Raw genomic sequence first — 60,948 nt, 5'->3', positions numbered from 1 at the left:
ATGAAACATCCTATAAAAGCAATAGGAATAGATGGAAATGAGACCATAATTCAATATAAAGCTATAAATATACAAATATACATAAATAATGTAATATTTGTAATACCTAAGATTTTAAGTTTTCCTGCAATGCATGGAGTATATTATTAGGAAATAATTTTATATATCAGCATTTATCATTTTCTATTGATAAAAATTTAATTACGTTATCTGTAGAAAAATCTTCTATAGAGATACCATTAGTAGAAAATCATAAATTTGTGTGTGATAAAAATTTTACACCACAAAGAAAAGAACAGATTAAACAACTAGAAACAAATAATTGGTTGTTTAAAATTTAAGAAGATAATTTTAGTGAAGAACCATTAAAATCATGCAAAATAGTCCTAGGTATTCTGATATTAAATTGGAAAATTCCAATAAAATTATTAGAGTTAAACCAATGATCTATACTAAACAAGACATAGATGAATTTGATATACAAATTAATGAATTATTAGGAAAAGGATTAATATAAAAAAACTAATAGTCCACATTCTAGTCATGCTTTTATGATCAGAAACCATGCTGAAATAAAAAGAGGAAAAGCTAAAATGGTTATTAATTATAAAAGATTAAATCAAAATATTATTTTTGATGGTTATTTTATTCCAAGAAAGGATGTTTTAATTAATCAAGCTAAACAAGCAAAATATTTTAGTAAATTTGATTGTAAGAGTCAGGATTTTGGCAAATCATGCTAACCGAAGAATCAAAACCTTTAACAGCTTTTAGTGCTCCTAATGGACATTATCAATGGAGAGTAATGTCATTTGGATTATGTAATGCACCTCAAATCTTCCAAAGATGGATGGATTCTATATTAATTAAATATAAAATTTTTTGTGTAGTTTATATAGATGCTATTTTGATATTTTCAGATACATTAGAAAAACATAGAAAATATTTAAATATTATTTCTCAAAAATTCATAAAACATGGAATCATATTAAGCCTTAAGAAAATAGAGCTAGAAAAAACAGAAATAGAATTTTTAGGATTAAAATTATCTGTAGATGGTCTTAAATTACAAGATCATATTATTGTAAAAATAAAATAATTTCCTAAAAATATTGAAGATAAAAAGCAACTTGAACAATTTTTAGGAATTATTAATTTTGAAAGTGTAACACCCCCAACTCGTATTCCTCGCCGGAACCGAGTTACGGAGCATTACCAGAGATTACAGATTAAACAGATAGAAATCTCAAACATTTTATATCATCAAACAAGTCATCAAAGAATCATTTTAATCTAAATTATAAACTCTCCAAAATAGATCTTATAACTTCATTTACAATCAAACCACAAAATAACTAATATTTAGACACTCTAGGTACATACCAACACAAAGAAATAAACATCACCATATTTGAGTTCGGGATCGTTGTTGGATGCTGAATCAACAATCAAACTTAAGTACTTAACCTACGCACGGAAAACAAAACTGTACGCTGAGTAAAAACTCAATGATATTTCTATAATCCGAATTTTTTAAAAAATATAAAATAATAAAATATGTATAATAAAATGTTAAGCACAATTGAACATTTACAATAACACAATACTCAATTGTCATCACTTGCTATATATAATACCTTTCCATAGTTTATTAACATATCATTTAAATAATGGCACTATCCATTCCACATTCAGTTTATTATCTCATATTCTTATTCTTAGCCCAAAGTAGATTTTACAGAACACACCGGATATACGGAACAAATACAGAGGTGCATTATTATGCACTAATGAACAGATAGCACTAAAGTGCTAAATAGAGAGCACTGACGTGCTAGTACTCAGAGAGCACTGACGTGCTAATAATCAGAGAGCATTGATGTGCTAATAATCAGAGAGCACACTAAAGTTCCTTAATGGCATGCCACTAATATTCCAGTAGTTCTAAATTCTGTCTACTTGGGCATTAAAATTGAATTTTATACATATAAAAAATAATCCAATTATCATATTTGCACAATTTCACATTTACACATATATATTCATAATATATATTCCAATTAATTCAACCAATATAATTTCATCACATATCAAAACAATCCATTTCAATTGTAAAACATAATAATTCTCACCTCAATCACTTACCATAACATTTAATTAAAAATACAACAATTAATAATTAGATTCGGATAATAGAAATACAAACCAGGAATTCCGAGCTATTCCTTGTCAACTATATTTTTCCCCTTTTTAGTCGAGAATTCTGGTACAACGCTAGCTACGAAATTAAAACAATTAAAAATCATCAATACAACAACATTCAATCTCACATTAAATATTTTAATTTTTACTCAATATTTTCCTAAATTCCAATTTAGTACCTGAACCGAGACTAACTTTTAGGGTCTGTTTGATTGGCAGTAAAATGTTTTCCGTAAAATGATTTCTGGAAAATGTTTTACTTTTCTGTAAAATGATTTACTGGAAAATATTTTCTGGTGTTTGATTGAATCTGTGTAAAATATTTTCTGCTGTTTGACAGATTTCCTGAAAATATTTTCCGAAAAAGTTTTTTTTACATATATTAATAAATTTATATACATATTAATAAATTTTTATATTTTAAATTATTTTTACACATATTGCAATGATTTATTTATAAATAAATTTTTTATTAATAAAAGTTTTATCTAATTAAATTCCAAATGTTCATCTATTTGTAGATTATACCGATTTGATTTTACTTCTTCATTATTAAAACATTTATTTGTATTTAAATTTTATATTAATTTGATTCTACTTTTATCCAATCTGATTCTTGTGATACATATATTTAACATGGGATTTAAATTAAAATAAAAAATACAGTAATTATTAGAAAATTTCATTTTTTTTAAAAACTAGTATATTGTATTAACTCGTACTAAATGATATGTCAAACTTAAATTGCTACATTAATATATATTGGGTAACTAATGCAAGTGTAATATGCAATTAAAAGCTAGAATTTAAATGTTACCAACACAAAAAATAAAGACGAGATAATAAAAATTATTGAAAAAGAAAAGCAAAACAGTAATCCATAGCACAACAAGAAACTAGTTATATTGTTGTTCTCTTTTTTCTATCCAAACCCAAAACAAAACATCAAAAACGCATTTAGTACTGCCATTGCAATAAATGAATTTGAAACTACTTAGGACCAATGTCTTTGAGAGCACAGATCTGCTCTTCCCCCATTGCAGACATAACAGACACAACCAGGTTTTTCCCCTCAGCAAAACCATTCTTGATCTGCAATCACACCAAAACACATGAATGTAAAATTATATAACTACCATCTTCATGATATGTAAATTGGAACCAACATTTTCATGTTTGGATATATGGACATCATATCAGGCACCAGTCGCAAGAGATATTAGTAAAATGCAACTCATATTTTCATGTTTAGAATGTGTTTGTCATGTATATATAGACATTTGCATCAGGTACAAGTCGTGTGAGTTAAGTTAATGTCTAACAACCCGGTAAAATTATAGCAGCACATATATAAAAAAACAATACAGTTCAACTAGTACAACATGAGAAAAATGACTATATTTCCCTAAAAGAATATGGGGTTCAATAAGGTTCCCCGCATCATAATGGCCAGGAAATTATAGAAGAAAAAGACAGAAATCGATCAAATTTAAACCTCTCATTTGCTTTATTATTATATGAAAAAAGACAGAAATCGTTCACAAAAGGAGTTTGAGGAAGATTTTCATATTTGTTGCTGCAAGACGATTTTGAGTGATTTGCTCAGTTGAAACTTTGTTTTCAGCACAATGTGACAAGTCAACATGTATTGTTTTGCTTAGTGATAAATAATATGTTTTTTTTAAGTAACATCAAGGAATGAGCATGATTTCTATATGCTAATGCCTCATATTTTTGGATTATCCTGGTCTGCTCTGGAAATTCTCAGCTCTGATCCATAGAAAGGAAAATCTTCATTAAAGTTCGAGTTCATATTACAAACCTTGTTCTTGAAAACCAAGTCCTGCAAACAAGTGAAGCCAGAGAAAAGACCTTATGTAAAACCATTAAACCACAGTCCATGCACAAGAAAACCAAACAGTCTAAAAAGAAAGGAAATATTAATAAAGGAACTCAAAACGGACATTGACTTCTCTGAAAAAGGATCTCAGCTCGTCCAATGACTTCTCAAAACTTCCATACATTCTAATGGATAACCTTAGCCACTTCGAAATATGTGCTCTATTCTTTTCATCTTGATCACAAAAAACCGTTTCCATTTAAATATGCATTAAAAAGAAAGGGGATAATTACTATCATTTTCTTAATGTTATTAAGAACATTACCTCAAATGCAGCAAAATATCACAAGCCATATTTTAGTTAAATAAATATATGGCGTCAGACTGTTATACTGCTGAACTTTGGTACGAAAACATCTAATAAAAGACTCTAAGGAAGTACAGCTACTAGCTAATAGTAACATCTGCACATTTCTAGAGGCATTGCTTCACATATTTATACAAGTTTGATGCTTTGGTACAATCAAGTAAAGCTGACAAAATTCTTCAGAAAAAGAAATAGGGAATTCTCAGAAGCTAAAGATTTGTTTTACTTGCCCTGTACAACTCATCCTAGCCAAAAAATGCACAAAGCAAAAGTAGAAAACAGTTCTAGACTTAACCCAAACCCAACTGGTTATCATATGATATACATTTGAAGATGCCTATGAATCTCACTAGAAGCAATGCAATAAACCATCAATGAATACTCTGTTTCATATAAAAGATTACCCTAGTCCACATCTTATCCTATCCATCTACGTTTTGGGGAAGAGCTTTGCTCTCTTCCATATCTGCTCACCTAGCAGACAAATAGTGAACTATCACAAGTCCATGGCATCACTGGTAATTTGAGCAAGGGATTAGACATTGGCCACAAAGATGTTCCCTTGTATATTCATTTGATAGTAAGTTGTGTGATTTATCAAAAAAAAAAGTAAGTTGTGTGATGTTAGCATTTTATATTCAGAAGCTTGTGTAATAGCTAAAACCAAATCCAAAATGATTACCTAGTAGGATGATGGCTCCATAATCATATCTATGGTGTATACAGCACCCTGCATAGTAAAAAAGGTAGTCATTGAATAACACCATTGAACTGAAGAAAGTTCTTTTTTCTTTTTTTTTTCAAGGGGAGATTTATGATGAATATATGTTTAAATGACATAATCAACCATCTGTATATAACCAAAATATAACCAAAATATCATCCAGCAAGAAAAGTCGCCCAAATAGGAGGCGAATAGCCCAATAGATAATCTGTAATCTTCATTGGCTACTATACTTTCTCTTAATTTGATGACAATCAGCATAATTCATTAAAATAAAAATGCTAGAAATCAAAGAACGAGAAAGGAAGAAAGGAAACAAAACAGAATATGCTGAGAAGAGAAGATGAAGAACAGAAGAAAAAAAAAGGAATGAAGAACGGAAGAAGAAGAAGAAGGAGCCTTACCTGGATTAAGGAGGAATTGGAAGAGGTCCTTGACCAAACTGATTTGCAACCCAAGGGGAAAGGAAAAGGGAAAGGGGAAAGGGGAGAAAAAGGCATCATTTTCCGGAAAATGTCTTACCGAGTTCAAAAGCGTAAGACATTTTCCCCAAATTTGTAATAGGTTTTCCCGTGTTGCGGAATTTGTTTTACAAAAGGAAAATATTTTCCTGCTATCAAACACTGGAAAACGTGTAAAACCAATTCCAGAATTGGTTTTCCCCCTATCAAACACAGCCTTATTCTCAAAACTAATTTCATATTTTCATTCCATTCCTACTTTAAACTAATTTAACTCTCTAATTTCACCATAAATCCCTAATTTTAAAATTCTCTTAATTTAGTCCATACTATTCAAAACTTATGTTTTATTTTACAAATCAACCCTTTTACTAACTCCTAACTTAAAATTCAATCAATTTAACCCCTAATTCATCAATTAATTCAACATGAACAACATCTAAAAATTTACTAACTTTCAAAATTTCAACTTAAATCAAGTAGTATTTTGCTCTAGTATTTCAAAAATATCAAAAATTATAAGAAAATGGACTAAATTGGCTTACCAATCAAACCTTGAACCTTGAAATCTCAAATTTTCTTTCTTTCCTTCCCTTTTTCTTTTTCTTTCCTTTCTCCCCTGTTTTCGTTTTGCTATTCTATTTCTATTCTCTTTTTCTATCTTTTCTATCTTTTATTTATTTAATAATAATATAATATATAAATATCTTTTATTTAATTAATAAGTATGTACATATATTAATTACAAATGTATGCATATATTTATTACACATGTATTTATAATTACCACATACTTGTCACTTTTTATGGTTTAATTATTAGTTTAGTCCTTTTACCTTTTTCTATTTTATAATTAACTTTCACACTTAATTCAATTTAGTCCTAATACTCAATTAACTTTAATTTAGCTAAATTCACTTAACTAAAATCCAATTGGTTATATAACTAATTCTATAAATATTTTTAATAATTATTTTACGAGTCTGTTTTACTAAGACGGAGACCCGATAATTCACTAATTCAAAAATATTTCTAAAATCACGCTTAACTTATAATTATTAATTAATAAATTTTTCTAACTTTTTCATCGGATTTATTGATCTCAAATCACTGTTCTGACACTATTGAAAATTGGGCTGTTACAGGAAGAAACTTCTTTCCTAACTTATCTGAAAAAATGGGTAAGTTATATGAAAAACTAAAAAAGGATAAACCTTTTATCTGGTCTAAAAAAGATTCAGAAATTATACAAAAATTAAAATCTGAAATAAATAATAGTCCAAAAGTTTATTTACCTAAAAATGTGATAAATTAATTTTAAAAACAGATGCCTCACAAAATTATTGGGGATGTATTTTAAAAGCTAAAACAAAAAATAATGCAGAACTAATATGTGGATATAGTTCAGGAAAATTTAAACCAAATGAGATTAATTATGTTATATATGAAAAAGAACTATTAGCAATAAAAAAAAAGAATAAAAATTTTCTAATATATTTAGCACCTAAAAAATTTATAATAAAAACTGATAATCAGGCAGTTAAACAATTCCTTACTAACAAAAGTTTAGAAACTGTACCTAGAAGAATTAGATGGTACAATGAATTATGTATTTTTAACTTTGAAGTTTTATATGTAAAAGGAACTGATAATATTATTGCTTATTATCTTAGCAGACCTTATAGATAGAGGTAAAAAACCTCTAGAAAAAGTTGGCGAATGGACAACTGTCCATAAAAGACACGTCAAAGGTAAAATAACAAATTCTAATCAAGGATTTGTGAATATACCTGTTTAAGCATCATTTTATCCTAACCATGAATATTATGTGTCATATCCAATGGTAAGACAACCAGTTGGAAGTCATTTATCATCAAATACTGTAAGTCAATTGTAATAGCCCATTTTTGCCCGGCCCATTCAAAATAAGACCAACCCAACTATACTCATTTAACTTAACCCAAAACCCAAATCACACCCGAGCCCACTTAGACCTAACCCTAATGGCCCAAACCCATAACAGTCAGAGAGACCTTTAGCAGATTGAAGTAAACTGGCGCCTCCAGCTTCCCACGAACATCGCCCTCGATGCACGAACGTTACAATACGTTCCCCTCGCACAACCCACGTTCTCTAACGCCCACACCTGCAACAAATCACGACTAAGAATAGAGATAATGGCAGAAAATACAAAGGAAAAAAATGTAAAAAAGGATAAGGTAGTTTTTGATTCCCTTATTTCGGCTATTAAAGCCAAATAGAAATTTGTAATAAGGGGTTAGCAAATTATATACTGAAAAAAACTGAAAAAAAAATACAAGGAAAAAAACAAGGATTTTGAAGGTGACAGATTTTATTTGTCTTTTCTCTCTGTTCTTTTTACTGTTTTTATTTTATTTTGCCTTGCTTTTGTTTCTTAAAACAACAAATAAACAAAAACGAGGAAGGGAGTAAAGGAAACTTACCGGTGTGGCGTCGTTGAAGCTTCTTTGTTTCGTCGCCATCGGAGCAGGGGAGGAGTTTTCAGAGGCGGAGATACGGCGCAGCTTCAAAGAAAGAAAGAAAATGAGTTTAGGGTTTTAAAATGGTATTTTATAGGGTTCAAAATGGGCCATTTGCACTATTGGACCTTTGTTTTTTTTGGGTGATTAAATCAGTTTTTTCTATATTTTTAAATTAGGCAATATATTTTAATGCTGTTTTAGTTTAATCCATTGCTGCACAAAGTTTTGGGAAGTTTGGATTAATTTCACTTTCGGTCCTCCTCCTGTTGTGCGTATTTTAATTCGGTCCCTTTTTGTGTTTTCTATTTTTAAATTTGGCTTTAAAATTTCGTTTGTTTTCAAGTTAGTCATTAATCTGTTGTTGTTTTTTAAATTTCTTTTATATCATTAATTTTATTATATTAATTATTATTATTGTTATTATTACTGTATTATTATTAGTATTATTTATTATTATATTACATATTAATATTATTATACTTATATATATACGCATATGTATGTTAATATATATATGTACATATCTTAAATGGTTTTAAAATATATAAACGTGTCTTGTATATTTTATTATTACTATATTTTTCTTAGTTTTATATGCATTCGTACATATACATATGTTTTATGAATTTTATATCATTTTTCATTTTTTCCTTTTTTAATTCTATATATATATTTCTTTTATAATGTACATATTTATACACTATTCAAAGTTATAATAAAAATATTTTTCGCATTATATATATATTCATATTTTCATAATTTGCTAATATATTATGTTTATACATTTTTATGTTTATTATTTTTAAAATGCATGTATATTTTATTATTGATTCATTTTCGTGATTTTTGTATACGTATATATACACGAGCATTTTATCATGTTTTTAAAGAAAATATATATATTGGTTACATCAAAGTATTAAAATCATTTTTTAAAAAATTTAAATATTTGGCAATCATGATTCTCGAGAAAGATTGTGTCCTAACTTACTGGATCGTGATCATTTTTTGATGAATTTAGAAAGCTAAGTATTTATTTTACAATAAATTCGCAATTTTCAAATAAAAGCTTATTCTCGGGAATCAAAAATGTCAGGTCCTAACTTACTGGTCGTGACATTTCGTCATCTCAAAATAAGAATTTCTAAAACGAAAGGTGCTATTTGGTATTTGAAATTCTGAGAAATTGTGCCCTAATTTACTGGGTTTCGATTTTTCTTTATTTGATCTAAATAATCGAATACCCTTTTAGATTTAATTGTGTGAGTTTTAAAATCAAAATACAAACTTAATTTTAAAGATTTAAAGATATTGTGCCCTAACTAACTGGGTGTGATATTTTATTTCTTTGAAATAGGAATGTTTATCTTTTTAATTCATCCTCGAGTTAAAATTTTTTATTTAAACTCTTTTCAAATTTTCGACATCAAGACATAAAATAATCAAATTTGGTACCGATTTTTGGGCGTTACGAGGGTGCTAACCCTTCCTCGTGCGTAATTGACTCCCGACCCTGTTTTCTCAACTTTTGCAGACCAGAATTTTATGGTGAGCCGATCACACCTTAATAAAGGATCGGTGGCGACTCCAATTTTTGTTTTTAAAGTCGATAACTTATTTTTGTTTTGAAAAAATGGTTTCGACATCAATTACCTTAGTCCCAAGATCCAAATTCAACATTCCAAGCCAGTTATGCTGAAATGATAAAGGGAGTAGAGAATTTGTTGAAACAACAACAAATTCAAGAAATAAAAAATTTTTACAATCTAGGTTTATCATTAGAATTATATAATTTTATTAATGAAATATGTAAAACTCATATTTCTGAACAAAGAGCCAATTTCAGAAGAGCTCTTATAAAATTTTCATAATTTTTAGTTGAAAAAACAATTAAAGAAAATGAAGTTGATAATTTATTATTAAAATCTATTTTATATAGAGATTGGGATGAGTTTGAATTAGAATATATAGATATTAAGGAGATAAATAATCTTCTTGTTATATTTCAGTATTTTATTAATAAAGGAAAAATTAGTTCTATTATGAATAAAATGTTTAGATTATGTTTATATAATAAAGCTAGACAAATATTACCAGTAGAAATTTTTACAAAAATAAATGAAGCTATTTCCAAACATCAAGTTCAATTTCAAAAAGCCTTTTCAGAATATTATCTACGAGCTTATATTTTTACTAATGATATAGATGAAAAATTTCCTACTATAAAATTTAGATTGGATCATGAATTATTTGATATAGCGAGTATTGAATGGGGTTTTACTAAAGAAATAGTAGTCCAAATTTTTTCTTTTCATCTTTTAAAAGATTTTCCTGCGTCTATTAAGTCTATATTATTAAATATAATTAATAATGATGTTTTTATTATTATTTTCATATTGAAATAAGTAGTCTTATTGGTATAGCTTAAAAAGAAAAATTTTATCATCCATATCAAATATGGATTATTCAAAGAATGATTGAAAGCCCCCGATTATCAGCAGTCAAAGAAGACAAAGAACACTTGACAAAAAACATTCACAAGTGTTACAAAGATCTCAGTTATTACCAAACCCAAACAGGGATAGACTTGATGACAAAAGCCCAATATTTACTTCATCAAGAAATTTATAAACTCTGGACTGATGGAAGAAGAATATTGGCATAAAATATTGGAAACATCCAGAATGATAGAGAAGAATCTTTGCGACTATTAAAAAAGATAGCCAAAATGGAGATTGGAGATTTTCCATCTCACATTATAGACGAAATCAAAAGCAAGTGGGAGACTTGGAATCCATCACCAAGACTTTCATTAAATTAATTACATCTAGATGACATAGAAGAAATGAATCTAGATAATATCCAAGAAGGATAAAGCCAAATCAGGCAGCCACATGAGAAGAAAAATCAAGAAGCAACTTGAAAAAGAGGGCATCCAGATGTAAACAAAAGAGGTTGCAACGTGGAAGCAACCATCAAATCAATGATGGGACAAAACAATGAGGTGGAAGCAACCATCAAACCAATAACTTGACAATGCAACTTGGAAGAAACCATGTTCATGTAGAATCCTTATCAAAACACTATGCGGGATTCAAAGAAAATTAAATAGAGTTTTAGATTTAGATTATAAATAGGGAAGGAAGAGGCCCAAAAAAGGCATCGAAAAAAATAGCTTATAATATTTTCTCAGTTTAGATATCTTTCTCTCTTTGTATAAATTTCCCTTTGTATTATTTTTATCAATAGACTTCCGCAATTCCCTTCATAAGTTTGTAATAGTTATCATTATTATTCCTAAATTTATATATCTAACTTGAGGGTATTTCTTTTTAATCCTCTTTATTTTATCTTTATCAATAGACTTCTGCAATTCCCTTTATAAAGTATTGATACTTTTTGTGTAAATTGAAAAAAGAATGTCAATTTGGTATCGATTTTAGAATAGGTATTGATATTTTGAAATTTATCAATACTTATTGGCCTGGAGCAATACTGACTTGTTTTAAAACAGTTTTAACTTGATTGAAAATGTTTAACTCAATTGAAACCATTTTAACTTGATTTTATCATTTTGTCAATTTTGTTCAACTTTAACTTTTATTTAAAAACATTTTAATTTGTTATACCAAACATATTATCAAATAAAGCTTAGTTTAACAATCTCCCTCTTTTTGATATAACAAAACATTTGGTAAATTTGTTTTTGAATAAATTGTTCCCCCTTAATAAAATTCATTTTCAATTTAAGGCTTAAAAAATTGACATAATATCAAATTTGACATTCAGTTTACTTTGAAAACATGGTCACTAAATTTGACATATAATCAATTAATCATAATCAATCAACCATAAAATTTACCTTTATCTTCTCTCCTTTTTGTTATATAAAAAATAATCAAATAAAGCTTAAGAGGAAAAGAAAGTGGTTAGTCCAAAGATAGATATTAAAAATAGAGAACAAGTGAACTACCATAGCAAAAAACATTAAGGTGCAATCACATAAAATTTGCATTTGTGTTGTTCACTTTGAAGCAATGCACATTTCCCTACAAACATAGAACTAATTTTTTGTTTTTGGTACCCAATTTCTTTTGGGTCCATAAGCATTAGTTTCCAAGATTCTAGTCCCCTTAGCTATCCATTTAGAAAGGATATCCTTAACTTTAGTAGTAATGAGTCCTTTAGGGATTCATATACTCTTAACAATTTTTCTTTTGTAAAAACTTGAGAGATCTATATGTTTTTAGAAATTAAAGTTATTTTTAACAAATTTTTATTTTGAATTTTCTCCTTTTTCAAACTCTTTTTCAAAAACTTTGTTAGAGTGAGGATTTTTTTTCTTAAGCAACTCAAGTTGCTTTTAATGATCATTATGAACTTTAGAAAGCAAATTATGCAAGTCTTGGTTCTTTTTCTCTAAATCATTTAAAATAGCTTGCATATCATGAGTTTTACTTTCTAGTTCATGATTGACTTTGGAGAGTGAACTATTTTTATATTTTAATTTAGAAATAATTTTCTTATATTTTGAAACCATAGGTTCAAACTTCAAACCTAATTCATCATAGGCATCTTGCAACTCATCAAAAGAATAAAAATTTGAAATAAATGAGTTAGAAATTACCTTAGAATCATTTATGGTCATAAGGCATAGGTTGACTACTTCTTGATCTTCATCATCGGATGAATCCTCATCACTCTAAGCAACAACATAGGCCTTGTGTTTTTGTTTGCTAGACCCCTTCTTCTTCCATTGAGGACAATCAAACTTGATGTGTCCCGGTTTCTTACACTCATAGCAAATAATGGGATATTTCCCCTTGGTAGATTCAAGCTTTAATTCCTCCATCTTTTTGGAATCTTCTTCCTTTATTATTCTTCATGCACCCTTTAAATTTCCTAGCAAACATCTCCATTTTTTTGTCTTCATCCACCTCTTCACTTGATCCACTATCTTCATTTGTGGTGGATTTTAAAGCAATACCAACATTCTTCTTCATAGCTTTTTCTTCTTTAGCCCCTTTGTTGAGTCTCATCTCATGTGTAAACAAAGAACCGATGAGCTCATTCAATGTCAAAGTTTTTAAATTCTTTACTTCTTCAATTGCGATCACCTTGGCTTCCCATGATGTAAGTAAGCTTCGAAGCATCTTCTTTACCATCTCTTTATTTGGATAAGTCTTCCCATAAGACTTCAATCTATTTATGACGATTGTAAACCGATTAGACATCTCTTTGATATCCTCTTCAAGCTTCATCTTGAAAGTGTTGTAGTCGAGTGTAAGGATTCCAAGTTTAGACTTCTTCACTTGGCTAGTACCTTCATGGGTGACTTCAAGCTTGTTTCAAATCTCCTTGGCATTTGAACAAGATGAAACTCTACTATACTCATCCAAACCAAGTGCACAAAATAGAATGTGCATTGCCTTGACATTGAGTTGAATGCTTCTCTTATCTTCCTCATTCCATTAGTTCTTGCTTTTTGGAACTAAAAGCTCTCTTTGTTTGGATGGAATTGAAGGACCATCCATAATAATGTCTCATATGGCAATATTATTTGCTTGGATGAACAACATCATCCTAGTCTTCCAAGGAGAGAAGTTAGCACCATTGAAATGAGGAGTTTTAGAGATAGATCAAGACTCACTAAAGAAAATTGACCTGGAAGTAGATGCCATTATTGCAGAATGGGTTGATTATCGTTTGAGCTTCTCTGAGGATCTTCTCTTAGTTGTTAAACTGTCTTTAGATACTAATTATGATACCAATTTTTAGCTCGAAAGATCAACTCGAATTCACCAACAGGGGGTGAATTAACCTTTAAAAAAATTTGTAAAAGCAACAAAAGAATGTGCAACAATGAACACAACAATTTATAGTGGTTCGACCCCAATTCCCTACTCTACTATCTTAGCTTTCCACAACTAAGTATTTTTCTAAATTCACTAATTTGACAACCTTTGAGGATCAGGTTTAACCTTACAATCTCCCTTAAGATTTCTACCCAAAATCTTAATATTGTAACTCCCTTAAGGTTTCTACTCAAACCTTAAGACTCAACCCACTCAAAGAGAATAACAAATAGCAAACTAAGAAGTAATCCTTACCAAATTGATGTGTTTTCCAATTAAGTACAAATACAAAGAATAACACTTGAGCTGAATGAATACAATAAAAGCTCACAAGTGTTTGCAAGAAGGATATGAAAGAATTAAACATTACGGTTGTTTTGATTGATCTTTAAGCTTGATAATTTCTCTACTTACTGTGGGACCTTTGGAACACGATATTTGTACCCTCTAATACATTTCCAACTATTGGGATTGTTGTGAAGGTTAACAGAGTCGTTGGGGATGAAAATATCAGATCATTAAATTCACCTGCTACAAAATGTATCGATATATTTTCTACGAGTATTGATACTATTAGCATTTAATGTTTGATTCAATGATTGTTGAAATTTTTTTACAATGATACCAAAGACAAATTATCGATACCTAGTAAAAGGTATCGATACTTTTTGTAAAGGTGTCGACACTTTTTGTGTAAATTGAAAATAAAATGTCAATTTGGTATTGATTTTAGAATGGGTATCGATATTTTGAAAACAATAGATACTTAGCCAAAGACCAAGAGCAATACTGACTTGTTTAAAAACAATTTTAACTTGATTGAAAATGTCTAACTCAATTGAAACCATTTTAACTTGATTTTATCATTTTGCCAATTTTGTTCAACTTTAACTTTTATTCAAAAACATTTTAATTTGTTATATCAAAACATATTAACAAATAAAGCTTAGTTTAACACCCACGTTCCATATTTATCAATCCTTACAATGCCAATGAGAGGATATCGTTAACTCTTTAATCAAGTTATGAATTTCATTGTTGCTAGTAAAGCCATGCCATACACTAGTCATGTACCCAACATATCGGCTATGGGCTCGATCATTTTTAGAGTATAAGCCTTCACTTATATCAAAGCACATGAGTTATATACGCATGGTCAATGACTAACTCAGGATTTAGGTAAATCACACCATGAACATCACTAGTGAATTAATTCACAAAGGGATTCAGAATTAATTCATCTTGGGTCCAGTCCAATGTATCATTCTTCCAATGAATACATTTATGTCTCTATCCATTGAGTCAACTGCTCCGATAGCTAAGACTAGCCATCTCCCCAATTAGAATTGTAGACAACATAATAATCCTTCTAAGTATTTGAATCGAACACTCACTTTGATTCTTTTACAAGATTACGAACTCGTTTAGATTATCTACTGAAGTAAGTTGTCTTTCTCACAATGTAAACATCCTTACAATGCCACTTATCATCTGTTTGAACTTAGACAATCAATGAGCTAATATTTGCTTGTCACAATTTCGTTATACATACAAAACATGAAAAACGAAAATGCAAAAGACATAATAGTGAAATGTGAAATTAACTTTATTTATTCATCGTTCAAATACATAGAAAATTACATGTTTACTATAATATGGACACATTTCCCAACAAAAAGACCTTTAGCTTATGTTTGTCTTCCATTGCTCTATTGTCATGACATTGAACTTCGCAGGGGACTTATTTGGTTTCGAAATGTGATGTTGCGACACTGCATGTTAGTGTCGCGACGCTAGTGTTTTCTTTGGTGTTCTTGGCCTAGAAACAGTATTCCACACAAAAAATTGACTTGTCAATCCTTTTATAGGCCCGTGTTGGCCCATTAGGTCATTACATCACCAAAATATACATAAAAATGTTTATTTTACTAAAATTCAATATAAACTACTATAAATGGAAAACATAACAAAATAATATAAAACGACTTCAAAGTAAGCTCATTAAGTGCCGAAAAGACTCTAATTTGTCACAATGTTGTGACAAATCATATATATTATAACAAATATCATATTGAGATTATAGATGAGAAGACAGTTGATTTCTGTATATTACATCTATTATATTGGGTAATAATTTTGTGTTGGAAAATTACCATCTCTCCTCTAGTTTGTACTACGGTTAAATATCATGAGATGATAAACTAGAAGTTTACATTGGTATTATCGAATCATGTGCATAGTAAATTGGAAGTTTACTAGTCCAAGTATACTAACTAGTTGGCATGATTAGTTACACTATCTTGATCTATAATAATATGGAAAAATGAAAATTTACATGGAAGTTTATTAAAACACCTAAAGATTCTTTATTTTAAAGATTTTTTGAGTGCTACTTGTTCTCAAAGAATATGAATTATTAGAATCTCACTAACAAAAGTTGAGATTGAATCTCTAGCATTTTTGAAAGAAATATGAGCTCATTTATCCAACAAGTGGATGTTTTGATATAACTTTGTTAAACGCATCTACAAGTTAATCACATGTGAGTTATTAACTTGCAACATGTAGTTTGCGAGATTACATGTTTAATGATTTGATTGCAAACAAAACTTTTATATTATGCAATCGAGACAATTATTGCCAATGTTGGTGAGTTTATTTCTCAGGCTTTCAATAATTATTGAATGCTAGATTGCTAGTACGAGTAACTATTGCAAAAGTGTGTTGTTTATACATATAAAATGGTTTAGCAGAATTTATGAAGTAAATGCCTCCAGCTAATAGCTAAAACATATCTTTTAAGAACAAAACTTTTTGTATATATATGTATAATGATATTAAATCTTATATGAATCGACATTCGTACACATCATGTCAATAAGTTATAATAAATGCGCCCTATTACAATTGACTTTTAGTCAAGAGCCAAATACAACCCATTTTAGAATTTTTGAATGTGCAGTATATTTTCAAGTTGCTCTACCTATGCACAAAATGGGCATTCAAAGAAATTTTGGATATATATTAATTATGAATCTTCTTTTTATTATTAGATGTTTTGAACAAATCGAAGATTTAATTATGATATAAGTTTATTATTATTTTGATTTGACAGTTTACCCGACATTAGGGGGAGAGAAATAATAGTTGAATGAAATAATTACTTAGAATAAATTATCATTATTTAGATCCTCATAGAAAGTAATTTGAATTAGAAGTTTAAAAAGGGTAATTCACTTTATTTCAAGTTAACTGTTAAATTTTATTTACTAACCTAATGAGAATAATCAAGTATCATATACTAGCTAATGTGTTGAAGTCCCAGTAGGGCAACCTATTAGAATAAATGAAAGTAATTCATGTCTGAAGCATGGTAGATTAATTGGTTTCAAATATAAAAATTCTCGTAAAAGAAAATAATAAATCAAGATAGTCATATAATGGAGGCAGTGCTCCCAAAGAGACCCAAAACATAACTAATTATTAAAAGTTCAGAAGAGATTCAGGTACCTAAAGATGGAAATAGTGAAGAATAAAGATATCTCAATAATTTATACGAGAAAATGTGGAACCGATAATGAAATGTTGTCAACAATGGTTTTTGTATGCAATAATACTTTTGAAATAATGAGGATCTTGAATAAATTTATCAAGAATTATAGACATGGAATAAATTAGCCAAAATGGAAAGACGCAATGCAAGTAGAATTAAATTTAGTAAATTTTTACACTAGTGGTCCAAACATCTAAAGATATAAGAACAGTGGGGGTACAAATGTGTAGTTTTTTGAAAACTTGCTGAGTCTTGAAATGGCATTAATTATGAAAGATATTTCTTTGTGGCAGATGCATCTAGTGTTTCATGACATATTTTGACATGCGTCTAATGATTGTTGTTACACCTATCATATGAATCACTATATAGTGAAGTTTTTGTTAAAATCCTTGAATGATTTAGAATGCTAGAAGCATATAGAAATTCTCAGGAAATTGTCCAATATGTTTGCATAAACATTTATATGAATTGAAATGATTTGAATATATGTAGTAAATTTGACTTAGTGAATAGTTATTGAAGGAAGATTATAAAATGATCTAAAATACACATGTATTTTTAGAAGGGTCGTGATTAAAATTTGTTATGATTATTTTTGGAACTCCTAAAAAGATGAAAATATATTTCCCCAAAACTCTTCCTCACTCATGACATTCAAAAGAGTGATGATATAAACGTTTATCAAACTTCGTTTGAGTGATCATTTGAAAAGCTAGTATTCAAGATTGAATATGTAGAATATGCAATATTATGTGATGTTGTCATGAGGAGTAAATACACGTTGTACTATTTTTCCCTTAATTGAGATTTTGTCCCACCGGGTTTTCCTAGAGGCAATATGTTATGCGTATTATAGATGTGTGGACTTTTTTTCCTTCACAATAATTTTATTTTAGTAAAGTTTTAACGAGACACATATCTACCAATGGACATCTAAGGAGGAGTGTTATAAATATTTTATTATTAAGTGAATGTCCATCAATATCAAGATAAGTTTGATATACTTTAGGACTCTAATAGTCATTAGAAGTGGAATTTTATTTCATTTATACTTATTATGTCTATAAAATAGACTCTTAAAAATCATTATAAACATTCCTATTTGATTAATAAAATTACCTTGTCCCATTTTCTTTGGTTTCCAGTCTTTTACTCTTTCTTTATTTCATAACATATATATATATATCTTTTAACTTATGCTTTTTACTAAAATAATTTTAGAAAATTATATACTAGAATATGTATATAAGAATCTTAATTTCGGTCCGAAGTTTGGGGCTTTGGGATTTTATACGATGCCTATATGATATATGTTGAATGGGTTTTATCTTTTTGGGCTGGGCCACGGCCTGGTTTTTTAAATATTATTTTTTATATAACATTTTTAAAGGTTTGATATCTATCTTTGCCCTGTAATTTTAAATTTGACAAACAAATTAATCATAATCGAAAATTTTGGGAAACCCACATATAGGCATTGAAGCAATTTCTTTTGGATCATAATATATCCATTCCTCAACCTGATCCAATAAAAAAGTTTGCCAACCTCAAACTGCATTAAAAACGAAACAGAGGAAGCAAAATCCACGTAATGCAATGCAAGAAAGTTTCAGCCTACAGTTTCTTTCTAGTGTTGTGGGTGTTTTGCTAATTATACTTGTCGAAACCACTTTTTTGTAAGTTTGAAAATGGGGATCGACTTTAAAGTTAAAATGGGAGTCGCCACCGATCTTTTATTAAGGTTTGATCGGTTTACCATTAAAAATAAATTTTAGGTCTGCGAGATTAGAGAAAATAGGTCCGAGAGTCGGTTACGCACGAGGAAGGGTTAGCACCCTCGTAACGCCCAAAATTGGTACCGAATCGATTGTTTAATGTCTTAGTATCGAAACTTTAAAAAGATTTTAAAATACGATCCTTTGAAAAGAAAATTTGAGTAAAATGAATTAGACGGTGAGATTCACCTATTTCAAAGAAATAAATCGTCACACTCAGTAAGTTAGAGTGCAACATTTTAAATCCTCAAAATTAAATTTATCTCTTGACTTTTAAAACCTATGCATTTCGAGAAGGATATTCGATTATTTGGGTCAAACGGCAAATTAAAACCCAATAAGTTAGGGTTTAATTTCCCGAAATTCTTAAACATCAAATATTGCCTTTATTTTAAAATTAGGATAACAGAATGTCACATCCGGTAAGTTAGGATCCGACATTTTGAAATCCTAATTGCTTAGTTTTAAAACTGTATGGTTTTAATTAAAAAACATATAGCTACCTAAATTCATCGAGAAAAATTAGAACCCAGTAAGTTAGGGCACAATTCTCTCGAGAATTATAAATGCTAGATTTTTATTGTGAAATAGAATGATTGTTGTGCTTTAATAAAATACAATTTTTACAAATGAAACATGATTGAATAGCAATACATAAGGTAAAAGACACAATTCGCAATCTAAATACCTATTGAGGAATAATAAACAAAGGATGAATTCAAGCAAAAATGGCTACAACAATTTTTTTATCATATTAGGCAAATATTAATCCTAATTGTCAAATATCAAATGAATTAAATATAACAACATTTATTAATAACCACATTTTTAAGCTAAAATATTTACACACAAACTTAAAATGGACTTGAAACAAAAATAAAACAACATTGAATAATTGTATTTAAAAATGAAATTGAAACAAGTAATATACCTTTATCAATTGAACATAGATAGTATATACAAAAAAAAATATATCAAAAAAATGAGGTAGTTATATACAAAAGTGAATTTTAGAAGAAGTAAATTACATATAAATAAAATCCATTTAAAGTACATTTGTTAAACATGTTAAAAACATTTGAAATTAATAATAATATCTAATATCAAAACATTGTCTTATTTTTTTTAAAAAAATAATAATTTACGGGTACAAGAATAATAGCCTTATATATAAAAAATATATTATCACATAAATATTTGATATAAAAATATTCAAAAGGTAAATTTTAAAATGGAGATAAAACACTAAAATATATATAAAGATCTTATCCAATCTTCATAAAATATATGTATATTAATAAATGATGAATTAAATAATAATATATCAAAAATTTTAAAAAGGTATAATGTATCATAAATTTAAATTACATTAATAACAATTTAAATAATAATATATTGTATTTTAAAAATTGTATTAATAATAAGTTTAAAAAAATATCAAACTTAAAGATTAAAATAATGTTGGAAATAACTATATCAAAATAATAATGAAATATATTTAACCATAAATAAATAAAGATTAAATTACAACTAGAATTAAAAACGAACTAAATTATTAATCTAGTTAAATCTAAGGGACCAAAACGAAAATTAAACGCAAAGGTTCGGGCATTCAAGTCCAAACAATGGAAAAGGCGTCGCTTAACAGAGGGCTTAAATGCAATCGAAGTTAAATGCACAGTATAAATTAAAAAAATAGAAGAAAATTGAATTGAAACAGCACCCAGATGAAGAAGGGCATACAGTGCAAATAGACCATAGGGCATAAATGCGCAGATCCTTCCCTCAGGTCGGGTCACCGCGCGGATCTATACCTGTAAACGACACCGTTTTAAAGCCATGGCCTTGGCTCCAAACGATGTTGTTCCCTGCATTGCCTATAAACTAAAAATAAACCCTAAGTATCAGCAGCCTTTTTTTGAAGGAAAAACCTAAACAGAGGAGGACCTCGCCATGCGCCGTTTCAGCACCGGAGTCCCCAACTATCTGGTTCCGATCGAAACCACGAGGGATTCGAAGGCGGGCTTAACCAGGTACGGGCTCCCCCCTTTCTCCTTTTTATTCTTAAAAAAATTAAAAGAAACCCTAGGCCCCTTGCTCGTGGCTACGCCACTCTGTGAATCTACCGTTCAAGGCCTCTCCGAACCTAGCCCACACTCCGATGACAACGGAGAGAGCAAGGATCCAGCCACAGGGTAACTTCTCTCCTCTAATCTCCGCTTTTTATTCTTTTTTTCAAAAATGAATCAAACAAACACAGAAAAGAAAACCGAAAAAGAAAAAGGGAAAAAGAAAACAGAAGAAGCCAAAGAACGATTCAAAAATCACCTTTTTTGATTTTTTGTATTGATTTTTTGATACAATATGCGTGTGGCCTCCTTCACAGATTCTGAAAAACGGCTTTATATAGCTGAAAATAAAGATGAAAAAGAAAATCAAAATAATCTGAAATTTTTCTTTTTTACAACTGCTATTTTTGTTTTCTTTTGGTGCTGCGTTGTTCACTTTTTTCGTTTGTTGCAGGCGTATGGAGCAGTGGACGTGTGTGTACGGAGGCTCGCGTGAGTGGCAGTGGCGCGCATGCGAGGCCAGAGGCTGATTGCGGCTTGATGGCTTGCTGAAGCGGCGGCTGAGGCGTGTGGAGGCATCGTGCGTGTGCGAAGGAGAGCAAAGAGGCGCTACTGCTGCGCCGCTGGGAGCCATGCTGCTAGGGTTTCTTTGAACCCGTTTTGGGCTTGTATTGGGCTAATGGTTTGGGTTTAGTTAGTGTTTGGGTAGTGATTTGGGCTATGTATTTGGGTATAGGTTTTAGATGTAAATGGACATTAATTCGACTTATTATTTTTGGTTTTTCATTATCTATCGGGCCGGGCAATATTGGGCCATTACAATACTGTTTTTGTTTCATTTTGGGGTGTCTTTCTCCCTTTGTATTTTCTGGTCTGGATTGCAGTGGTGTGTGCTTCTTAAGGGAACTGATGCGTGAGTCTATTTTTGAATATATATTATATACTTAAAAATGAGTATGGCAAAGCCTTAAGCCTATTTTCAAAGGGTGACACCATCCCTACCCATAAGTCTGGGTTTAGTACATAAATCTTAGATACAATATAAATACAGAAACATTTGCTTATATTCTAAGTACATATCGATATATTAGTGAGCTTTAGTCATTTATTTAATAAGCTTAAGATGAATGCTTCCCATGTCCATAATAATATAACAAGGGCAGCCTCTCTAATTTTCAACTTGAACTGAAATCTAAGCAAGGACCACGGTTTCAACAGCAGCTGCTTGGATAACTTGTTCCATCTGCTCCTCATCGCCATCCCATATCTCAGGTATTGCTTCTTTGATGTTGTGGATGCTACGCAAGGCATGATCTGCACCTGGCACCAGCGCTGAGTTCCCCACCTGCCATCATATTCTCCCATGTTACCCATTGAATCGTTTATAGGCAGCTTTCTAGATTGAAAACCAAAATATGTAGCTTACTATAACTGTGTGAAGCCCTGCTGCTTTGCCGCCAGCTATGTTTCGAGCACTATCATCAAAGAAAATCTGGAGAAAAAAGGAAAAAGAATCAAACAAAGAAAAAAACAATTGTCTGTGTTCTAATTAAGGATGGGGTTTGTACTGTTTTCTTTGGATCAAGATTTGCGACCCGAATAGCAGCTTCGAAAGCTTCCAGCGAGGGTTTACATAGAATTGGTGACTTCAAAGCAGGTGGTTGCAGCGGAGGGTGGTTAAGTGTTTCAAAGCATATGATGCCTTCAAAACAATCTTCCAAGGCCAACCTTTTCAGAACTTGTAGCGCATGTGCCTTATCAGCATTCGTGAAGATCTAAACATAAAGAAACATCTTAGAACAGACAAGATATGTTTTCTCAATCAACTTTTTTTTTTTTTTGGTTTAATTGAAAGGAATTCGTACTTTCACTTACTATTTTCCGCTGTGGCATGGCAAGCAGAAGGTTCCTTAACACAGGATCTGGTCTCAGTGTTTCGTATGGCAATCTTCCATGAGCATAGGCATGAAACTCATCGTTGTCAAATTCATACCCCAGAACCTGAAATTTTGGCATTTGGGACTCTAATTTTCAGATGCATGAACGGTGGTGAATCCGTTGCTCTTTTTTTTTTCTTTTTTTTTGGCAGACAAGGGCAAAAGGGGCTAAAAAAAAAACCGACAAAAGAAGGGATTTAGGACAAAATAATATTCTCAGGCACCTTTAAACCAGCCATTGTTGTTCCATATTCCCTGTATAATTCCAAGCACATTCTTGGGACTTCACTTTCTTCAATATTCAGGTATTTCAGCATGAATTCTACCATTAAAACAAGTCAAATTGCTTGTATCATAACAAAAGAAAAAAAAAAAAACAATCATGTATATGTTTTAGGGCCATACCTTCTATGTTCTTGCGGCAAGCCAAGTTGAAACCTGTACTCGAGGGGTATAGAGTATCATCCATGTCTGTAAATCATAATCGAAACCCAGAAATCAGAAACAGTTCTAAAAGCCTGAAAACCAGAGGATGATTGAGCTAAAACTGTTATATCATATGATTTTGTTCTTAATGATTAATCCTGCTACATAAATATACCAAAGAGCAAGCATTCATATTTAGCTCCAGCGGCCCTCCCAACAGTGTCCATCTTCATGACTGTACCTGTAAGAAAAAGAAAAGAAGTTCCATTAGACATAACCCTGCAGTTCTATGCATATTTAGCAGTAAAATTATAGAATCTGAAAGAGACCTAATGAACCCATCAAGAAGAGCTATGGAAGAGCAAAGACTAGAGCTTAGAGCTTAATTATATATAGACAAGATAGCCTTGTGTCTTCATTTTGAGAATGAAAGCATATTCAGCAAATTCCACTAAGATTATGATGAAAGCAAGGCAGTCCCATTCATATTAACCACATAAACCAAGAGAGAACAGTCTCAAAAACTCTTATTAGAAGAAAACAATTAAACATCATAGTGCAATGATACCTTAGAGTAATGGATGAAAAACAGCTGATGCACAATCCATAGTGGCTGATAGGACCTATTTATATGAATTATTTTAATGCGTGAAGTTGATGATGCTGAAATGGCTGAGGTGGCCAGCATATTTTCTCTCTGTTTTAGTAATATGATTATGAAGTAGTTAGTCACCAAACACATAAAGATATGTGATTCTGAATTGTTAAAACCATCCTGCTTTAAGTTACCTGTCCTTTTTCTGTGATTGTTGCTGACTTGCTATACAAAATGTACTGATTTTGGACCCCAAAATAAAATAAAAATTCCGTGGGCTCCAATGCATGTTGGCCACCTCATACCTTTGTAGATGTCACTTACACTAATAATAATAATAAAATACAATATATTGATGCATGATTTGCAATGCACTTTGCTATATCAGAGACTGAGGAATGATTTCCAAGTTGGTCTAGAATCTAGGGGAACAGAATAAGGGGCTGGAATTAGAAACATCAAAGTGGGGTTGTGAATAACTTAAGATGAGTATTATATTCCTTTTTAAAAGCATAATAGCATATAGAATAAAAAACTTACCGGCAAATGGGTTAACCATTCACATGGAGCTTAAAAGCTATAATTTGCTTGAACTAGAAGATGTATAAATGAACTGAATCTACCAGCTGCCATGAATAGAAATTAAATGGTAGTTTCCTAATACTAACATCAATGGCAGCAGGAGGCAATTGAAATCATTAACCAAGTATAACATGCTTCTAGATCGTGCCTTGTGACTTCAGCCAAAACCACATCAACTCTTGCTTTCAGTGTCAAACCAGTGTTATTCTTGGAGAGTGCCCTTTATTCTATCAACCCATCTTTGCTGCCAAGATTGGTAATAAGAACCTTACCAGATAAGGTACATTCGGAATCCGATGCTAGTAGTATCGGGTATGGATATATGTTTGACAAGAATGTTTTTTTTTTTTTGAGGAGTTATTTTTATTTAAATGTTTGAATAACTAGTTTGAAAACAAAAGGTCGACAAGATAACATGTAATGGCATAATGTTTTACGTTTGGTACTAAAAGGAAAAGATAAAAGAAAATTCAAGGGAAAAGAGTATATATGATGAATATTTTTGGGTTTATGGCACATTCCTGCATTGCTGTAAAAGGGATAGGACATGCAGCTGATCTATCTTATGTAGAGGTACTCGTGGGTCGGCCTAACAAAAAATTTAGGTCCGTTTGTTAAGTTTGGGTCCAGCCTGACCTAAAAATAGATTTAAAATTTTATCTAAATTTGATCCGGATAAAAATGTTAAAACTTAGACTCGACTCAGCCTGCTTGTATTAATTTTTTTATATAATTTTTAAATATATATAATACATCAAAAATACTAAAAACATTAAAATAAATATTTCCCAACAAATTGAAAATAAAATTTAAAAAATATGTATACTTAAATAACACTAACATAGATGCAACTTAACAAGCAAATGCCTCTAAAATAATAACAAAATTAACAATTGACAAAATAGTAGTAACATAATAGTGAAATGGTAGCAAAATAGAGAGAAAACAACAAGAAAAATAGCATTAAAACAATAAATAAAAAATAGCAGTTCTTTTTTGTCATTTTGTGAATTCAAGCGAGTATAATGTAATGGCATAATGTTTTACTTTAGGCTTAACCCATTTTCCAAGCGAGCCTTATTTTTTGTCCAAACCCATTATTTGGGCCTACACTTTTACTCAAACCTTCTCATTTTTCGAACGAGTCCGACTCGGCCAAGGAGAAGGTATAGAATCTTGACTTTGCAAATATGATTATTTTCTTTTCATCTGAAACTTGAAAGAGTTTTATCTACCATTCCTTTCACAACCTCCCCATAAAGTAGTTTTAAAGAAGGAAAAAAATGCTTTTTCTAATAAATAAAAAAAAAAGAAGGAAAAAAAACTTGCATTGAATAATATAAAGTAAAAAAATGACTCTGAAACTATGAAGATTTACACAATTGTTGAGAAGGAGAAAGAAAAGGAAGAAAAAGTGGAACCTAAAGTTGGGTCATTCTTAATCTGTGTCCAACATATGATGCTACGTATCAAATAAAGTTTACCTGAAAGTTAAGTACGAATGCACTAACGCACACATCATCATTCATTAATCTCAACTGAAATTGAAGTATTAAAGAAAAAAACTGAAATCAACTAAGTTTTTTTAAGTCAATTCGATACATGGTACTAATATCAAATATTTCAGTTGGATCTGAAATATAAACTTCAAATTTTTCTCAAATTTACTTGTAAATAACTAACCAAACCCATTTTAACTTCTCTATATTCATTGAGATATACTCTAGTTAATCAATTTGAGTTCAATTATTAATTTCATGAATAGATCTGAGCAAAAAAATTCGACCAAATCAAGAAACCAAGTTGAACCAACAATTTAGCTTGGTTCGAGTTTGTTTTTTTTTATAGTTCAATTTGGTTTAAGTTTCGATTTGATGATGTTATTATGCCACATCAATTTAGTTCACTTTTGGTTTATTCCATCCAAAAATAACCATTTAAAAATTTCTAAGAAAAGCCCAATATTTTTTAAACATATAAACTCATTTAAAACCCAAAATAAAACTCATTGCTTCTAAATTCTAAATATTCTATAATTAAATAAAAATAAAAACTCTAAATCTATTTATAGTGTCAATCTCTCACGAATTCATTATTTATTTGTCGTTGTTATTAAAACTTCCAAGAATTCAAGTGTTCATCTTTTTTTTTTTTACTTACTATGTATTGTGTTCTTTTATTATTGTTGTTAAAACTTCTAAAATTTTGGTTATCATTATTAACATTTTCAAGTTGGGTGTTTTTTAGATGCTATTATACATTAAGAGTTATAAAATACAAATAATTTAGCATTTGATTATGTTTAGTAAAAATTGAGAGTGATTAAATCAAGATTTAATTAGATTTTTAATAACCATTTATAATTATAGATTTTACAAATTATTTTTTAGATAAATATATTAATTGAGATTTTATGTATAATTGAAACAAATTTAAAATTGTCAAATAGTGTCTAAGAAATGTAAAACAAAGATAATTTTATCTAATTAAAGTTGAAACGTCCAAATCCAAAGACAATTTTGTCTAAATAAAGTCCAAAAGCTCAAAGCACAAAAATAATATGGAAACTTGAAATCCAAACCGAGCTAATTTAATATGGTTTAGTAATAACCGATTTCTTATGTCCACCAATTTAGTTGTGGTTCAAAAAATGAAAAAAAAAACCGAATACCTTGATTCAATTTTAAAATTCAAAAAAGAAATTGAATTGATGTAAACTCTATTAATGAAGTTATAACATTTTTAATTCCTCACAATAATCAATAGTTCCATTTAAACCTTTAAAAGTAAATTTCTTAATTTGACTGCTAAATTTTTATAATTTATTTTAGCTCCAATATCAAATTCATGACTTCATCCTTGATAATAATTAATTATGTTGATTATGGCTAAGAAAGGATTCTATGATGTATACCAATGATGACTTCTCTTAGAGTAACTTAAGACTTAAGACAGCAAAATGAAAAACAAAATTTTATCAAATATACTTATTTTTGGAAATCATGATTTTATATCAAAAATTTGAATTTGAATTTAAAATTTTAATTTTTTTAATAATAAATAAAAGGTTTTGATTTGAATACAACAAATAAAAAAATTTTGATTTGAATTTGTGTGGATACAAGTTCAATTTCATAAAAAAATAAATTTTGGATTTTAAATTTTAAGATTGATTAAAAAACATGAGAATTTTTTTGTTCTCTCTTCTTTCGCACTTCTTTCAAAATATAAACAATTAATTTTACTTATAATATATCATCAACGAAGCTCAAGTTTTTTAAAATTAGATCCGTAGGCAAACCGGTTAGACCATTGGTTTCAAGTTCAACCTATTCAATCGGTCCAGTCAATTCAATTGAATAAATTATTAAAAATAAAATTATTTAAAAATAGATAGAATTGATCCGACTAGTTCAACCAATTCATGAGTCAACCCATTTGACTTCTTATTCCAACAGTAAAAAAGCTTCATGCATTCAATTTAATGTAGTACAAATATTCAAAATTTTCATTTATATTGTAATTTCCACAATTTTAATTTATAAGCCCCTACCTTTTAATTAATACTTAAGTAAGTCCCCTTATTTAAGTATAAATCAAAGTATATGATTGTAGCTAGTCCAACCAGTTCGATTGGTATGTCTGGTTCTATTAAATAAATCATAAAAATAAAAATATTAAAAAAAAATTGGTTTAACTGATTCAACCACCCAATCAGTCTGTCTGTATTGGTTCCCAAGTCAACTACTCTAATGTAGATGTGCTCAAGGGCCGGACCAAACCAGGTTCAGGTCGAGCCCATGCAAGGTATCTAGACCAATTTTTCAAACCTGAGCTTGGCCCATAAAATGGGGTTACTTTCTTGCCCAAGCCCAACCCCATTTAAGAAAGATAAACTTGGGCCCAACTTGGCCCACCTATATTTGATTTTTTTAAAATTAGTTTTTTTATTTAAATTTTTTTTGAAAATATAATACACTAAATGCACTAAAATAAAAGTTTTTTTTATATAAATATAAATATATATGTTTATAACATTAAAAAAAACACAAAAAATAAATTTTGGGTTGGATTATTTAGTAGGTTAAGTTTTTTTTTAGGTTTTACGTAATAAGTCTAATTGTTATTAGGCTAGTGATTTAATATAATTATATATATAATTATTATTTAACATATATAATTAATATAATATATTTTATAACATAATATATTCAAGCTGGGTTTAAGCCAAAAAATCTTGTACAAGGCCCGATCCATATAGAAAAGGGGCCTTAAATTTTACCCAAGCCCATTTTTGGGCCTCATGTTTTGTCCAAACCCTCCCATTTCTCGGGCAGGACTTCAAGTTTGAACGGGTGGCTCAGCCCATGAGCAGTTCTAATATAATGTATTTCTCAATACCAGTACCCTAGTTAGTTCCTAATCTGATCGACTGGTCTGGTCTGATTCAAACAACAATGTTCAAAATTCTCCTAAATAAATAAATTTAAAAAATATATTTTTAGGACTTAAAGTTAATTGAAATCCAAATCTAAATTTGAATTATCGAAACAACAAATTTAAATTAATTCAAAATTTTAAATTTCAAATATTTTAATTCTCAAATAAACAATTTTAACATAATAAATTCATAAACCATGCTAAAATTTTAAAATCTAAATTCAAATCCAAATTCTGGATCCTAAAAGCTACCTAACAGTATCTCCTTAAAAAATAATATTTTTTTACATCTTGATCATATAATATATTGGATTTTATTATTTAATTTCTTTTTGAAAAAAAATAGAGAAAGTTACAGCCAAAGGCACTAAAGTACTAGTAAATTTACATTTTGGTCATTCAATTTCAAAAGGTTATAAAATGGTCATTGAACTATTCAAAAAGTTATAAAAGGCTGTTAAAAACTTAAAATCATTATTGTATGGCCTTCTCTATTCGCACCGCCTGCACCAATTAAAAACTCTCCTTCCTCTTCTCTTCTAAAGTTCAATTGTTTTCATGATCTGCTGTACCGATCATCAAATTGTAGCTAGTCAAACTTTTTTAAAAAAAAAAAAACCTAATAACCCAGTGACTTAAATAAAAAATTTTGAATAGTTAAATGACTTAAATAAAAACTTTCAAATAATTTAATAACTATTTTGTAAATTTTTAAAATTAAATTATCAAAACGTAAACTTATGAATAATTTAGTCACGTAGTTTACCTAAGAATTAACAAAAAAGAAAAAAAAAGTAAAGTAAAGAAAGAAAGAAAGAACTCTAAAACAGAAGACATATAAAAATCAGTAACAAAATGGAGCCCAAAATATTAGAACCCAAAATACTCATTGGATCTTAGCTCCAAAGATCGGGCCACAAACCAGTTTGGATCAGCTTTTTATTTTTGCTATATGAACTACAAGTCTTTATTCATGGGTTTCATTAACTATGCAGAACTAGAGTTGGAGGTGCGTTATGCATGGGGTGTGCTTACTCTTCAGTTACTACTTCTACACCTTCCTTGGGTTTTAGACTTTTAAGTGTTTGATCAACTCAATACATAGAACATAAAAGGGTTTAGGGGATAAAGCTTAAAAGGGCAAGTAGCCTTCATAATTGCTTAGCTGAGATTGATCTGATGTTACTGAGCCACATATAACTAACATTTGCGGCTGTAATCTTCTCAATATAATTTGTCATCCATGTCATAACTACATTAGCATTGGTCATTAACAGAGCAAATGCCTGGTTCTCTTAGCAGATATAGACAATGCTGATAATTGATTTGTTAGATTTTAGGTTTTAAAATAATAATAATTGTTTGAGTTTAGCCCTTCGATCAGTACCCTTAGCTTTCAAGTTTGCCCCGATCTTACCTGTGAGCTTAACTCTGTTTACAGTGGGGGCACTGCGATTTGTTTGGTTAGAATAGAGGTTATTTAGAACAAATTCTTTTTGTTTCTAACAACAGCAATTTTTGGGAACACTGTACCTAAAACCATATCCAAGTCAAAACTAAAGAATGACGACAGAGAACTGATACAACAAACACTGCTCGAAACTGAAATTATGCTTAAGCCTTCAGTCTTGCTGCTTACAAAGTGTAACTTAAGCTTAAGCTTACCATCTAGCTTCATAATCCACAGTGTTTATATTTACAAGTGGAAAGCTGTACATAAGTGTAACTTGGTTTTTTAGGAAGCAAGAAACTAAAATCGAAAAGGGTTTTTTAATGGAAACGACGATGATAGTCAAGAGCAGCAGTTAGTCAGCTGCAATGTTTAGATGTGGATGCAAGTGCCACAGCTTGTGCCCACACCTTGAGCCGAGCCTTCACATCTCTTGGGTCATCACCTAAAATTACAGAGTAAACATCCCATCAGATGAACTGAAAATGCTATGCAGAGCCTTTATATAAATCAAACAATCAGTAATTCCCTAGTTTCCTGTTAGGCTTAGAAAGAAAGCATAAAGGGTCCAAATTAAAGGTAATTTTGACTAACCAGGGCTAGAGATACGCCAGTTGGCGATCGGAGAATTGCCACCGCTACTAGGCATCTCCAACATACGCTCATGTTCCAACTCTAACCCAAGATCCCTACACGCCTTCACTTCCTCCAAGTCCATACACAGCGACCTCTGCCCACCTTTGGGCCTTGTAATCACCACCAATCCCGCACTACCCCCTTCACTTTCCCCACTGAAACTTCCACTATGGTTGCTGTAACTTGCAATTAATTCCCCATCTTTCTTCTTGTTGCAGCTTTTACTCTCATTATCTTCCCATCTATCTCTTGTAATCCTCCTCTTCCTCAACTTGTTGTTCCCTTTTGACCTTCTTAAACCACCCTTTTGAGCTTCATTTTCACTTGCGTAATCTTTCGCCACTCCCATCAGCTCCTGAGACAACACCGCTTTTCCGTTCCTCCGGCGAGGTGGGGTGGCGGGAAGAGAGTAGCAGCTAGGTTCCTTGTCGGAGTCAGAAGAGAGTTGAAGCAATTCTTTGCCAGGGAACTCCTCATCAACATCTGCATCAAAGGACAACCTCGACAGATACATCCCCAGATTATCATCATCATCATCATCATCATCATCATCCTCGTTCGTGTACATGGAACTGGTACACATGGAAAGCCTCGACAAGTTATATGTATGAGCCTGATGCTCAAACCCAACATCAATATCGTCATAGTCATCTTCCACCATGGACGAAACAACCGTCATACTTTCATCTGAAGCCATCTTTCGCAACAACAAAAAGAAAAAAAAGAAAGAAACGAAACTAAAAGAACGATGAAGTTGAAGTGTTCTTTTCTTCTTCTTTTTTCTGTTATCAAAGTGATATATTAGAGAGAAAACAAAAAGAACGGCTGGCTACACATTATTAACAAGCTGTGGCGTTATCATTCATTAATTTTTTTATTTCATAATAAAAAGTAAAATAAACACACTCCTCACTCTGAACAACCAAATTTATACCCAGAAAATTTGAAGCCTTTAATTACAGAGATACCCATTTCAGTGCTCAATCACTTCCTCTTACTTCCTTTTTGGTAGTTGGCAAAAGGTTGGGATTGTAATTTTGGTTTTAAATCAAATTAGTTAAGTAAGAAGCTTCGGACCATTGGCCTTTTTTTTTTTAATAATTATTAAAAATGATTACAAGATATTTACACATGGCAATATTGAGCCAAATGACGTAGAGATCTGCTCAAGGACACGTAGCTCCACACAAATTCTTTTCCTGCTGCTAACACCACTCCACTTCATTCGTCACTGGGTCACGAGTCACGACTCACTACCAAAGATTAAAACCTGCCCTCACGATTTCCCATAACCTAGCCCTGTTTCGAAATCATTGTACGCTATACTGTGTCATTGCTTTTTGCCCATTCCTTTTCCTCATTTATACTTTCACTTTCTTTTTTATAAATGAGGCTTTTCTTTTACGACTATTTTACTGAAAAAAGAAAAACACTCATTTCTAACCTTATTTATGAAAATAGGTCACTTAAAATTTTATTTATTAAAATAGGTTAAAAATTTTAAAACGCATATATATGAAAGCGTTTTAAAGGGAAATTAAAAAAAAAATGCGTTGCCGTCAACGCGTTTTATCCTATGTTAGTAAAAATACGCTCATGTCAGCACAATTTTTTTAAAATATTATAAAAATTGACTATTTTTTTTAAAAATTACGAGAATAAACCTTTATAAAGACCCAAAGTGGTAGCACTTTTTTTTTAAGGTGTCACCAATTACTATGGAAATAAAACTTGCAAAGTAGTTCTTTATATAGACCCAAACTCTCATTTCTCTTGTTTTCTTAAGTAATATGAGATGTGAGATATGTATAATTATAAAGTCATGAATAGGTTTGCAACTTGTTCCTACACAATGTGGTGTATATATAGAGTCATGAATAGGTTTGCAGCTTGTTCCTAGACAATGTAGGATTCCTTCCTCTTTTAACTAACAACATAAGATTAAAGGCTATACACATATGAAACTTGTACATGTAGTTACCTTCTATTCAATTTTAAATGTTTGAAGTTAATATCCATGCAATTCTAATTTTTAAAATAATTTTTCATTATTTTAATTTAGAAGTTATACTTTTAATTTTTTTATTATTTATTTTATTTTATGTTGTGAATGTTTGATTAATAAATAAATGGTGAGTATTTGGTACTCAAATAGTATTTCTTTTTTGTAGTTTTAAAAAATTGATATATCTTTTTTTTAATATTTTACTATGCTCATTAATTTTTTAATCCTAATTTTAATTTAATTTTTATCACCTAATAAATGCTGATAAATTTATTTCAGATGTATTTTGACTAGATAGATAATCTATTTAAATATAGTATATAATTATGTTAAATAACTTTTTCTATAGAAATATATAATATACATAAAATATAATAATTATTTTTCATATTTTTATATCTAGATTAAATTACATTAGTAGTCACTTAACTATGATTTTTTGGCTATCAAATTATAAAAACTTACAAAATGATCACTCAACTATTAGTAATTTTTTAAATATTTATTTTTTAATATTATACTATACTCATTTTATATTTTATAATTTTTTAACTTAGAGAGTTTAAAAATTTTATTTATAATGTAACAAATGTCAACTTTTTGTAAAAAAATTTAAACTTTATAAGTAAAAAATATATAAAATATAGTGCAGCATTTAATTTGATGTTAGTTAAAAGAGGAAGGAATCTCACATTGTGTAGGAACAAGCTGCAAACTTATTCATGAGTCTATATATACACATATCTCACATCCCACATAGCTTAAGAAAACAAAGGAAATGAGACTTTGGATCTATATAAAGATCTGCTTTGTAAGTTTTATTTACACATTAATTGGTGGCATCAAAAAAAAATTTGTGCTGCCACTTTAGATTTTTATAAAGGCTTATTCTCGTAAAATTTTAAAATATTGGTCTATTTTTATAATATTTTAAAAAAATAATCTTTTTTGAAAACTTAGTCTGAGCATGGGTAAAATCGTGCCCATGTCAACGTGTTTTTGTTGACATGGGGTAAAATGCATCCTTGTCAATGCGCTTTTCTGAAATTTCCCCTTAGGTGATAGAACGCGTTTTTGCACTTTATTGTTGACAAATACCATCAAATTCACCAAGATGGAACTTGTAGACAATGAAGACGTGGGGATAATGGTTGCACTTTATTATCAAAATCAGAGTGGCCAAATTGAATCAATTTAGTTGTTTGTTGAGTTTGCTGATGCCGAGCCAGTTGAAGATTTCACTCCATTAAGTGACCAGCATGAAGTTTAAGATCTGTGCACGGAACTTCCGAAAGCGTCTATTAATAGGCGATCTACTGTACGTGGTTTCGACATCGATTTTAATGCTTCACTTGCGTTTGAGAACCTTAACTTAGGTTCCCATTTACAAATACATCTCGTGGTGATTGAGACCAATACGGATGGTGATAATGAATATAATAATAATGATCCTTCTGATCAAAAGGTTGAAGATTATAGTGATTTCAATTGGGAATGACGAGGTCTCGGATGATATTGACAACAAAGGTGGGAATGACGATGAAAATGTTAACGCGTTTTCAATTGGGAACCCAAGTTGAGGCATTGTCATACGCAATGATCCTGGGGCCCATATGTCGATCGTAGATCCTGATGCGGCACATGTATCCAAATTTCCGGAGTACCCCAATATATTACATGCTCATCGATTGGTCATATATCTCGAATGTGAGGAGTTGTTCGTAGGCCAAAAATTCATGACCAAGAAATACTGTGTATTTGCCATTAAGCGGTATAGCATGAATGTGTAGATTGACTACAAAGTCGTCGTGTCTAAACTGACATTTTATATTGGAGAGTGTTGGAGGTCGGTAGAAGGGTGAAATTGGTGGGTATGAGTCGCATTTATCCAGAGGTCACACATATGGAAGATCTGAAAAATTGTTGGGCCTCACACATGCACTTCTACATGTATGATCCAAAATCATCGCAAACTTGATGCCAAAACTATCTGGAACTACATCATGCCAATGATGAAGGACATGTCGATCATTCCTATTTCGGTACTGATTGCCAAAATGCAAGAACAATTCCAATACCAAGTGTCATACCAGAAAGCATGAATAGCTAAACAGATGGCCATGGAGCAGTTATATGGAGATTGAGATGCATCGTACAATGAATTATAGAGATGGATAGCTGCTATGCGGGAGTATGTGCCAGGGACTGTCATTAAGTTGCATCCGAAATATCTTGTTTGCATCCGAACTGTCACTTGATCCCCGTTGTACCACTCGACTATTACGAAATTCAGCAAGGGTGTGTTAATGCACCATAAGTGTAAGTGGATGTGAGTAGACGGGGGAATAATAGTCGTAATGTCCGGGACAAAATATGACATCCAGACGAGCTGCACAATTAATAACATGGGTATAATAACAAGAGTCAAATAACGTAAATAAAATAATCACATGTCATGAATATTAAAAAAATTACTCTCTCCCCAGCATCTGTCTCAATCATCTATTTATAAATCGGAAGCGTATATGACCTCCCGATACCTGGAGAAATACTCTATCTATGAAAAAAATTATACTTGTTATAAAAAATTTTCAAAAAAAAAACATAATTCTTGATGTATTGCTTAAATTTTATCACTTGTTCATAAGTGGGAAGACATGTGTTTGGGGACTAACTGATGCCAAAAATGGCATCTTGTATAGCGCCCAAGGCTACATCAATATCAAGCACCTACCTATGTCCACGGTATTGTGCTTTATCACCTGACAAAACTCACGATACAATGTTTCTAATATTGTTCAGTCCCAACTGTACGAACATGAAGCTATCAAATTATACAATAATGGCAAATACATCAAGTGGTCCTTGTTGTTATTTGCATCTGGCATGAGTATACCTTCTATCATATGCATTATATATGCTCGAGTGATGCACATCACCTCTTGCTCAGTGGCATTACTCAATAAAGTTTCAAAATTTCCCTTCAACCATAAAAATCTCAAACTCTTAAATTTATCTCCACCATCACCGAGTGAGTGTCCTAGTAAGTGATAGCAAAGCACTGTTGGTTCAAACACTGTACTTGCACTCGTAACCGTACTATCGTCAATTGGGTGCCCGAGTTGTAGTGTGACATCTTCTAGAGTGATGGTGCACTCCTCACACAGCAAAATGAAATGTGTGGGTCTCCGGGCGCCACCGCTTGACCAAAGCGGATATTAAGTCGCACCTCAAATCGAACATGCGGATCAATACTGTTGATCCAAATTCGGATGCCTCCAAGTATGGCATAAGGCGTTCATCTGGACGATAGCCCGGACCGTTGACACAGGCCCTCAATACGCGGTATTGACCCTGACCATGTTAAATTACCACATTAGTTAATATATCTCAATTAAATAAAAAATGACGTGCAATTTTATAATGAGACCCGTGAATAACAAATAACAATTTTATTACTAGCATATTCAATGTATTTGCTGTGTAATTATTTTTTGTAATCAAAAGACCCAATTGGATATCTACAATTTCAAAAAAAAATCATCGTTTGAGCAAATAAACAATATACAAATAACAAAAATACATTTTTTAATATAAAAATTAAAGTTTAAACATTTAAATATAATACAAAAGCATGCAAATCACAACAATACGAAAATAAAATCAAAATAGTATATAAAAAAAACATGCAAATCACAATAATATCACTTAAACTTTTTTTATTCCTATACATACCAAAAATACTAAATTGTTTTATTCACAAAAGAAAATTTTATCATTACAAAAATAAAATTATTATTTTATTATACATACCAAAAATTCAACATGCAATCTCTAAAGCACTCAAATAACATTAAATAATAAATTTTCAACACAAAAATATTAAAAATGTTAAAATATTAATGTTGAAAATCACAAACAAATTATAATTACATAAAAAGCCCTGAAAATTAGAAAATAATTTTTAATATTAACTAAGTAAAAAAAAGAAATACATAATAATTACAAATAAAAATTAGAAAATATCACTTTTTTTTCATACCATTTTAGTATTTAATAATTTTCTTTATACTAATTAAGTAAATAACAAACAAACAAATAATATTTAAAAAAAAACATAACATACGTGCTACTTCCTTTCTTCCCAACACAAAATCTCCAAAATCCAAACTGCAAAACTCTTTTTTCTTTCAACACAAGGGGAGGCTTATTAGAGGTGCTCATGGCCGGGCGGCCCGGCCCGACCCGATGGTCCGCCCAAAATATGGGAGGGTTTGGGTAAAAATATAGGCCCGAAATATGGGCTTGGGCAAAAAAACGAGGCCCGTTTAGAAAATGGGCCGGGCCTTGGGCACCACTTTTTTTGGTCGGGCCCGGCCAGATATAATAAATATATTTATTTTTAAATTTTTTTAATTTTAAAATATTTTTAAAATAATTTTTTATTATTTTTTAATTTTAAAAATATTTTTAAAATACTTTTTAAAATTTTTTTAATTTAAAAATATTTTAAAATACTTTTTTTAATTTTTAAAATAAATTTTTGGTATTTATTAAAAAATAGGTCGAGCTGGGCCCGGGTCGGGCCTGGGCAAAATTGCAGGCTCATATTTCGGACCGGGTCAAAATTTTTTATGGGCCCGGGTCGAAGCCGGCCCGGCCCGGCCCGACTCATGAGCACCTCTAAGGCTTATATATGAGCTTTTTAAGGGAATTAAAAATGGGGAAATGGGGGCCAATTTTGGGGGTGAGAAGCAGAAAAAAAAAACATCTCGTGACCAAATAGTGGTACCGCCTGACCAGAGCCCTCCTCCCCTGACAGTGGTGCTGTTTGACAAAAGTCCTCCTCCCCTCAAAATATTATTATTTTTTCAACTCGTATTTTTTCTCAACCCTAATACTAGTGCCACTATATGCCTACCCTCCACCATTAAAATATGTTTTTTTAATCCAATTATTGCCTAATGATGAGCGATTGTTGGTAGGAAAAAATGGTGGTGCCATCACCTCTTGGCACGGTTTATTACACCCCATTTTGATAAATAATGTTATAAAAATACTATTTGGAGTTTAATTAAGTTTTTGGTATTAACAAGATAAAAAAGGTCGGGTTATGATGGTTGCTAGGATTTCTATCTCCACTCATGAAAATGATTTATTGCTTTTAACATTATTTTTCATTCACAAAAAGAAAATTCAAAATTTTATTTAAAAACTACTGAGTTGTTTTTATCATTAAACTTAATAATTAAATTGTAAATTTGATTTTAAATAAAATCTTATGCTGTTCATCAACAACAATAGTTAAAGTTAGTATCTAACAGTTAAAATTTACTTGGAGCAAAATTAAAATTTGTCATTTTTTTAATATTATAATAATAAAAAATATTGATACCAAGAAATTATTAATGTAGTTCATTGATTCATGTGAACGAGACACGTGCTTGAAAATGAATTACTGCAACTGTTCCACTGATGCCTAGAATGGTCTCCATTAATAACCTTTTTTTTTTTTGAGTTATATTTACAAAGTTGATTATATTTTTTTTTCCATTTCTAGCGACTAAAAAATCAATATTTCAAATTTGCACTTGAAATTTTTTATATTGAGAATTAAACTTTTTTTTAGCCCAACTAGATTTTAAATATGGCAATTATTTTCATTTTAAAATTTAAATTTTATAAATTGACCTGAATTTTATTTTTGTTCAAATTAAATCCTGAACTTAACAATTATTCTAAAAAATTAATGAAAAGTACTTTTGAACAAAAAAAATACATGCTTAACAATGTTTTTGAGCTTAAACGTGCATTTCGTGTTTTTAATAAGCAATAAGAAACACACCCTAATTTGAATAAAAGAAAAAAAAATTAAAGTCTCAAAATGAAAATATTTGTCAAGTTCATAATTTAATTTGGATTAAAAAAAATCAAGCTCCAAATAGAATTAATTATCAAATTTAAAACTCAATTTAGACAAAAAAAAAATTCAAAGCCGAATATAAAAAAATTAACCAGGGTTTACTAAAAGACAAACTCCAAAATTGGCTTGCAAAAATCCATGCATTTATGGGGTCGTAGCATACCAATAAAGGGTAATTTGGATAATGAGGTGGTTTTTTTGAAAGTAGGTAAGCTTCTCTGTGGGTTTAGCTCTGCTGGTTGGGAATAGTTTGGCAGCATCAGAGGGACTGTCTTTAATGCGTAGATGGTCGAAGGTAATGCATGTAACCGCGTTTGAACAGTGAAGGTCCATTTCTCCGCATTCTTTTTCCACCTTACGTTGGGAGAACGACATTTATATTAATAAAATAAGTTTATTTTATATTTTTAATTTTTTCATAAATATTTTTCAAATAAATAAACAATAACCAATAACCCTTATGTATTTTTGAAAAATATTTTTATATAAAAATTTAAAATTATTTTATTATATTAAATAATTGAATATGTATTTTATATTATAAAAATAAATTTAAATAATCCAATGGTGGAACCCATGACCTCATCCGATTCAGATTTATAGCTTGCCATGTGTCATCAGTTGTTTCATCTTCCTTCCCTATTTTTCATTTTCATTCTCATTCGTATCTAATATCTATTCTTGTTTCTTTTGGTCTCCCTCTCGTTTAAAGTTTCCAGTGATATTTTATTTTGTTTAAAGTTTCAAATAGTATTTTATTTTATAATATTTTTTTATGGTTTTAAAAAACTGATTTTTTAAAAATTATTTATTATTTGAAAAAGTTAAGACTTTTTTATGTTGAAATGAATTTGTGTAAAATATTTTTTTATTACTTGACAGATTATCTGAAAACATTTCATAAAAACTGTTTTTAATGAAACAAATATACATTTGAGATTTTCTTACCTTTTTATTGTTTAATTGAATTTATTTTATATCTATAAATTTATATTTTACATTCCTCTTTATAAAACAAACACGACATAAATATTTTTTTATAAAATATTATAGTGTAATTTCTTTTTAGCAATCAGAATATATTTTATAATAATAAAATATTTTGTAATAATCAATGTCATATATAAACTTAATAATAAATAATACTTAATTAAAATTTAATTTAAATTACATATGTGAGAGTACATATTGATACGTTAGAGTTGTAAGGGATAAATGAAGCTATGCATTATTTAAACAAATACTCATATTTTTATACTAGGTTAAAATATGTCATAAGTCCTTATACTCTTCATAATTTTTAAATTTAGTCCATGTCCTTTTAGTTTTGGGTTAGTCCTACTTTTTAAATATCAAAATTTAAGTTCAGCTGTTAGCCTTATTAAAAATATTTTGTTAAATTCATGTTCATTATAACGTCATTTTTTAGCTCATGAATACCGTATATTTTTTATTTAAAAATGTGACATAAAAAAATTGACCAAAAAATTTAACAATGTTAACAATTGGAATTGATTTTCAAATCTAAAAAGTAGAGTGATTATATTCTTGAAAATAAAAGTATAGGGACTAAATTCCAAATTTGTGAAGAGTACATAGACTTATGACATATTTTAACCTTTATACTATAAAATATTTATTATTAATATATTTATAATTGTAATAAATATTTATTATTAAAATGAAATTGAAATATTAAATAATTTATTAAATTAATATATTATATTAATAATTTATTATATGATTAGATATAGATAATTAAATTTGTATGTTAAATAATATTAAAAATTAGAATATTGTTTATTAATATTTTATTAATTTTAAATATTTTTAAAAATAAAAATGTATTATTAGTATAATAATATTAAGCTTGAATTAAGTTAATTTTTATATAAAAATAAAATCACTCATAAATGAGCTCTTTTTTGGAAAATAATTTGTGCTTTTCAAAAGGACAAGTCATTTTACAAGAAAAAAAAGATTTATTTTTATTGACTTGTGAGTCATTTTCTGTTGACTAAACTACTTTTCACGAAACAAACACACAGTAAAATATAGAAAACATTTTCTGGAAAGCATTTTTAGTGACAAAAATTGAAAAGTTGACGTTCTTTGTTCTAATTTACCCAAATTTGTTCATCGCATCTTATAAAAGGTAAAAGATTAGTCTAATTAGATAATGTTGTTAAATGTTATTGTTAAAATTTTAATTTAAAAATTAATAATTTAATCATTTATATAAAAAAATAATAAACATTAACTTTTTAAGAATTTATACATTAAAAAATAGAAAAAATCAACCATATGTGTTTTTGTAAAGCGCAAGAAACAAATTTTGACAAATTATTAAGGTAATCAATTTTGTACTAGTACTACCCGTATTAACCCAAACACTCTTTCAATAGTAAATCGAAATAACATATTTTAAAATTCATTTCAATACAAATATAATCGATGTCGATGTCAATAAAATTTATTGTATTTAATTATTTCAACTTAATACAAACAAGCAATAACTAATAAATTTGTTGGAGATAAATTCGATTAAGCAACAAACAAGTAAAATAACAAAGAGATTGAAAAGGTTGAACACAAATAATTTATGTGGAAAACCCCTTTTGAAAAGGATAAAAAATCACGAGAAAAGAAAGTTTCACTATAACAATAAAAGCGAATAGTACAAAGACGAAGAGAAAACTAAACCCCAAAACCCGAAATAAGAACCCTCAAAACATAAACACAGAATTCTCTAAAAGCTTGTAAAAGCTAATACCTAAATGTGTAATGGGTTTTTTCTAGGGTAAAAAAGTGCCTATTTATAGGCTAAATTCGTAGGTCAAATAATATTAAAATAATTTACACTAATCAGAGTTCAACTGAAAAAATACTCAAAGTTTAACTAGGAGAAGAAAATCGAGAAAATTGCACGACACATTGCCATGCCGCGACGTCGTTTATGCTTCTCCCATGTTTTCACCATCACAACGTCTCATGGCTCCTCATTGCAACATCACTCTTTATTTGTGCCTAAATTTGACCGAAATCCAAGACATACTCCAAAAATCTCCACATTGACTCATATTTCCATAATGCCTTCTTTGCCAAAGTCCACCACGAGCCTATCTCGAACTATGCAGGATATTAACTGAGTCGAAACTGTGTTTGAACTTTGAAGCTAGAAGACTTCTAGTCTTCGACTTGTGCACTGTCAAATCAAAATTGAGTCGAGTCTAATTTTCACGAACACAGTGCTCTATCTTTTCAAAACCTGCACCAAAAAGAGAACCTCTCTTATACGAAATGGTCATACATTTTTCCCTCCTATGACCAAGTTGCCTCCGCTTCAAACGAGTCGACCTCTACTCCTTAACAGACGAGGGACGTTCTGTTACACCGGTCTCCGTTGATCCTTCTAGAATATAAAGACTGTCAATCTTTTTACCTTTTATCAAAATGAGAGCCCTACGAGATACTTTAATTCCACTTGACTCAATGTTAATTCTACAACCCTTTGAGTCTAAATTTTCCAAAGAGATGAGATTTCTCTATAAATCAGGTACATAACTGGCGTCTGACAGTATCTTGATTGTCTTGTCGTTCATCCCGATCTAAACAGTACCAATACTGATTACCTTACTAGGTGAATCATTTCTCATACGCACAACTCCACCTTTAACTGAATTGTATGTGGAGAATCAGTCTTTGTTGGGACACATGTGGAAAGAACACCTTGAATCCATGATCCACTTGGATGTAAGCTCGGAGCTTTATCTTATTGACACCAACAAAAAACCATCACCCTTGTCATCGGCCAAATTAGCACTAGCTAAATCTTCCTCGTTGCTTTTAGCAACCTTTTTATTTCACAGTTTGTAACAATTTGCCTTGACGTGACCTAACTTCTTACAATAGCGACATCTCTTGTCTCGCTTCCTTGATACTACCAAAATCCAAGCTTGCCTATCTAACTTGCTATCCGAACCAAACTCATTGTCGAGTTTGTCCTTTCTCAACAGATGACCCTTCACATCCTTAAACAAAAGATTATCTCTGCCATAAATCAAAATCTTTCTGAAAGACTTGTATGAAAGGGGTAATAGCATAGTCTGATCTTCATCGTCAATCTGAACCTCAATATTCTTTAAATCATTCAAAAGAGTAATAAATTGATTGATATGACCTCTAAGATGCTCACATTCGTTCATGCGAAACGTGTACAACCATTGTCTTAACACCAATCGGTTAGCCAAAGACTTTGTCACGTAAAGGGTTTCTAACCTTTTCCACAGAGTGTATGTCATTTTCTCTATCAACACCTCATGCAATACATTACTTGTGAGGCACAACTGAATTGCATACATTACTTTCTCATCAAGCTCTTCCCATCCTGGCTATTCCATATCCATGGGCTTCTTCTCTGTAATAACCTTTTTCAGGCCATTTTAGAACAGTATTGTTGTCATTCGAAGTTGCCACAGATTTAAATTTGTGATGCCATCGAATTTTTCAATGTTGAACCTTGTCGCTGTCAACTCTGAAAGGGTTGAATGCAGAAATCTAACTAGCTCTAATACCAATTTATTAGAGATAAACTCGATTAAGCAACGAACAAGTAAAATAAAAAAGAGATTGAAAAGATCGAATACAAATATTTTACGTGGAAAAACCCCTTTGAAGAGGATAAAAAAACCACGGGCAAAGATAATTTCACTATAACGACAAAAATGAAGAGTACAAAGATTGAGATAAAACTAAACCTTGAAACCTGAAATAATAATCCTCAATACATAAACACAATTCTCTGAAAGCTTATAAAAGTGAATACCTAAATGTGTAATATTTTTTTTAGGGTACAAAAGTGCCTATTTATAGGCTAAATTTGTAGGTCAAATAATATTAAAATAATCTACACTAATCAAAGTTTGACTGAAACAAATACTCATAGTTTAACTAGGAAAAGAAAACCAAGAAAATTGCATGACTCATTGCCACGTCGTTTCTGCTTCTCCCTTGCTTTCGTTGTCGCATCGTCGCAATGTTACTCACTATTTATGCCTAAATTTGACCGAAATGCGAGGCATACTCCACACAAAATTAAATGGGCAATATATTTCAACAAACCATATATTTGAAGAGTTAAGCTTTTTTTTTTTGGCAAATATAATAATTAAGATTATTTTCTTTGCTTTAGCCTGTTAAACGAATTGTATCCTTACTTGATAAGATACTTTATTCATAGATTATAGTGCCATAATACCTTTGTTATCGTAAAAAAGAAAGTAATATTTAGGATTTAGAGCCAATAATATGTTATAGCATGAAATTTTATACAAAGAAGTAAAAAAAAGAATAAAATTATGATTATGATATAAGCAACCTTAACATGATGATATTAGAGTTACTTTAAGATAGAATGCAAATGATGACACAATCTAAAAATAGCAAAACAACTCAATATGAAATGCAATATATAAAAGACTAATTGCTATAAATGAAGAAAGTGAAATATGAAGGTTGATAATCAACCTAACAACCTTAATTACAAAATGTAAGTACAAATACAAGCACATTTTATCACATCTAATTACAAATGCATATTTATAATCCATGACAACTCACTTTAATCACATAAATATAAGTGAATATGTGTGGATGGGGTGAAATTTATTAAATTCTATTTATTTGAAGTCGTCAAATTTTAAGTTTAAAAAATTAGTTGACTTTTGACGACTTTTTGGATAAGATATAGACATTTGTGGGTTGAGACATGTCACAACGTTCGAAGAGTTATCTCTTAACATTAAAACGCACTTTGAATCACTTGATTTAGAGTCTGGGAACTCAAATTACGATTATTTTAATGAAGACTACGCGAACAAAATTTCTAGGCGAAATTATTATAGGAAATTACGAGTTTCAGGCTTTAATTAGAGTTTAACCCCTATTAAGTTCGATTTTTAGGCTTAATTTTTATTATATATGAGCCCAAATTATATCTATTAGGTTTTATATTATTATTATTTATTTATTCTAAATTGTAGGATATATTGTAAGTATTTAAAGTTGTTTAAGGCTTTTATATTTCTTAGTCAATAAGAAAGTTTAGTTCTACTAAAACTACTTACTATTTAGATTAATTAGAGTTTCATTATACTTGGGAGTTTTATTTGGATGTAATTATCTATCCTATATAAAGCCCTCTTCATTATTCATTAAATGAATGATTCATTTATTAATAAATTTTTTAACTATTGGAGTTAATTTCTTTCGTGCAAGATTGCTTTTTTGTAATTTTTAGAAGCGATTTTTTCTCAATTATCTTCAAGTAATCGTAGGAATCTATTCTTCATTATCCAATTTGCCAAAGTTTATTTCTTAAAGGGTTGATTAGAGTCATTAATTGAATTTGTTGGGGGTTTATATCTCAAAGGGTTCAATTAGACAACTATCTTTGATCCATATCCATCGGTTTATTTGATCTATCTTCTTCCTTTTAATTTTTGTTTTCTTTATTTGTTTATGTTTTGAATGTTTATTTTTTTTTATTCTTAAATTTCTTCTTTTGGTTGTTTTTGTTTTCTTTGTTTCTAAATCTGTTTGTTTCCTCTTTCATATCAGATCCGAATATGCTTTGAGTCAAACAACTTGAATATGATCTTGGTCTGTTGTTTCTTTTGGGCGTTTTTGAGTTGTTTCCTTATGCTAAATAAATTGTTTTCACCGATTTTACTTAGACAACCTCTAAAAATTATTTTTTACTTTGAAAATTTTCAGAAAACATTGCTTTCAGTGGGTAAACGAATTCAAATTGATCTGAAATATTGTATATTGTTTCTTAGCACTTTGGTACATTGAAAAAATATTTCTAAGAAAAAAGGACAAAATAAAAATAAAGAAATGACAAAAAAATAGAAAATTTTAAAAAATATTTTTTGAGTTGCAATTTGTGCTCAAAATTTTCAGATAATATATTTATCACATAAATGACTCCAATTTTATTTTTGTGATTTTAACATATCGAGAACACTTTGAGCAAAAAATTCAAGTTTTTTTCCATTGTTTCGGGTTTTTTGCTAGATAGTTTATTTTCTTTGACTCAAACATTGGGTTTTCTTTTGTTTTTAGCTTTTCTTATTCTATTAGGGATTCTAACACATTTTTGCTTCTTGTGTTAATAGGTACAAAAAGAGTTCCCTCTTCTTTTTCTGTGCAACTTACTTCTTTTGGAGTTGAGTTATTCTTTGACTTTTCTAATATTATTGAATTTGGTTTTAACTTCTTTTCCCTGCCTCTTATAAATGTTTATTTCACCCATTCAAAACATAGATCATACCGTGGAAGTTGAGAAATATTGACCTGCTGCTACTAAGACCTTAAATGTCGAGAAAGGGTAAATAAGGGATCAAAAACAGTCTGAAATTAGAGAAGAAAGAAGAAATAACGTAAATAAAGATTTTAAGAAATTAAAATTAACCTAAGCTGATAGAATAAAAAGGGTTTGATGAAAACCAAAAAGATGTTCTTCCTTTATTATATAATAAAACCACTATATTTTGTATTGGCTATAGTAATAGATTTTTGAAATTTTGAAATCTTTAATCAACCACAAAATATTGATTCCCAACACAACAACAAATCCTCATAAAAAGTCAAGATAATTTATTGGAATTTTGATGACATAAAATGGTAATATGCAAATCTTTCTCCTTGTTTTTCTATTTATAATTCCATAGATTTTGACCTTTTTTTCCCTTAATAATAGTAGAAAGAGGAAATCGTTAAAGGTTCAGAAATGTTCCAATCTCAATTATTTTTGTGAATCAATTCTCTTACTTTTTGGATGTTTTTATTTCCCTTCAGAATAACTCTTTTTTTCAAGGAATAATGAGTTGAGAGTAGACTCGTCTATGGTTCCAACATACATCATTCAAATTCAAATTTAAATGATTTTATTTTTATTATTTAAATATAATTATGATATCATATAAATAACAATTAGTAATTGTATCACATGTATGCATTTATATGCATGTTCGAGAATAATGAAATATATGGTTTGAAATCAATAATAACATATATGTAATATACATGAACTTAAAATACTATAGATTAATTTAAATTACTAAATACATCTAATTAATAATTTTAAATGCACTCCACAAACATTGTGGGTGAAAACTTGTTTTATGTAACAATATTAAAATTTTTAAAAAGATTTAAAAAAAAAATCTTCGATTGAAGTGGTAAAAATAAGATTTTATAAATGTTAGTGTAATAGGTTCAAGTCTCATATGAATTTTTTGTTGTTGATTTTATTAAAAATATAAAAAGACAAAGCTATCATCATCATAATATCTTTTATATATAGAAGAGTATTTTAGTAATTTCCCCAATAAAGCTGGTGTTCAGTTAACTCATGACATCAACTCAGTAAGACGTTTAAAGTTAGTTGGGATACATACGATGTACGTGATTTTTTCTTGTGTAGAAATACTAAAGTTAAGGTTTTGTAAATTTGGATGTCATAGGTCCAAATTTCACCATATGTAAGATTTTTATTAATTTTATTAAAAATATAGAAAGACAAAATTACCCTCATGATAATATAACTTATTTTGTATATATATAAAAAAGTATTTCAATAATTTTCCTAATCGTGTTGGTATTGACACCAACTCCTTTGTGGGTTTAAAGTTAATAGAGATACAACTGATGTGGGTGAAATATTTTGTGTAAAATTATTAAAATTTATAAATAAATAAAAATATGAAGCTTTAGTTGAAGTGGTAAAGTTAAGGTTTTTATATATGTTGGTGCTAGGAGTTCAAATCTCGAGCTTTTTTTATTTTATTAAAAATATAAAAAGGAAAAAATACCATTATAATAATATAACTTATTTTGTATAGAAATGTATTTTAGTCTTTTCCCCAACTAAGTTGCTGTATCATTAACACGTGACACCAACTTAGTTAGGGGTTTAAAATTAGTAGATATATAAATGTATATGTTCTAAATAGTTTTTTTTTTAATTATGAAAGAGACTATTTGTGTCATGCCCCCGAAATGTAGGTTAAATTTTTCGGGTTAAATCTGTAATTGTTGAATTTATTTTAAATTTCTATTTGAGCGTGCAATTGGACTTCTGTTTGGGCATGATCTGTCAGAATGTCGAAAATCATATCAATACTTCCGCATTTTCTAGTGTGGAAAATCCTAGTGTCGCAAAACCTTAAATATGTAAGCATACTTATCTTGGTCGACCCCCTCTTTTTTTTTCATTTTTATTTGTTTCTGTTTTCACCCTTAACCTCAACTCTCTATGTTTTCTCTCTTCTATTTTCCTTAGTCACATTCTCTTTTCTTCTCCATTGCGCCGTTTCTTCCCTTCTATTTTCTTTTCTTTTCTTTCCTTTTTATTCTTTTCTTTCTCCCTTTTTCTTGGTCGCCGCATCCTCCACCACCTTTGAATACCGATTTCACTCATCTTGCTGAATCACCCTCTGTTCGTTCAGATCCTGTTGGTGTTTAGAACTATTGACAATCATTTCCCGTTCCCAATTGCGGTAGGTTGGTAAATGAAATTCCCTATATTGATTGGACTCCATTTTCAATTATGCAATCGAGTTGTGGTTAACCCTCTTTCATTTTGTTCAATCAGTTTCCACTAAATTTTTTGAAACCTTTAATACTGATTACTAATGTATAGTGTTTAGTGTGTATGTCAAATGAAGGACCAGATCTAGATGAGAACAAATCAGATCTGAATTGTAGGAGCACACCAGAAGAGTGAGGGTGCCGAATGGACATGTGGGTGAAGGTGTGTGTTTTAATTATGTGTTGTCGTATGTATGTGTATGGGTTTGGTGAAATGTATAAGGGTTTATTTGTTCATATTGGTTGTTGATTTTATCTATTAGTGTTAGTATAATATCTTAATGGTTTCCGTTGTGACAAATCGCATCAGATCTAAAAAGGTTACATCATTTGTTAAGTCGTTGAAAAATCATAGTAGTGTTTGGTTGAAAACTCAATCGTGTGCCGTAAGTATGGTTGTACTTTGCTGCCATTGTTATGAAATGATGTTGCTGAGTATGAATGATAATGTTTCAGTGATATTTCTGCTTTTACCATTGAAGCATGCCTACTGTTATTGCTTAGATAAATAACTGCAACTGTTAGCATGTTAGTCACATGATTGACACTACTATTGTTACTATTTTCTGACATCAATAGCATGCCATACCATTGCATTAGGGTTTGGGTTGTTGAATGAGGAAGTTTGGGCTTTAAACCCCGGATCGGTTCACTGATAAAGTTTACTGATATATTGGTGGCTCATTCGCAATTACTATTTTGGTGTCTAAGGCTAGACGAGTTCTGGCGAACTCTTACTGTGGTGCGTAGGGCTGGACTGGGTAGTGTACTGCACTAGCATTATTGTGATGCAAATATGTATTGTATACTATAAGCTTGTATGCCATTATTTACTGCTTTATATAATTGTTGTTTATATGTTATGACCACATTGGGTTTCATAGCTCACCTCATTAGTTTTTCCCATCTTTCCAAATAAGTTGTGATGTTCTGGCTCAGACTTGGCACTCAGAGCACTGTTGTCAAATTTTACTTAAAAATGTATTTCTAAACTATTTTATAAGCTTTGTTTGGTTTTTGCTTTGTTAAACGGACTGTGGCATGGACTCTGTTACTTATAAGTTTTTAGGTTTTTGGCATTACTCATTTTTTACATTAAACTTGAACTTGGCTAAGAACTTTAAATCTTTAAAACTACTCAAATATAATTATAAATATGTTTTTATAAGAAATTTTAAATTGAGATTGAATAAAGGAATAACTAAAACAAACTGATATTTCTATAAAAAAATGTGTTTTTAAAATTGAGCGAACTGCTAGGTCATTTGGTGTTGCGTTTGAGCATGAAATAAAAGTTTTTAAAAAGTGATTTTTACTAGCTCTAGTTAAAAGTATCGACACCATAACATTAGGTATCGATACTTGATCAAATAAATGATTTTCAAAATAAACAGAATGACAAATTGGTATCAATACTTGTAAAAGTATCGATATCGATTGATAACATTTTATAAATTTTGAAATTGACAGAATGTGTAAACCATATCGATCGATAATTTTCTAATTGGTATCGATAACTTCTGTAAAAACTTGAATTATTTTATGAAATGGGTTTCTTACTTGATCCGAAAATTGAATGTTTCACTGGGTCATTTCGGTGGCTAGTGTGACCTCTATAATTCGGCTATAGCGTTTGGGCCGAGTGAGAGAGGTTACATTTGGTGGTATCAGAGTAAGTTTTTAAAGCTCAGATTGTGGGTTTAGTGAGGTCTGCAAGCATATTTTTAAAAGGGGTTTTGTCGGGTACCATGCCACATATGTTTTTACGATGTTTTGAAAATAACTCCGAGACTTCAATGCCATCCTTAACTAACTATTGTACTTTCTAAATTTGTAGATATACACTAGACTATAGACATTTGGGAATTCACTATGAACATTCAATGTAGGCGAAATCAAGGTAGGTTGGGTCAAGCTACTCCAATTGAGCTGTCTGCTCCTTAAGACGATACTCTGATTCTCGATGCTGATTATAGAAAGGATTCACCTACCTCTGGTGGTTGGGATTAGGAAAGAGATGATGATGCATTGTCTTATGCTATGTTGAGGGTACTTTAGAGGGTTGCTGAACCCCAATCTGGATCAAGTGGTCGTGGATCAGTGACTGAGAGGCTCCGGGCTAATGGAGTTGAGTTTTTCATGGGTGTGGCTGGAACAATTCCGAATGTAGCCGAGCATTGGATGGAGACTATATTAAAGATTGTAGAAGATATGGATTTTATCACAAAGTATAAGTTGAAGGGTATAGTGTCTCTGTTGAGGGATGAGGCATATGGTTGGTGATAGTCTGTTGTGAATGGTATTCAGGCAAACCATCTGACTTTGGAGTATTTTGAGGAGGCCTTTAAGAAGAGATATGTGGGTATGTGGTATGTTGAGGCTCATAGATCAGAGTTTATTGAACCGAAATAGGGTGTTAAGATTGTGACCGAGTTTCTGAGGTTGAACCGTTATGCTTCGAGTATGGTGGCTACTAAGTAGGATAAGAGTCTGCGGTTTGAGGATGGGCTGAGAAATGATCTTAAGGTTTAGGTTGCACCACATCAGGGGAGGGTGTTTGAGACCTTGGTTGAGAAGACTAAGATTGTGGAGGGGGTTAAATGATTGTAGAGAGAGAAACTAAAAATCCTTTATTCAATTTGATCCCTAAAACTGAAATTCTCATAATTGTCACAAATTAACCTAAAAATCCTTGCGTCGAATTTTATATGGCCCCTAAATAGTCCACTTTTATCACTTTATTACATGATATTTTATAATTTTAACAACATATCCTTAAACTTTAAAATTAACTAAAATCACTTTACAAAGTAGTCCTATTTAACTATCAAATTTAATAATCTATCATCAAACCTCAAAAACATTACAAACTCATCAATAGAATAATTCTAAACGTTTAACAATTTTGTGAATTGATTCCCAGTTTAGCTAAATTAAGCCTAAAAACATAAAAATTACTAAAAACGGAATCAAAATTTAGCTACATGTAAGGAATATGCTTGGTCAAACTTTCCAAGTCCTCAAATGGTGAAATCAACTTAGAAAGAATTGAAGGAAGAAGATGATAGCTAATGTTTTCTTTTGTTTATATTATTTCATTATTAAATTATCATTTTGCCCTTTAAAAATAAATTAAATTTCATACCAAACCTTACCTAAATCGTCCACTATAATGTAAATTGGAAAATTTACCATTTTAATCCATTAAATCATGATTCCTTAGCCATTTTGTATAATTAAACTAATAGCGATTAACTTTTTTAGTTTTTAAATTTTAGTCATTTTTACTTAATTAACTATCTAAATGTTAAAATTACCTAACCAAATTTTAATACGACACATTAATAACCTTATAAATAAATAATAAATAATAAAATATTAACCTAATGATCGAAATTGTAGTCCTGAAATCACTATTTCTGACACTACTGAAAACGGGTTGTTACATTTCATCTCCTTTCCATTGTTTCTTCCTTTCCCTTCTCTTCTATCTCCTTTGATAATGTTTTCTTTTGTTTATATTATTTCATTATTAAATTACCATTTTTCCCTTTAAAAATAAATTAAATTTCATACCAAACCTTACCTAAACCGTCCACTATAATGTAAATTGGTAAATTTACCATTTTAATCCATTAAATCATGATTCCTTAGCCATTTTGTATAATTAAACTAATAGCAATTAACTTTTTTAGTTTTTACATTTTAGTCCTTTTTACTTAATTAACTATCTAAACATTAAAATTACTTAACCAAATTTTAATACGACACATTAATAACCTTATAAATAATAAAATACTGACTCAATGATCGAAATCGTGGTCCTAAAACCACTATTTCCAACACTACTGAAAACATGTTGTTACATTTTATCTCATTTGCGTTGTTTCTTCCTTTCCCTTCTCCTTTATTTTCTTTTCTTTCCTCTTTTCTTCTTTTCTTCCTCCTATTTTCCTGGCCGCCACACCCTAGTTATCATCGCATCCTCCACCACCTTTGAACTGTCGATTTTACTCATCTTGTCGAATCACCCTTTGTTTGTTCAGGTCTCATTGGTGTTTAGAACTGTCAACAATTGTTTTTCATTCCCAATTGTGGTAGGTGGTTAAGTGAAATTTCGCATATTGATTGGACTCCATTTTTGGTTACGCAATAAAGTTGTGGTTAACCCTCTTTCATTTTGTTCAATCAGTTTATACTAGATTTTCTTGAATCCTTTAATGTTGACAGCTAATGTGTGATGTTTTGTGTGTATTTCAAATGAAGGACTGGATTTAGACGAGAATGGATCAAATTTGAATTGTAAGAGTACACCGGAGGAGTGAGTGTACCGCACGGGCGTGTGCGTGAAGGTGTGTGTATGAGTTTGGCCAAATGTATAAGGGTCTATTTGTGCATATTGGTTGTTGATTTTATCTATTAGTGCTAGTATAATATCCTAATGGTTTCAACTATGACAAGTAGTGTAATGGCCCAAATTTAAGATTATCAGAACAGTGGTTTCGGGACCACAAATCCAATGAGGAAAATTTTATTTTTCTTATATTTTTATGGTCTATGATTTCACAAAATGATTTCGTGAAAATTTCGTTCAAAAATTTCGACGTTTGGGCACTCAATTTAGTCAAAAGGACTAAATTGTAAAAAGTGCAAAAGTTGAGTTCTACATGTTAGAGGTGTCCAATTGTTATGAAACTTTAAATTGAAGGTCCTTATATGGTAATTAGACCATTGGTAACTTGGTAGACAAAAATGGACATGAAATAAGTGAAATAGAAAAATTTTAAGTTAGGGGCAATTTGGTAATCTAGTAATAAAAAGAATTAAAAGGGAAAAAGATGGCAAAAATCATCTTCTTCTTCATTAGGACGAAATCAAAAAGGGGGGGAGCCATAGTTAGGGTTTTCAAGCTTCCAAGCTCCATAGTAAGTGATCCCAAGCCCCGTTTTTAATGTTCTTTACGTTTTTGAGATCCCGGTAGCTTAATTTAGCTTATTCTAGCAATAATTTAACCTAGGGTTTATATTTGGAAAAATACCCATAGGTGAAAAGTGTTTATTTTGATGTTTTATGATAGAATATGAAGCTAGAAATTATGTTAAACAACTTTTGCTAAGCAATTTTAAGTGAAAACGAGTAAAACGACATAATCGGTAAAAATACCTAATGTTCTTAAGTACATGTTAGAGTGGGAATTTGATGTTGCCATAGAAGGGAAAAATGTTCAGCATGTCATAAAACATAAGAATAAGGGATGAAGTTTAATTTCCGAGCCTTGGAGCAAAAATGTAATTATGCAAAAGTTTAGGGGCAAAATCATAATTTTGAAAAAGTTAGAGTCGAGGGCTGTTTTGATAAATGTGAGTATTAAATGAGTTAAATTTGATATTTTAGATCAAGAAGAACGAAACTCGAGGTTAGACAAAGGAAAGAATAAAGTTGAAGACTAAGTTGGTGAATTGGGCTATATTGGTACCGAGGTAAGTTTACGGTAAATAAATACAATATTTTAATAATTATTATTAATGTTGTTATTTTCCAGCAATTATATATTTATTTCATGAATTTATTTGATGATGACCCAAGCATGAAATGATAGAGAATTAAAATTTAAAAGTCCCGTTGATACATAAGGATGATACTGGATACGAATGTCATGACATTTGGGTAAAAAGGTCTCATGTAAGACCATGTCTAGGACATGGCATTGGCACCGAGATGTGAGGTCCCATGTAAGACCATGTCTGGGACATGGCATTGGCACCGAGATGATAGGTCCCCTGTAAGACCATGTCTGGGACATGGCATGGGCACCGAGATGAGAGGTCCCATATAAGACCATGTCTGGGACATGGCGTTGGCACCGAGATGAGAGGTCCCCCGTAAGACCATGTCTGGGACATGGCATGGGCACCGACATGAGTACATCCCATGTAAGACCACGTCTGGGACATGGCTTTGGCATACTATGATAAGAAGACGCCCGAGTATCCTTATTATTCCAATGTGGTTCAACGGGGCTAGTAAACGAATCAGGTACATGAAAGTTCAGTTAAAGATAAGAAATGGCAAGCTCAGGTGAGTTATAGGAGTTAAGAATTTATTATATTAACATTTGATATTCAACGATGCAGCAAGAGAAGAGTAAGTTATGAACACAAGTATATTAAGTAATCAAGCAAGAGAACTAGTATGAGATTAACTAAAGAGTAAAATAGAGATATAGACACTTGAGTTTAATTATTTATGTTAAATATTGTTATTTATTTGCTCGTAAACTTACTAAGCTTTATGCTTATGTCTTTTATTTCTCTTTCTCTTATAGTATTGCAAGGCTACTTCAAGGATCCTAAAGAAGTCGGAGATCGTCCACACTATCAAGAAAAACTACTCGGTATTTTATGATGAAACATGTTTGAGTTTTGGCATGTATAGGGATTTAGTTATTTTGTATGCTTGTAATTATGATTTTGCTAAAGAATGAGGTGTAAGTATTTTATGATGAATGGTTATTAAAATGGTTAAGTATGAAAGTGTTTGTGGTTATAAGAGTCTAAGTGATATATTATGCATGGAAATCATGAAACGGGTAAAATTTTGCAAAGAAACAGAATTCAGGCAGCACAGTGACGTGACTTTGAAAAATCACCTAGGATGGTATAAAAGGAATTAGAGTATGAATGATATATGGAAATAAAGCTTGTTGAGTCTATTTTCATGTAAAAATAATGGTGTAGCAAAAAGAATTTTATATTTTGGGATATATGAATTTTAGTGAGATAGTGTTAGAACTGTTTTTGGAGTCCCCTGTTCTGAGTTTAGAAAATCACTAAAAATGGTACAAAAATAGTTATGAGTTGTATTTTATATGTATGGAATCCTTATTGAGTCTATTTTATTTAGAAATAAGTGGTAGCATTATATAAAAATCGCATAATGAGAAATTTTATTTTTAGTGACAAGAGGTCAGAGCAGTCAATTGGGGAAACAGGGGAGACTTTAACTAATAAACTGTACTAATTGGATAAGCCAAAAATTCTAAACAAATTATGGTAAGTATAAATATGAGTCTAGTTTTAGGGAAAATTTACGTAATTAAGTTTTGAGTTCCGTATCTCGAGTTATACTTAATTTTGTAACTGCTGCGCGATTGGACAAATTTTCTATAAATAGTGAAATTAATTTTCAAAACAAGTTTTTATGCTTCAAATTAGTAAGATAAGATAAGTAATGCCTCGTGCTCGACTCCGGCAACGGTTTCGGGTAAGGGGTGTTACAATTTTGGTATCAGAGCAGGTTTAGTCGGTTCTCGAAAATATGCATTATGAATAAAAGTCTACCTATACATGCCATACTTATATATTTTGATAGTGTGACGACTCCTGACGATTTTAAAATGTTTTCTTTTATAGTTATGGATCCTGAACGAGCTAGTGCTGATGAAGTAGAGAGTAATGCGTCTGCTTCTGCAGAAGGGACGACGCCACTAGATGTTAATGTTAGTGAAAGACCTACATTAGTTAGACAGGGAGGAGGAGCTAGAGAAGCCTTCTTCCAAGCCATGAATGATTGGTTTGTCGAGTTCGTTCGTACGAATCTGGCTGTAAGACCTCCACCCCCTCAAGATTCACAGGTTCCCTATGTAGCTTCCCCAGCTACAGGTATAGTCATCAGGGAGAGACCACATGTTGATAAGATTAGGAAGCAAGGGGCTGAAGAATTTCGGGCTACGAAAGATGATGATGCAGAAAAAGCAGAATTCTGGCTTGAGAATACTATCAGGGTTTTTGAAGAATTATCTTGTACACCGGAAGAATGTATGAAGTGTATGGTCTCACTTCTTAGAGATTCAGCTTACCATTGGTGGAAGACCCTCGTGTCAGTAGTACCGAGTGAGAGGGTGACTGGGATTTCTTTCAGGAGGAGTTCCGAAAGAAGTACATCAGCCAGAGATTTATAGATCAGAAAAGGAAGGAGTTTCTTGAGCTAAAACAAGGTAAGATGTCCGTGACTGAGTATGAACGCGAATTTGTCAGACTTAGTAAGTATGCCCGGGAATTTGTATCCACCGAAGCCAACATGTGCAAGAGATTTGAAGATGGGCTTAATGATGATATCCGACTATCAGTGGGTGTATTGGAAATCAGAGAGTTTGTTGTTCTGGTAGAAAGAGCTTGTAAAGTAGAAGACTTGTTAAAAGAAAAAGAGAAGAGTAAAGCTGAAGTCGGAACGCACGATACAAAGAAGAGGCAAATGAGTAAATCATTTCAGTCTACGTCTAAGAGATCTAGAGAGCTCTCTAGCGGATCACATTTTCCAGATAGATATTCTGGCCGAAGCAGAAGTAGAAGATTCGAGGGTTTTAGAGCTCAAACCACTACAGTTGCAAGTACAGGCAGTACTCGACCTCCTAGGCCAGAATGTCCTCAATGTGGGAGACGCCACCTCGGAGAGTGTAGAGTAGGTGAAAATGTTTGTTTTAGATGTAGAGCACTAGATCACTTTGTTCGGGATTGTCCTGAAACAACAAAAAGGGAAGAAATAATGAGTGCAAGATCAGGAAATGCTCCTACCAGAGGTAGACCGCAGAGAAACCTAGGACTGGGAGTGAGTAGCAGGGGTGCATCTAGAGATTCAGCAGCTAGACCCGATGTTAGAGCACCCGCAAGAACATATGCTATTCGAGCTCGTGAAGAGGCGTCCTCTCCTGATGTAATTGCGGGTACATTTTCTCTCTATAATACTACTGTTATTGCATTAATTGATCCTGGCTCTACACATTCATACATATGCACAAAATTAACATTTGTTAAAAATTTATCTGTTGAACCTACTGAATTTGTGGTTAAAGTCTCGAACCCCCTGGGCCAGTTTGTGATGGTGGATAAAGTTTGTAAAAATTGTCCACTGATGGTAAAAGATATTTGCTTCCCGGTTGACTTGATGTTGTTGCCTTTTGATGAGTTTGATGTAATATTGGGCATGGATTGGTTAACTCAGCATGATGCAGTAGTAAACTGTAAACAGAAATATGTTGTGTTGAAGTGCCAGAATAGAGAATTACTTCGGGTTAAATCTAATCAGACAGAGGGATTATCCGATATGATTTCAGTTATGACTGCTCAGAGGTGTCTCAGAAAAGGGTATGATGTTTATTTGGCGTATGTGTTGGATACTAAGGTATCTGAGTCAAAGATACAGGCAGTGCCAGTTGTATGTGAATTTTCTGATGTGTTTCCAGAGGAGTTACCAGGGTTGCCACCGGAAAGAGAAGTGGAATTTTCCATAGATTTGATTTCGGGAACTGCCCCAATTTCCATAGCTCCGTATCGTATGACTCCTACAGAATTAAAAGAGTTAAAGGCACAGTTACAGGAACTTGTTGACAGAGGTTTTGTTCGTCCGAGTCATTCACCTTGGGGTACTCCGGTTCTGTTTGTGAAAAAGAAAGACGGGTCTTTGAGTTTGTGTATTGACTATCGGCATCTCAATAAGGTAACTATAAAGAATAAGTATCCGTTGCCTCGAATTGATGACTTATTTGATCAGCTGAAAGGTGCCACAGTATTTTCGAAGATTGATCTCCGATCGGGTTATTATCAATTACGGGTAAAAGAGTCAGATGTGCCAAAGACAACTTTCAAAACCAAGTATGGGCATTATGAGTTTCTGGTTATGCCGTTTGGGTTGACTAATGCACCTGCAGTATTCATGGATTTGATGAACCGGATATTCAGACCGTATCTGGATAGGTTTGTAGTAGTTTTCATTGATGATATTTTAGTCTATTCTCGAGATGAAAATGAGCATGCAGAACATTTGAGAATAGTGTTGCAAATTCTGCGTGAAAAGAAGCTTTATGCTAAATTCAGTAAATGTGAATTTTGGCTTCGAGAGGTAGGTTTTCTTGGACATATTGTATCTGCAGAAGGCATCAGGGTAGATCCGAGTAAAATTTCAGCCATTGTCAATTGGAGTCCACCGAAGAATGTATCTGAAGTTAGAAGTTTCTTGGGATTAGCTGGATATTATCGGAGATTTGTACAGGGGTTTTCTATGATAGCTTCTCCGATGACCCGTTTATTACAGAAAGATGTTAAATTTGAATGGACAGAAAAATGCCAGCAAAGTTTTGACCGATTGAAGAAATTGTTGACGGAAGCACCTGTGTTGGTACAGCCTGAATCGGGTAAGGAATTTATTATTTATAGTGATGCATCATTAAATGGTTTGGGTTGTGTCTTGATGCAAGAAGATAAAGTAATAGCCTATGCTTCAAGACAACTTAAGCCACATGAAAGAAATTACCCTATACATGATCTCGAATTAGCTGCTATTGTATTAGCATTGAAAATATGGCGGCTTTATTTATATGGTGAGAAATGTCATATTTATACTGATCATAAAAGTTTTAAGTATTTGATGACTCAGAAGGATTTGAATCTGAGACAATGCAGATGGCTTGAATTGATAAAGGATTATGATTTGGTTATTGATTACCATCCGGGTAAGGCTAATGTTGTTGCTGATGCTTTGAGCTGAAAATCTCTGTTTGCTTTACGAGCTATGAATACCCGGTTGTCACTGGCTGATGATGGTTCAATCATAGCTGAAATGAGAGCGAAATCGATATTTCGTCAACAAATTTGTGAAGCTCAGAGAAATGATGAGAAGTTACAGGCTAAACGGGTACATTGTGAATCCGGTAATGATTCAAAATTTCAGACTGGGACTGATGGTTGTTTATTATTCAAAGGCAAAGTATGTGTACCGAAGAATTCCGAGCTTATACAGAAGATTTTACACGAGGCCCACAGCGGTACTATGTCTGTACATCCAGGGAGTAATAAAATGTATAATGACTTGAAAAAGATGTATTGGTGGCCAGGTATGAAACGTGATATCTCTGAATTTGTATCAAAGTGTTTGGTATGTCAACAGGTTAAAGCTGAACATCAAGTGCCTTCGGGGTTACTTCAACCAATCACTATACCAGAATGGAAATAGGAAAGTCACTATGGATTTTGTATCTGGGTTACTGATGTCTCCAAAGAAGAAAGATGTCATTTGGGTAATTGTCGATCAATTGACAAAGTCCGCGCACTTTATTCCGGTATGTATAGATTATTCTTTAGATAAATTGGCTGAATTGTATATATCTGAGATTGTCAGACTACATGGAGTGCCAGTCTCCATTATATTAGATAGAGATCCCCGATTTACGTCTCGTTTCTGGGACAAATTGCAAGAAGCTTTGGGTACTCAGTTGCATTTAAGTACTGCATTTCATCCTCAGACAGATGGTCAATCTGAGCGTGTAATTCAGGTATTGGAAGATATGCTCCGATGTTGTGTATTAGAGTTTCAAGGTAATTGGGAAAGGTATCTACCTTTGATTGAATTTGCTTACAATAACAGTTATCAGTCCAGTATTAAAATGGCTCCATATGAAGCTTTGTATGGTATAAAATGTAGAACACCATTATATTGGACAGAGCTAAGTGAAAAGAAGATACACGGGGTTGACTTGATCCGGGAAGCAGAAGAAAAAGTAAGGTTGATTCAGGATAGTCTAAAAGCAGCTTCCGATCGTCAAAAGTCATATGCCGATCTTAAACGAAAAGAGATTGAATTTCAGGTGGGTGATAAAGTATTCTTAAAAGTGTCTCCTTGGAAGAAAGTTCTTCGGTTCGGTCGAAAGGGTAAATTGAGTCCAAGATTTATCGGACCATATGAAATCATAGAAAGAATTGGACCGGTTGCTTATCGATTGGCTTTACCACCAGAACTCGATAGAATTCATAATGTTTTTCATGTATCTATGCTTCGACGGTATCGATCAGATCCTTCACATGTTATTACTCTGACAGAAGTGGAGATTCAACCCGATATGACTTATAGTGAAGAATCGGTTAAGATATTAGCACGAGAAACAAAGGAGCTTAGA

At 30.9% G+C, this 60,948-nt stretch overlaps 3 protein-coding genes and 1 long non-coding RNA gene across 18 annotated transcripts; 1 reads left to right on the top strand and 3 right to left on the bottom strand.

The window, feature by feature from the left end:
- Positions 1–3,031: 3,031 nt before the first annotated feature.
- LOC107954400 (Fanconi anemia group J protein homolog) lies at positions 3,032–8,292 on the bottom strand. 14 transcript variants are annotated; one of them, XR_005915775.1, is made up of 6 exons: positions 8,060–8,292; positions 5,538–7,740; positions 5,092–5,139; positions 4,167–4,276; positions 4,025–4,045; positions 3,032–3,294 (listed from the first exon to the last, which is right to left on the bottom strand). XR_005915775.1 is itself a non-coding variant. In XM_041096680.1 (5 exons), the coding sequence occupies exons 2-5, from the start codon at positions 5,174–5,176 to the stop codon at positions 3,193–3,195; spliced, it is 318 nt and encodes a 105-aa protein (XP_040952614.1). In that variant the 5' UTR covers positions 5,177–7,740; positions 8,060–8,292; the 3' UTR covers positions 3,032–3,192. The 14 variants fall into 14 exon arrangements, 1 of the variants encoding a protein (XP_040952614.1); XR_005915772.1 differs by lacking the exon at positions 4,167–4,276 and having other exon boundaries at positions 8,060–8,290; XM_041096680.1 differs by having other exon boundaries at positions 5,092–7,740.
- A 14,060-nt stretch (positions 8,293–22,352) lies between these two features.
- Positions 22,353–24,366, bottom strand: LOC107954399 (uncharacterized protein C24B11.05). Of its 2 annotated transcripts, none has more exons than XM_016889944.2 (8): positions 24,285–24,366; positions 23,892–23,957; positions 23,696–23,761; positions 23,515–23,612; positions 23,229–23,354; positions 22,922–23,128; positions 22,780–22,845; positions 22,353–22,698 (listed from the first exon to the last, which is right to left on the bottom strand). In XM_016889944.2, the coding sequence occupies exons 2-8, from the start codon at positions 23,947–23,949 to the stop codon at positions 22,546–22,548; spliced, it is 774 nt and encodes a 257-aa protein (XP_016745433.1). In that variant the 5' UTR covers positions 23,950–23,957; positions 24,285–24,366; the 3' UTR covers positions 22,353–22,545. The 2 variants fall into 2 exon arrangements, with proteins under 2 accessions (XP_016745433.1, XP_016745432.1); XM_016889943.2 differs by lacking the exon at positions 24,285–24,366 and adding an exon at positions 24,046–24,221.
- A 6,545-nt stretch (positions 24,367–30,911) lies between these two features.
- LOC107956095 (uncharacterized) lies at positions 30,912–32,441 on the bottom strand. Its single transcript, XM_041096679.1, has 2 exons — positions 31,378–32,441; positions 30,912–31,228 (listed from the first exon to the last, which is right to left on the bottom strand). Exons 1-2 carry the CDS (start codon positions 32,114–32,116, stop codon positions 31,143–31,145), a joined length of 825 nt encoding a protein of 274 aa, XP_040952613.1. The 5' UTR covers positions 32,117–32,441; the 3' UTR covers positions 30,912–31,142.
- A 16,160-nt stretch (positions 32,442–48,601) lies between these two features.
- Positions 48,602–51,678, top strand: LOC121219087 (uncharacterized). The gene is made up of 3 exons (XR_005915764.1): positions 48,602–48,910; positions 49,061–49,164; positions 50,839–51,678. It is a non-coding gene; the product is annotated as an uncharacterized lncRNA (long non-coding RNA).
- Positions 51,679–60,948: the final 9,270 nt, after the last annotated feature.

Source organism: Gossypium hirsutum, chromosome D07 (genome assembly GCF_007990345.1).
Source record: "Gossypium hirsutum isolate 1008001.06 chromosome D07, Gossypium_hirsutum_v2.1, whole genome shotgun sequence".
In the NCBI taxonomy this organism is placed as follows: Eukaryota; Viridiplantae; Streptophyta; class Magnoliopsida; order Malvales; family Malvaceae; genus Gossypium; species Gossypium hirsutum.
This window is presented reverse-complemented; position numbering and strand designations above follow the sequence as displayed.

Bases quoted from the DNA above. Each gene is read 5' to 3' on its own strand.
- LOC107954400 (XM_041096680.1), bottom strand. From the start codon at position 5,176: ATGGTGTTATTCAATGACTACCTTTTTTACTATGCAGGGTGCTGTATA. The intron at 4,277-5,091 runs GTAATCATTTTG...TTTGTGATCAAG, and splicing joins TGGAGCCATCATCCTACTAG to ATGAAAAGAATAGAGCACAT. The intron at 3,295-4,024 runs GTTTGTAATATG...GTGTGATTGCAG, and splicing joins ACTTGGTTTTCAAGAACAAG to ATCAAGAATGGTTTTGCTGA.
- LOC107954399 (XM_016889943.2), bottom strand. The intron at 23,613-23,695 runs GTATGGCCCTAA...TTTTAATGGTAG, and splicing joins TTGCCGCAAGAACATAGAAG to AATTCATGCTGAAATACCTG. The intron at 22,699-22,779 runs GTAAGCTACATA...ATATGATGGCAG, and splicing joins CAGGGCTTCACACAGTTATA to GTGGGGAACTCAGCGCTGGT.
- LOC107956095 (XM_041096679.1), bottom strand. From the start codon at position 32,116: ATGGCTTCAGATGAAAGTATGACGGTTGTTTCGTCCATGGTGGAAGAT. The intron at 31,229-31,377 runs GTTAGTCAAAAT...CTGTAATTTTAG, and splicing joins CTGGCGTATCTCTAGCCCTG to GTGATGACCCAAGAGATGTG.